Source organism: Homalodisca vitripennis, chromosome 5 (genome assembly GCF_021130785.1).
Source record: "Homalodisca vitripennis isolate AUS2020 chromosome 5, UT_GWSS_2.1, whole genome shotgun sequence".
Classification (NCBI taxonomy): domain Eukaryota; kingdom Metazoa; phylum Arthropoda; class Insecta; order Hemiptera; family Cicadellidae; genus Homalodisca; species Homalodisca vitripennis.
The window spans coordinates 67,666,817-67,738,905 of NC_060211.1; positions in this window are offsets into that span (position 1 = coordinate 67,666,817).

A 72,089-nucleotide genomic window follows, 5' to 3' on the forward strand; every position below is an offset into this window, starting at 1 on the left:
ATAATTAAAGAATTAGGAAAATGTTTTTAATATAACAAAGGTTTGAACACACACATACAGCAAATTTCAGACAAATTAACATCCTAATAAGTCATACAAACATTCAAAGTTACTGTGTAAAAAATTTAATCTTACTGTTTCACAATTATTCATAAAAACTCAGAGCATATTTAAGTCTGTGTGTGTATATATAAATGTAATTATAGTTATACTCCAATAAAATATTTCAAATCCAAAATTACACAATTTTGACAGTCAATTTACTTAGACTTCACGTTGAACTGTAATGTTATCATGTATCCCTCTTATTGTACTCATATAATCTGTAAAACGAAATGGGAAATGTTATATAGGCAAGAGTAGAAAGTGCCGTACATCATCTTGACAAGTTGCCCGTCTCGGGGGCCTTATTAGCAGCCCGCTAATTATATCGTTTCTCATCACTGCAGTCGTTTGGCCGCACTTAAGAAACATCTCCTGCTCTCGAATTAATCCTCTAAATTGTTCGCTTAAATAATATCCTTAAAATATGATGGGAGGGAAAGTTATTAATAAAACCTTTTACGTAGTGAACAGAGAAATCAGACCGTTGTGGATACATTAGAATATACAGCCCTGAAAGATAGTGTTGCCTCTATAATGCAACACCGAGATATAAAATGGATAATATTTAATTAACTTGTATATACAGCAGAAGCTGTTAAAATAACAGTTCCAAATGTCAAAGAGAAAGCTATGAACGCTTTCCGTCTAAATAAAAAAATGCTCTTCTTATATACATCATAGTTTATAAGTTTATAGCAAACCTAATAACAACAAAGTACGTGATGTTTAAAACGTCTAAAACGCCTTAAACATGTTTTAAACTGCACAATATAAAATTTAAACTTGCAGAATGTCATACTTAACTACTACCTTATGCAATTATAATCACACGCCTCCATCGGGTAACGGCCCCGTGGGGAGTATTATGGAAGTTGTAAGTCTGAGCCTAGATTAATAAGCGTATTATTTTGAAGGTATTAATTATTAGAATATAATACTCTAAACTACATTTAATAAAATGTATTCACTTACAACAAAAGGTACAATTTGAAATACTTAGTTTTTGTTTTAGTATAGGTAAGTGCTCAAAGCACAGAAAATGTTATATTTTTAGTCGAAATTACAAATATTTTGACTTATGATATACATAATGAAATTAAGCGTATAAGGTTTTAATTTTGTTCTCTGTGTGTTAAACCCGTCTTTAGGCCCTTTAACTTAATTCTGACCTTGGCTTATTCTCGTTTATAAAACACGATTGCGCAACCAAAAGAACCAATTTTGCTCCTCATGATGAACATTACTTTCCTGGAGTAATGATATATCTGATCCAATCAATTATTACAGTCAGTACTATTAGTTGCTCAAGAAGTAATAAAGTAAAGAGCCAGTTTACAAAAAAATCCCACAAGGCCGTTTAAACATTCTTCAAGAAAGAAAAAGCTACTATATTTGAAAATATAGTAAATTTAATTTGTGAATCTCCGTCGCCAAATTAAGTAATGTAAATACAACAATCACAGCAGTTTCCATCTATATAATATGGACATCAAATTTACATGTTGATCACCCCATTCTGTTAATTTACATATTCAATACTAATTGAGGTTAATCGCTTAGTAAGCTGTTTGTTCGCTTGGTAACCGTCACTCCTTTTATCGAATAAAATATGCGATCTCTCTATGATTCTATATTATCAAGAATAGCATCTGAAAATGTTATTACAACCATATCCAGTTTTAAGGAATATCGATCCAGCAAGAATTATAAAGTTTTGAGTAGTTTGGTACTGACGTGTTTTTTTTGTCTCGACCTCTTTATAATAGCATATGATTTTTTACACTTTTCAATTCTCCAGTATATTCTCATTTATTTGTTTAATATTTTATGAAATAAAGTTAAATTACCTAAACTTTTTACATTGATATTTTTCTTCTTAGCAAGTAAAAGGTTTTAGATCACCTTAATTTTTTCCTAATACGTAGTTTAAGGCCTGCCTTATCCATTACAACAATTATCCACAACCATTATAAAGCAATAACCTACTAACTATACGAATAGAAGATAATGCGAGGAGACGGTAGGTTAGCTTTTCGTTAACTCATCTCAAAGTTGGTTGAAGAAACAGAGAGGGGTTGAAAAAGAAAGGTGAGAGTGACTCGCTCTATCTGAGTACTTATTATGAAGAATTGATAAGAGCGATGGTAATTAAAGAGAACTGGTCTTTAGCAGGTTGATGGGAGGATCGGTGGGGGTGAAATTAGATGGATCAGAACATGGTAATATAAGTTTTATGTAGTATACTTCTTTGGTAGTTAGTAACTATCAATAGTAACTGTTGAAAATGGATAAATTCGGAAACTCGGTGCACCCTTCTGTTACTCGAAATACTACGAATCCAACCATTTCTGTTCTTTAAGAATGGGAATATCAAAGAATAAATATCTAATTTCGCTGGATTCTAAAGTCCTGAAATGATCTCTGATTAGTCTGTACTACATATAGTGAATAAAAATTAAAAAAATAAAGGTGATTGAATTTGAATTAAACCGCAGAAGGGGTCCTCAAGATTTTATTAAGTACTGTCATGAAAAGTTAGAACATCTGTGTCACGTAGACAGAGGAAGCATTATAGGATTTAAGGACAATTGAGTGGTAAACTTTCTTCTGATCAGCACTTTATTATGATCTTAGGCTGTGAAATGTTTTTCCTATATTTCAGGAAAATAAGTAATAAAAATTATGGTTGTCATATTTCCTAAAAGGAAACACAAAGTATACTAGTTATTTTCCGTTATTGTGTATGATAAAGAATAGCTTTATTAAGAGTTCCGAGTACACGAAATGGAATTACATATGGGTGTGATTATTCACAGTAGATTGTACGGCCAAATCTCATGCAGTTTCCTTACAATTAATTCAGCCTTGATTACTGCGAGTGTCACCTGACCCTCATTAGGGCCAACAGCATGACATCGTTAGACGTATCGTTATTGTGTTGTACAGTGGAACTGAATACATTGAGCCTGACACTGTGTTTGACACTCGACAAGTTAATAACCAGTACGATCTAAATAATTACAACAAGACGCACGTGGTTGGCAAAAGAATACATATGAATATGGATTTAAGACAAAAGTATTTTATTTTTCATATTAGCAATAATTTAGCTATTGAACTGAATTTCAATGCAAACTACGTTGTGAGAAAAAAATCTCACTTGCTTACTCGATAGAGTTGATGTAAGAAAATATTCATATAAAAATTATAAGGTTTCTTAGGGAGGAGATATTGTGAATTTTTAATAATATAAATTTGTACGAGGAAAATTGTTATCGATAATATTTATTTTGTTCCTTATATTATTAGATTTTTTTCTAAAACGTTCACAAAATAGAATAAAAGAACAAGCGATTATAAACTGGCCTTGGCGGTGGTTGTTAAATAGAGCTTAATCCATCGATAGTTTGATCGTAAATAAATGTAATTTATAATTTACGTTAATAATTTCGTAAATTTATTTATCCATACATGGTGTATTGTAACTCTGAACACAGGTGTATGACATTACTGATAAGGTTGATAAAAACACATTTTACAATATTAATTTATTTATTTAGATACAAAATTTACATAACAATAGAAGAATTCGGATCTGAGCACAATAGGCATAAGATATTCTCTAGCTGCCGATTAGTACATTATGTACCGTTAGCTATTTGCTAAAAAACTCAGTTTAGTCCATGTTGTATAACAGGAAATCTGCTTTAAATCAGTTAATACTGTTCGATATAAATACATTTAATGTTATTATTTTGTGTTATCATGCCATAAAACTATCACTTTGAGTAAAACTGGTGGCTTTTGATACTCTAAGTTAAAAAGTTTGAATCTCCAACGTTTTTTAAAATATTAAAGACATAATCAAAATATTTCTTCCAGCAACTGGACTTATTACTATAACCATTTGACTCAAATTTAGTATGATTTAATTTTCCAATTTCTTAAGATTATATTTTTAAAACTCACTTACATACTGACAGAAGGGATGCCAATCACCAAAGGTTCTCTATGTATCTACGTTCATATGGTGAAATTTGTTTCTCTTAACCTGAGCAACATGTGACCTACATTTTTCCAGAGAGTAACCTTAAGTAAATTGAATTTTGATATACAAGCATGTTTGCTGCAGATGATAAATACGTAGTAGATCTCGGCGTGAGAGTCGAATTAGAAGTGCCCCATGTTACAAGTATGTTTATTATTACATACAATTACCACTGCCAAGGCGTATTTGTTTTGTATATAAAACATTATTGAATGTTAATATGAGAATTGAGTGAGTTCAAATCATATGTTTATAAAAAAAGATTATTACAATTATATTACATTATCCTTTTAGAAAAACATACAAACCATCTCCAACCAGGGAAGCTAAAAGAAAACATGTTTATTACTATTTTTAATTTAGTTTTTATAGTCCAGTAAATATTTTACGTACACTTAAAAGCGTAGATATTGGTGATATATTCTGATTTTATATTCAATTATATATAACTGAATTTTAAAATACGGGATAATGTTACAGTAGTACTTAAAAAGGAAAACAATAAATTCATAAAAGGGTGTAATTTGCTCTTTATTCAGTAACACGTGTAAGTGAAACTGTTTATTCTAAATAATAAACAAAATAACCTGTTTATTAACGAAATCATGAGGCTTAAGCAAGTATATAAGGTTTACTAACTTAGCAGAGTCCATACATAACTTTTATGCTGATAGATCTGGGTGAAAGATCTTTATTCATAAAAGTATAAAGATTCACATGTTCACTGACGGCCTATTACTTAAAAATCGTTTAAACAAATCTTTAACAAACAATCGTCTATTTTTAAGGCCTTACTAGTGTATATAAATAATTTAACGTTTATTAAATTTAAAAACTTTTCATCATTTACGAATTATACGTATTATGACTTCTTTATCTGGGGTTAGTTTTTATTTCAATATCAGTATTTGTATGTGTTCTGTGTAAGCCATTAAAAATTACATCCTTGTACTGAAAACTATAGTTTCAGAATCCTTAGTATATTTGTGTAAACTTTACAATTAAACGTTAATAATTTATAATAATTACGTTAATCTTAGTGCATAATTCGTATTTAGACTTTTTCTCCGGTCCACCTTCATGATATTGCGGCGTCTGGTACCTGGCGCTGTCTAAAACTTGACGTCTGAAATCTGGAGTCAATTTGGTCTAAACAGACCAAAAAAAGTAGGCGTCGAAGAACCTCATCAGCTGTAAGTTTTTAGAACAGTCGCAAGTGTAGAACAGTTGTTCTAAATATTAGGGGTAGTCTGCATTAAATTTTTACAAGCATTCAATATTGTTCAATTCCTATAAGCTTTCACCGTTCTGTTATGAAAGTCGAATTTCACGCTCAGCTTATTTCCCCGGGGTTGTGTCTAGCAAGCCACCGCAAAGTCTGGGGTAATGTAATTTACTGTGAGTTGGTGATACTTATGACATTCTGTTCCTGGAAATCTCTAACCTCAGACTTCAAAGAGCTTTTCTTGTAAGATATTATTGTACAAGAATGATTTGATAAGAAAATGATATCATAATATAAAACACATTTTAAAGAGATTTAAATATTAATAGGATATTAAACTAATCGCAATAAAATGTTCTTAATAAAAATTGCTGAATGGAAAATAATCTCTCAATAAATTTTATGAGTAATTGTTAGACGGAAATAATAAATTGAAGACGCATACATAATTGGATGGTTGTATGTACGTATATGCAGCTATTTCACTTCTTTATTTTCGTAAATTGTTACTTTTAAAGTTCCTTACGTTTAAGAACCGTAAAATATTCTAGACATCCCTAAGCACATAAGATAGTTGTTGAAATATTGGGTATTACGGATTATGATTAGCTCAGTATTTGGAAATATAAGCCGAAACAATGCAGTATAAATAATAAAATAAATAATTGTATTATGATTGGAATGTAATACATTTTTTAAATAACAGAATAAATATTTCCCTATAAAACCCACTGTGTTTAATTTGATTGATATGATTTAAAAATTTGCTTAAAGTATATTAAATACAATATAGCGAGATTATTTGTATTAATTTAAAATCTAGCTAAGAAGAAAATCCACATGAGGTAGTGGAACAGAACTTTCAACACCGATTTAGCGTCAATGTCTGGTGTGGCCTTTTGCACAATCGGCTGATTGGACCTTTCATATTACCTGGACGCCTAAATGCTGAGTTCTATTTGCATTTCCTTCAAGAAGAGTTGCCGCAGCTGTTAGAGAATGTTCCTTTACATCTCAGACAAAATTTTTACTTCCAGCATGACGGAGCACCTCCTCACTTTTCACGTGCCGTTTCTGCTTATTAAATCATCAATTTCCTGGACACTGGATTGATCGTGGAGGGGCTCACCCTTGGCCACCAAGATCACCAGATCTATCTCCATTAGATTATTGCATCTGGGGATGGATGAAAGACATTGTATACAAGACAAAAGTGAATTCTCGTGATGAATTAATTGCCCGTATTATGGATTCGACTGTGCAGATACAGGGAAGTCCTGAAAAATTAAGAAACGCAACAAAAGCAATACACAAACGTGCTGCAAAATGTATTGATAATGATGGCCTCATTTTCGAACATCTATTATAAAAAGGTTCGTACGGTTGGCCCAACCTGATTAATTTTGCTTAAAACTAGTAATGTATTATACTGAATAAAATCGATTTTTTGGTACTTATTTCTGTTTTATTTTAGACATTGATTATATCAATTTTCTCAGAATTAAATTCTCTACAATTAATGTCTGTTGACTTTATGTATTTATTACCAATTTAACAAAGTTATTGTACATCAAACATAAAAAAAACATTGTTTCGTGGCCCAATTTTTTGCATTTAACCCTGAATCCCTCAAAAACTACTACAGGTACAGTTCTGAAACCTATTTTTATTAGCTTTATCAGGTAACAATACATAATAATCCACGATATTTCTTACTTAATTAACCTTTCCAAAAGTTCAGTATGGCTTTATTTTACTCTTTACCCAGGAATTCAGGCGAAATCTTTCGCTAGCTGTAACTCGCTAACGAAGCGTTTTTCGGACCTATGTTTATATAACATTTTTTCATTATTTTTACTAGTACAATGTGCTGTAGAAGTGGGGGGAGAACTTCATGAATCACCCTGTATACATGCAGAAAGAAACTAAATTCACCGTCATACAAAAGATATATGTATCAGCCTAACGTGTGACGTCATGGTTGCAATGAGCTCAGTCAAATTCCATGGATGGATATATACAACAAAATATAACTCATTCTAGTTTATGATACAATTAAGTTATGTGAAACTGAAAGACACTGATAAAACATATTTTGATACATCGTGATATCATGCATGATATGATACAAATAATGTCATGTGATTTGATTTAGTTTTATATAATTCGAAGATCGCGATGAGGTATATATGAAGGGTGAAGGGTAATGCAAAATCTCAGATCAGTTCATTATTTAGTTAGACAGAAAGACAAAACTAACTCCAGAACTTTTTCAAGCTTCTGAAGTGATGAACCCGGCTAACGCTCTCTCAATAAACGTTCTAGCTTTGTTCAATATTACAACTATATTTACTACTTTAGTTAGCGTTGCTTGTGTTTGTTCGATATTTATGTATGTGTTTTAGTTGTTCTCTTAAAGTTATGATTAGTTAGTTATATGAGTTAGTTTCAAATCAAATTAAATCAACTTTATTCAGGGCCATAAGGCGATGTTTTACAATTAACCCTAATACAGTAATACTTATTAAGTCAAGTAAAGCTATTAAATTTGTGGAAAAACAAAAAAAGAATTTAATAAGAATAAGTCATTCATAAGTACATTCATTAGCACTCTATCCGTCCTCCAAGACCTACCCCAACTAACCCATCGCTGAGGTCGTTTGTAACAATTGTGCTTTCAGTACGGCTGCAAACCGGTTTCCACTCCCAACTAACCTTTCTGGGATATAGGAACTCGAAGAATCAGTAATTACTAGGTGAGTGAAGCTTTTGCCTTTTATATATATATATATATATATATATATATATATATATATATATATATATATATATATATAAATACATAAAATGTAACCACAGAAATTACTTGAAAATTAAATTCTAAAAATAAATGTTATATACTGGAATACTGGTGATATACTGGTTATATTTAATATTTACGATGTATGATTTAACTCTCTTATTAGATTCAGATTCCTGTACCTTTAGAACTTTTTAAGTAATTTTCTAGTATACATGAGAATTTTAATGTTTCAAAATATAAATTTAATTTGTATACCAGTTGAACCGGACACATTAAAAAAACATGTCCCACTTACATCTGAGAACCCAAGAGTGGCAGGTCACTAACGGCTAATTGATATATTAGGGAAACAGGGTTGATCTTTAGGTGTATACTACGGCTAATGTTGGGTAATGAGTAAAAGTCTATCTAAGTTCTTTGCTTCACAAGCAACCTAAACTGAGACAATTAAATGGCCTTACTAATTGCCACACCATTGATAGAAAAGCTAACTTGTGGCTGGAACAGATTAGGACTAGCACAGCATTCCTAATTACCAGACTTCTGCTATCTTGTCGTGAAAGTTAAGAGTGAAATAGGAATTCTCTTTTCCACATGCAATATTATAGACTAGATACTTTAGCTTTGTGTCTATTGACGTCATATCCGTCGATTTTTTTATGCTTAAAGTTACGGAAAATTAAATAGATAATTTTCAATAAGAAAACATTAAAGACCCCTGATAAGGTTTATCTACTATTTGGAACATTACACTTGGAACATTACACTGTTGAATTAGCTTACTTATTGTGAAAAAAAAAACATTTACGACTAAAGTATAACTGTTGAATAATGACTAATTAGTTTACTGAAATTCAAAACTATCTGTTGATTTTGCAGCTCTGTCTTGCTAGTGGTTATCTCTTTGTTGGAACAGCTTTTTAATATTATAACTTTATATCACATAATAATTTTGCATAAAACAATTTTTTAAATGTCAGCTCTATGTTGTCAGATTCTAATTTTTTAGTTGAAGATCTCTTTAAGATACCGTTATAGCAAGATATCATAATTCTTCCCTTCTTAATTATGTTAGTGCTATTTTGTCCCATCTAATGTATCTAAATTAGAAGTCACTTGACAAGTAAACTAGCTAACTTATACGCTTCAAGTTATTATAAGAGTTAGGCTACAGTTATACCAAGAAATTGTCTCTCCTTTATTGTAATTATACCTATATGCTACATAATGCTCTTGAATCTTTCAGACTAGTGGTTTTACAAGCATTGTTTTTCATTTGTGGTTACTAAATGTGTTAAATTACTACAATCGGCCACAAACGCAGCGGCTGTTTTCTGCTCGGTTACATTATTAAACACTTATTAGCACAATTAAATTGTTGTAAGTAGTTTAATATTAAGTTATTACATAAATATATATAACATTTGCTATTACTCGACTAATTGTTTTTCAAATTGATTTTAAAATATTTTCAGCCTAGTTTAAGGACATTGTAGATAGTAGGATTTTGTACGTTAGCCATAGTTATATGTTACATAAAGTATAACACTACGTAGGATATAAATCCAACCTCTTCTTCGGATAGCATGAAACCTAACTGGCTGAGCTTTAGCGAAACCTATCAAACGTGGAATTAAAAAAAAATATTTCTCTCTCTCTCTCTCTCTGCCTGCCTCTCTCTCTGTCTATCTATTTGTCTAGGTTTTATCTCGACCTAACCAATAGACTTTAATTTTTGTATGTAGCTTTACTTATTTATTAGACACTAGGTCTGGTGGTGGTGCATGTCACTCCGTTGGATTTTCCTTAGCATTAACGAATATTTTTACATTGGTTTAAGGGGTATCGATGATGGAAACTAGAACAAATATAATTTATAGATTTGTAAAATTCTAAATCCAATTATTTGAGATATCAACATTTAGATGTTATTCATTGAGTAAAACCTTTTTTAAAATGGAAAGGCTATGTTAAAGCACAGTGAAAAGATTAGATTTTAGTGCACTCTATTATAGTAGTATCCTAATTAGCTCAAGGAAACTCGTTTGAATAATATTATATAAACTACTTTAAATAAAACAAAAATGAAAATACTTTATGTCGCAAGATATAAAGAGAAAGTTTTCATCTGTTTTTCGATATTATATATTATAAGACTTCTTATTTATATAAGTTTATTACCACCTGAAGAAGAGGGCAGATTAAAATCATTTAAACGTTGTTATACTTTATGCAACGTACAATGATGGCACATTTCCTAAACTTACTGTGGTTTAAAATAACCTATTATTAATAAAAAACATTGTGGATAACTGAGTCATTAACACGATGGAATAAAATATTAAATACAAATAATATATTGATTTAAAGGGAAAAAATAAAATTCTTGAAACTAATTAGTGTTATTTGTTACACCATTTAAAAGAATTTAGAAATACGAATCCTCTATAAAACAATTATAATTGCCATCGTAATATCCTAATTTGACACCTTAACATTGTCATAAATACTTCCTTATTTTATGTGTGTATCAAACAAGAAGAATTATAAGTCTGAAATGCATTTAAATAATAACTATTATTCCATCGTAGACTAGTTGAATTTAATATAATTACAGAAACACATTCATACATACATAACATAGAAATTAATTAATCTATTTGTTAATCACATTTTCATCAGATTTAGGGATTAATTATAAATCAAAGTGCTTTTCATGTATAAACACATCAACAAGATACGTCATGTGTGCACTCCCAGCAGATCACCAGCAATAATGGGCTACATTAAGTTCATCTCATACCTAACCATTGCAAAGGCACTACAAAAATAAAATATATTTTTTCATTTTTATGCTAATTTATCGATTAAAAGTGTGTTGTATTGCAGCTTTGTTCGTAGCATGTTTAATCATAGGCGTTATAGCCGATAAAATAATAATATAGATCAAATATACCTAAGGCAATCGGTACATTAGATGAAATAAGTTTTACGTTGGATATTGTCCTTAATTACTTAAATATTTGTGTAAAATAGTTCAATTAATAACATGTTATTTGGAATTTTATACAAAAATAAGTGGTATAAAGTAATAGTGAAATTTAAAATTTCAATGAAAAGAAATATTTCTAGTTTTTCGTCAACCTAAACACTTACAATCTTTTTAGACGAGGGAAAATACCCCAGTGAAGGCACAGCTACAGGACTGAACTGACGGCTTCTGGTTATCTCTCTAACAAACATCATTGAACCATATTATCGGTGACTTATCTAAAATTTATTTATATAAAATAGGTAAAATAAAGGTTCTTGCTATTTTGCAAGACTCACATAGTAATTTGTCTTCCTAGATTGCTAACAAAGTAAACAAAAACAAAGATCATAAGGAAGAAATGATATAATAGGATCTGGTATGATAAATACTAACCTAAATTAATTCATTTGACTTCTACAAGTGGAAAAGCTAAACCTAATCCACCAAAATCCAAGCAGGTCAGAGGGTCACTATTATTCTACCCACTATTATTCTAGTTAGAATGCAATAGTATAGATAATATTGTTCCTTATGAATGTAGGCCATATGAGCCACAATTAGTCATATATATATATATATATATATATATATATATATATATATATATATATATATATAATAAATTATTGAGTTATTCCAAGTCTTTTAGCAGATTATAACATTCTTACCGACATAGAATGTAAGGACTATTTGATATAAATCTAAACGTTCTATTATACTGATTATCTTTATTTGTATTGAAGGTGTTCGTACTAAGTTGTGTATAAAGACACTTCAATGAAATTTGCCTTTTTAGAGTAATACACATATACAATTTTATACTATTATCTGTCAATTTATATATTTATATTCATATTCAATGTGGTACTAATGAATGTATGGGGTTGTTAGAATTATTTAAGGAATTATCAGTGAATTATTGAAGTTATTTATTGATTATATTGGTTGAGTTTTATGATAGTTATAAGAAAGGATTTAAATTGCTTCCCAATTCATTATGGATTTTTAAACAACAATATATATTACCCTCTGGTATATTATACAATTTAGTTATGTTATCATGCGGTGCCTAGTATCAGGTAGTTGCCACGTTGAAGTATTGAATAGTTTACTATATTATTATTAAATAACCTACTATAATAATAGGTAGAGGCTATGCGTAGGCGCAATGCACTAGGTCTTTGTCATAAGGACATATATTCAGATTTATTAAATATATAAAAACACACACACACACACACATCCACAACCACACACATATATATATATATATACATGTGTATATGTATATATATATATATATATATATATATATATATATATATATATATATAGAACTCTACCTTAGAACTCTACTTTTGATTATTTTAGTTAGAATTAATTAAAAAAAGATAATTGTAATACATATAATGTTCTGAATTACCACATATAAGTTTCACACACACACACACACACACACACACACACACACACACACACACACACACACACACACACACACAATAGAAAAGCACATCATTACGATAGCATCGGGCAATTGACCAGCACAAATATACCCTTGCAATATATTTAGATTTGCAGAAAGCTTTTGATATTTTAGATGTAAATGTATTGATCAATTAAATTTAAGAATTATGGTATTGGTGGTATGGGCCCTGTCTTGGTTGATTTCTTTTTGTAAATGCAGGCGTCAAGCTGTAAAAATAAATAATACTTTAAGCGAGGTCCAGGATCTGAAGTATGGTACAGCTCAAGGCGGGGTTCTTGGTCCTTTAATGTTTCTTGTGTATATAAACGAACCTGTTAGATATTAATTTTTAATTCGACTGTTTTTGCCTATGCCGATGACACGGCACTTGTGTGCTCAGCCTACAATCGACAGTCACTAAAACTAAAAGTAAATAATGACTTAGTAAAGGTTTCAGAGTGGCTAGTAAATAATAGATTGCTGATTAATATATCCAAAACTAAATGCATCATGTTTTTTGATTGTAACAAAGAAAAATCACAGTTGAAAGAAGTCTTCGATTTTTATTGTCATCAGCATCAATGTAAATATGAATGTAAATGTTCTAGTATAGAAATAGTCGAGTCTGTTAAATATCTGGGTGTTTACGTGGATCAGCATTTAAAGTGGAATCATCATATTAATTATCTAGTCAAAAAGCTAAGAAACATTAATTACTCCCTGTACTATATAAGAGACTATATAAGTCAAGAATATTTAATACAATTATATATTTCATGGTTTGAAAGTAAGTTGAGGTATGGTATAATTCATTTTGGAGGAACTTACCCAACGATATTAAAACCTGTCATAGTGTGCCAGAGAAATGCTGTTCGAAACCATTAGTAATTTAAAGCGTTTTGACAGAGTAAGCCATATTTTTAAAGAACAGAACCTTTTAAAATTTCAACAATTGCATGAATATGGCTTAATAATGTACACGCATACATACCTTAAATAATTTTACTATATTACAAAGGGAAAGGATAACACGATCTGCTGAAAATCTTGCTTTTAATGGTTCACGATGTAATAAAGAAATTAGTAAACATCAGTATTGCTATTTAGGGCCTACTCTGTTTAACAGGTTTATCATATTCAAGGGAAATAATATACTTATAGAGAATAAGAATAAAAATTAAGAATTCTGCCTTAGATTTTGTTAAACCGTCAGAACCAACTGATATTTATGTGTATACATCTATGTAATCATATATGCCATCTTAATATAATATTTATTTATTTATTTTTTGTGTTTGTTAATGTATTTGTGTAATATTTAAGCATATTTATTTGTTATCATTGTTACTTAAGTATTGTTGATTATTTTTTGTCTTGCTCATAGTATTTAGATCGTTCACTTACCATCAGAATCAAATGTACCTTAAGGTACTCATATGCTGTCAACTGTTTATTTGCATTTGTCAATTGTTATGCCTTTTATTTACTATAAGAGATTTCTAGAAAAGTTTATGCAAAGCTTTACTGGATGTATTTTGTTATATTTGCTGTTATATTATATTTATATAGTCTATATTGTTGTTATTCTTTACTTATATAATTTGAAAATTTCTATGAAAATCAACAGAAGAATAATGTTAACGGTCTTTCATGTAAAGTTTATAGGTGTAATAAAATTTGTAAATAATAAGCACATAAAATGTAAAAATAAGGCATATTATCTTTTATTATATATGTCATGATAGTATTGTATAACTATGATTGAGGGCTGTGTATATTGTATAATATCGTAACTGTTTTTCCCACGCGTGCTACTTGAAGCACATGGGAATGAAAATTCAAAATGCCTGTAAAATTATTGCCAAATAAAGATTTTTTGAACTGTTTTTTTTTTGAACACACACACACACACACACACACACACACACACGCGCGCGCGCGCGCGTGTGTGTGTGTGTGTGTGTGTGTGTGTGTGTGAAACTTATGTGTGGTAATTCAGAACATTATATGTATTACAATTATCTTTTTTAATTTTATATATATATATATATATATATATATATATTAATTGAATATGTAGATAGCCATGTTATTTTTTTGTAAGAGCTCATTGAATAAACTAAGGGAATTAGCCTCGACAATTAGTTCTGTGAATATATATTTAACAAAGTAAACCGCCCCGATTAGCATCTTTATAAGTAAATTGACTATATTTTGCTATACGTACGTATATATTTAGCTTTTATACAAAATTACTTTTTGTATATAATATAATGAGACTATTTTTTTATACTTCACGTTTTGTTTTACTATTTTTAAATAAGCTCAACATTGTTTCATACACTTAATGTGGCTATGGTAGGAAATGTTGATTCAATATGATTATTTGTTTGAAGTAAACAGTTAGAATTAATAGGCTAATTAGGCGGAAAGGGATGTTATATGGGTTCCGAAATAAAAGTACTAGAAGATCCCATTTACTCTTCTCAGTTTTGTGAAGTTACAATTACTAAACTCAATTCTCGTGCAAAGATAATGTTCTGCTGGCTAATAGAGTGTTATACAAGTTGTAACTGTGGTATATAACTGTGGGACAAATTATAACGCATATAGACCCTGGACTGTTATACCGTGGCACCGGATAAGTGAGAGTAATAGCCCCAGGCTGCGCCACATCTGTTCTTGTTATAAGGGCTAGTGACCTCTCTTATATAATTGCATCGGAAATAAGGCAGCTCACAGTGTAATAGGCTGAAGTATAGACCAATTTCCATTAATCAATTTGTATGGATATAGAGGAATTATATTATTAATCATTAGACGTTTCTGGTTTAGAACCATTTGATGTTAAAGAAGTTTCCTTAAAATGGAATTGATTCATTTATTAGGTCAAGCCGGAAATCTAGTCACGTAGATTTTATTCGGATTCAAAAATCATCAACTTAACTAAAACTGGATTAAAAAAGAGCCCCTATAAAAAACGAACAATAGATATTCTTTTCCATCAAGGTAGAACTCTTGTAACTTTTAAAGCTTTGTAGACTAAAAACATGTCAAACAAGGTATCATACATAAATATTACTGTGCAATATTGCTGTTAAAAATACTTTGGAACCACTTTTTTGTGTAAGCAGTGTATTTGTAAACTCGTGTTTATATAAAACGTTCATACGCTCAGTGAGGGCAATTTTTAACGGCGTTATTATTCTGATATAATGTACTACAATGTCTCAAGGGGTATTCTCTTTACTGTATTCTAGTTTCTATTATCTGATGTCACAAATTATTGCATGGAGTATTGAAATCTGTTTGAATCACTGACGATGATAGTGAGGGTTATAACTAATGAGGTGTGGTTTCTTGCTTACCGAATGCCTTATAGGTACAACCGTGGGAAAAATTATCAACAAAAACGGCCCTAAACTGGGAATATTATTTGTAAACATGAATTAAACCAGTGAACGAGTTTATTATTTAATTGAAGTATAGTAGAAGATTTTTTAATGAATTTGACTTATTTATATTACTCTTGTTGTACTTATATTAATCAAAGTCATATGTAGAAATAACACAAATTAAAAACTGGCAGCCATGTGAGTTATTAGATAATAAACGTAATGGCTAACCCGCTCCAGACAAATCAGGCTTAAAATCATCAAACATACAAAAATAAATGTTTAAAAGGGTAATGATTTGCATTTACCTTAAAAAAAAAAAAAAAAAACATTTATCCCATTTCTAAAAGACCAAAAATAATTCATTTATTTTTAATTTGCAGCTTAATACTAATTTAATATTTTCATGTAACTTCACGTAATTAATTTGGATGTGTAAATAATAGCTTTCATATGTTTTATAGCGAGTATTATGTCTCAACAAGTAAGTAAGGTTTTGATTATTAATGTTGGGAATTGCGTACCTTTACAATGGATTTTGTTTGCAGTATCACGGTATTTAGTAATATGATTTATGATTATGACTAATATTTTAGAAGGAAATAATGTTTAATATGTCAGCTCTTAAGTATGTTATGCAATGCCAAAACTGTATTAAAGTTATTGTGCTATTTGTAATACGTTTGATTTTGATTTATTTTATGTCTTTGTAACGTTTCAGAATGAGACCGCACAATTTTGAGGATTATATGAAAACATAACATCAGCACCAGAATTTATAAACTATTGCAATCACAACTGGCTTTGTTACAATTATCATGCCACTAGTTATATCATAATTATCTTACTTTGTTAATGTTTCAGTTCGGCAACACATTTTAATTATTTGTAAAATGTCGCTTTTATGTTAGTTTGCATTCACAATATTCAAGTAAGTTATCTAAAATGATAGATTTTTATAACGTCGCGTAACATATCTTTTGAGGTTATGACCATATATAGAACACATTAAAATTACAACGTTTCGATGACTTGGGGACTTTTAAAATAGTGGGGCTTAAACTTTTGTCAATAACGTAAGAGCACCTCTTCTCTTCCAATTGTGCAGAAAGGCAAATTTTAATATCGATAAATTTTACTGAGATCTTATACACGAAAAAGTGTCAGGCTTTCTCTCATCTCTAGTACAATATCCTTTCCCGTTCATGTATATTATGTGTATTTTTATTGGATGAAACAATGTTACTAAATCAATTGATAATTATTATATTTTAGAAAGAAGTAAAATTTGAATCGCCTCAATAGATTCTAATTAAATTTTAGTTAGTTGAATTGAAACTGCCTAACATGTAACATTGCTTTTACATGAAAGCGGTGCAGAATAATTGTTATAGTCACTAATGATATATTTATTACAAGTTTGAGCTAACCAATAGATTTATATGTCTCGTCTAACATTATTGTAAGACGGTACGGATTGTGAGACACTCCATTACACAACTTGTAACAACTCCAACTTCTGTTATAAACTTAGATAACTAGTGGGCTTACAGCTATAACAATGTATGCATTTAACGTGAACAGTTATTATAGTTTTGGATAATGAGACAAGTCAGATATATTTTTGATTCTATATTTACGACAAATACAGTGGAAAAAAGCGCAAATGTATCTTTATTTTTTCTTTTCAGTTCAGTTCTGTATAATAAAAATGGACATTTACCTTTTATTAAACTATAATGTTTCTTCGAGACTGAGAATAAAAAACCGTTACCAGCTTTTACTAGTTTTTAATTTATGATACAATTTAAATTTGCAGATATTACCGTGTAAGTATATGCAAGTTTTCAAAGAAATCGTTTTAGATGTAAAAACGTTTTTGAATAAATGTTAAAGGTCCAACACAACAAGTTGATTTATATTACAAAATATTAGTATGATACAAAATAAAGGTATACAAAACTACCTGATACACCACAACAAATAAAAGATGAAACACAAGTAAAATTAATAAAATATGTAGGTATTGTACTACAAATTTATAATGTAATTAAATTTAATTGCATTGTATAAAAAATATCCTATCACCTTCCCAGGCCGTAAATATTGAATACAAAAAATATTGAAAGTTACAGGGAGATTTTTACCTGTGTTGCCAACTGGTTTATTTAAATTTAACAAACTTTATTTAACTTTGTATTTCTCCTAAGTACCTTTTATATATCTATCACTTAAGTGAAGTCACTTACGTCTACTTTAACATAAGAGTAACATAAATCTTCTGCCTGCTAAATCCATGGAGCGTGCATCCGTCACTTGTGATATATAGAATAGAACTTCTCAAATATTATATACTTGTTGCAGTATACTCGACGATATCGGAAAGGCAGATAGATATCTTGAGAAAGTTAGTAATAGGGATAATATGTAAGTGTTGCAAAATAATATTTTTACTACTTTAATATTGAAATAGTTTTTTTTTGTAATATTCAAATGTTAAAAAAATGTTTAAAAAAACAGTGTTACTCATAATTGTGCGATTCCTCTAAATATATTTAAATAGGGTAACAGCAGTATGTTTCTATATTATTTTATTGCATTATGTTATTTGTAACAATATATTTCAGTTTCATATTCTGATATTAAAACATTTTTATTAGGCCTAGGTGATATTATTGACCTCACCATGATATTAAAACGAATTACCTAGTAAAATAAAATTAAATATATTTTGAGAGTATTTCACGTCAAACACGTAAATATTATTTTTAAAATACTCGCCTTTATTTAATAAACAATTTATTTATAGTATTCTTTGTACTAGGCACCCCTTTAAAAAAATTATCTGCCATGGTTCTATTCCAGTTCTACTGTTGCTACTATTAAATGAATTATCGCAGAACTCCTTAACTTTAGATGTAAACACAAACAGTCTTATAAAATCCGGTTTATTATTTTTTTACTTTGCTTAAAATTACAAACATTCTTGTATTTTAAATGATGATAAATGACAAAAGTCATAATAAACAATATTGTAAGAGAATGTTTTGAAGAAATATATATATATATATATATATATATATATATATATATATTACAAATGTATAACAATTACATTTCGTGTTAAATATTTTTAAAAATGCCGCAATTTTGTCTGTCGTAAACAGCCTTTTTTATATACAGATTTTTTTAAAAACTATTTTCCGAATTATAAATAAAATCACAAAGCTTATTTAATTTGTATTTAAATTATAGTATTTGTTAAATCTTAAATTCCATAAATAACTATATTTATTGACAATAAATTAGTGAAACTCTTAATAGTGTTCAAACTATATGAACCTTTCAGGACATTAAATTAACCAGGTTAGAATTTTCGTTGAACTGCGTTGTTATCATATACTGTACTGTACTGATGTACTCTGTATGACACCATGGGAAAGAACATCTAGGCACGTGTAATAAGTCCTGCACGTCATCTTGACAAATTGCACGTTTGGGGGGCCTTATTAGCATCCCGCAGTGAATTGTGTCATTTCTCATCCCTCCAGTCGTTTGGTCGCACTCAAGCAACATTGCCTGCTCTCAAATAAATCATCTAAACTATCCGCTTTAAGTATATTCTTAATATATGATGAGGGGGAAAGTTATATATTGAATTGATTTGCACAGGGTAATTTTCCCGTTGTGGTTACCCTCGTACTTATAGCCCTTTGGTTTAAAAATGTTCATTGGCCAATAAACGTCTACTATTAGTAATTGTAAGATACTACATTCGTTCTAAGATATTTAAAGTATCATAAGTTTGCCTTTTCGTAACTCATATCATATAAACAATCAACTTTTATTAAAACCTGTTTTATAATAAAATCGTCTACCACACACACACACACACACACACACACACACACACACACACACACACACACACACACACACACACACACACACACACACACACACACACACACACGCACACACACACACACGCACGCACACACGCACACACACACACACACACACACGCGCACGCACACACGTATATATATATATATATATATATATGTGTATACATGTGTGTGTGTGTGTGTCGTAGACAATTTTATTATAAAACAGTTTTTAATTAAAGTTAATTGTTTATATGAAACTCAAATTTTAAAAAAGTTTCAAACGTGGTACATGGACTCATTACGAGCTAAGTTTCAAATGTTATCACGCAAAATAATAAAATTTTATAATGAATTTCAAACTCACAGAGTTACTTAAAAGTTATAATCACCTTGTGTCTGATAGCTCAAGTTCTCTTTCTTGTGAATACAATAATTTACATACAACCACGTAAAGCTATAACTTCTTATTTTGAGTTTTAGAACATTCCAGTTTATAGAAGTTCAAAATAATTTTTATGAAAGTTTAGATACTTCCGTTTTAGATATATTATGCTTATGATTCACATATTCCATAATGTTTAAAAAAACATGTAATACTTTAGCTGATGCACATTTTAAGGTCTTTCAGCAAAATAACCACAAAATTTTTTTAGTTTTGTTTCAGTACAATTAAAAGCTCAGAATACAAAAATTTGTGTTTAAGTTTTAATTTTGATATCATTTAGGTGCTTTATCTTTGTCCGACGATTATACCTAAAATACGATGCGCACAGATACCTACAGATATCTAATATATATAAGTTTTATATATATATATATATATAACTAATATATACTATTAGTTTTATATATATATATATATATATATAATGAAATTAATTTCTGAACAACTTGTTCAATTGTGTATTATAAATACTATGATCAGAGTGGGTTCTATCTATAAGACCTCGCGATCCTATTTACATGTTGATTACCACATTCTGGTAATTTACATATTCATTAGCAATTAAGGTTAAGCTGTTTGTTTGCTTGGTAACTAGCGATTCGCCTTATTTAGTAAATAAACGGCTTCATATTATACAGAATTGCGTCCAACTTTATAACAGTTTTTTGTTATAAAGAAGAAACGTCTAGCAAGAATTAGTAAGATTTGTGTTTGTGCATTAATGTTTGTCTCATCATAAAAATATTAAAGTCTTGTTTCTAATCCATATTGCAATTTTCTTTTCGATTCTAATTTGTTTGTTTTGAATTTCACAATAACTAAGTTACATTACCTAAATTTAAAAATTTAAATGTTTGATGTAACAATACTTTGATGTAATCTTAATTTGTTCATAATAGCTCAAGTCATACCTTCAATCAGAATGATATTAATCTGTTCGAAAACCAATACCAGGTATAACTATAGGATATACGAATGTAACCTGATGTGAGGAAACGGTGCGATGTGTTACCACATCTTACAGCCCGATGACTTGAAATAAAAACGAGTGAATGTGTTAATTATTACAAGAACTTTCATTGATGCATTTTAAGTATTATATACTTCTTATCATTCATTTTCTTTGCCACTTTTCTCTGACAATAATTATGGTAATTGTTATCGCCCTCCAATATTTTGTATAATACGTTTATTAATTTTATAACTTTAGGAATTTAAATTATTTATAAAACAAAGCCATTTAGTTTAATAACATATAAAATAATCACTGTCAGTCAGTAATCAATTTGTAAAACTATAGGTAGACAAAATTTATCTTCCTATGTCCATGGTTTATAAAAACCTCTATCATTCCCTAGAGTAGGGAAGTAATCAAATCGCTCTAATGCATTTATTTTTTTTAATCTTTATTGCTGTTGACAAACATTTTCCACTTGGTCGTTCTACGTCTTATTTATCCAAAACGTGGAATTAAAATTAATGCCTTGAGTCTATGTAAATGTTATATTTAAATACTTACTGGTTTTTATTTGAAAAAAAAAAAACTGCGTCATGAGAATATTAAATCATGTTTCCATTGTGAGTTGGTAAACTCAAATAAAAAAAAATCCCTGTGAAATATATTATGTCCCTTTTACTTTACTTAAATCAGTGTTCTCAATCCCCACACGTTCTTCGCTCTCTTCAAGGTACGAAAAAACGTTATGTGGTAGACCTAGAATTGTACATGACTCTAACTGGTCGTGCAGTGTTTTATGAAGACTTAGACAGGTCAAGAATCATACTGCAAACATGTTCTCGTATACATGGATACATACTGGCCGATGTCCTTGCAAAGCACCAAATCTTACAAGTTACTTTATAAGCACATTAAGAATAACTTATAAAGTAGAAAATAATTTATTTCACCCCATTAATACGGCTCTATTAAGAACCAAAGTTTAGATTTAGCCCTGGAGCGTCACATTATGGAAATTGTTACGAATCATTATAAAACCTCTATGGTATTTGAGTTTCAGTAGAGTTTATGTTTGTATAAATGTAACTGCAAAAATATAATCGTTGTACCGGGTGTATCAAAAAGAATGACCTACTGATTTTGTACAGTAATAATTACGAAACATAAGGCGTGCGGGCAAGGAAAGCTGTGTATTTGGAATGGGCGTGGCCTAAATTTTCATAAAATCACCGCTAGATGTCGGTCAGTGCGTCTTCTTCGTTTCCAGTCAGTCTGAAGTAAAATGGCGTCTGCTCAACAAAAGGCGTTTTGTGTGTTGCAGTTTGTCAAGGATGAGTCAGTTGTTTCGGTCCAGCGTGCTTTTCGTCGTCGTTTCGGCATTGATCCGCCTTCACCTAAAACATTCGTCGATGGTATCGCCAATTTGAAGAGAAAGGGTGCTTGTGCAAAGGTAAAAGTTCAGGCCGACCTCGCACTTTTGACGAAATGGTGGAAACAGTCCCTTCTTTTTTGAGGGAGACACTGTGAATGGAATGAGCTATCTTCAAATGCTGCAGAATTGGCTTTTCCCACAACTTCAGGCATACTCTGGTGACTTCATTTTCCAACAGGATGGAGCTCCGCCTCACTGGCACAACAATGTTCGGCAGCTTCTCAACAACAATCTGCCCCACCGCTGGATAGGGCGCACGGGCCTCGAGACAATGCCCTTCATTCTTAGCCTCCAAGATCACCAGACTTGACCCCATGCGACTTTTTCTTGTGGGGATATGTGAAGGAAAAAAGGGGATATGTGTTTTGTTCCTCCTCTAACTCATGACATCGAAGAACTAAAGAACAGAATAACTGTCGCAATAAGGTCTGTGAACGCAGATACGTTGTGTAAGGTTTATGAGGAATTAAGCTATCGTCTGGATGTTGTTCGTGCTGCTGCTGGTGGACATATAGAACATTTGTAATAACATACCTAAAACTTTAAGATTTTGTAAGTATTTTGCAATAAATATTATTTTTGTAGTACATTTTTAGCAATAGATATTGAGTTTTAAAATCAGGTCATTCATTTTGATACTCACTGTATATTCAGTAAAATATGTTGGCTAGTATAATTATTATATTTTAAAATGGCAGTGTCAGTTAAACCTTGTAATTTAGAAAAATAAATTACAGCTTTTATCATATTATGGGTTATTTGGCTGCACTGGACTGCGATTGCAACAAATTTAATCTTATTATTTACCTTGTAATTAAAATTAATCTTTCACGGGAAACTGCTTAGTAACATTTCAAAAAAGAATAAAAAACACCAGTATCGGGCAATACTAATATGTCATCTTTTTCAGTATTTATAAAAGTTACTAATAAAAAGCTATGCTACTTTAAATGTAAATAAAATTTTATAGGCAACATAATAGTTATTACTAACAAAAGTGTTAAAAAATTTATAAGAAATGTTAAAGCTTTACTACAATAATTTTGAATTATTTGATTAAACTAAAACCAAATAATTAAGTATTGCACTTCGTAAGTAACAGCATGTGAGGTTTTTTTAATGATAATATTTCATTTTTAGTACAATTTTAGTATTAAGAATAATACATAATTCATGTAAAACAATATCACAAACACATTTTCATCTTTAAAAGAAAATAGGTAACATTTTAATTTTAATATAAAAAAGAAAATTATATTTAACTAGTTTTAAGTGGTAACCAGACTCTAAATTGTGTATGGGACTAAAACAGCACTATTTAATCTATAAAACATTGCTTCTTCTTCCGCCATGCGTGCCTTTGTACACTTGCCACTAGTATAACAGTTATAATACATGAATAAAACATGATTTGAATTTCGATAATTTATTATAAGAATGAATCAAGTTTAGTTAATTACCACCTATGTATGACTACAATGTTATATATTTCTTATTTGGTAGCTTTACGCATGAAACATACATATTTGTAATGTATTTGTTATCTGATATGTGTTAGAAATACTTACACCTAATCTGTAAAAGAAAGAATGAACTAAGAATTATTATGTTCCCTTATTATTTTGATATTTAATTATCATAAAATACACCGTGTCCCAAAAAAAACTGAACAACTTTATTAGATTGTAATTATTTTAATAACACACATATAAAAGAATTTTTTGATTTAAAGTAACACGCATAATCTTAAGTTATTTTGGGTACAACCTTTATTTGTGAACCTCAACATGGTTTCCATTGTTGGCAAAAAGATAGTCGATTCGGCTATCTAACTCTGCCCACACTCGATGACGCATTTCCTCATTAATTTTGGAAAAGGCCGTGATAATCCTTAGTCTCAATTCTTGAATGTTTAACACTTTAGACTTGAAAACCTGGTCTTTTACAAATCCCCAGACAAAAAAATCACATGGTGTTATGTCTGGGGACCGTGGGGGCCAGGCTATGGAACCACCGCGCCCAATCCACCGACGAGGGAAAGTGTCATCAAGTGATTCTCTTACAAATAAGTTCCAGTGCGGAGGGGCACCATCTTGTTGAAAAAAAAACGTTGGGCTGTAGGTCTTCTAGCTGTGGGTAAGCGTAGTTTTTCTAGCATGTCTAGATAAATGTTACCATTAATTGTTTTTTCATTGAAGAAAAAACGGGCCAATAAGTCTGTCATAGGAAATAGCACACCACACATTTAACTTGGGACTGTCTCGAACATGTTCCCGAACTTGATATGGTCTTTCTGTACCCCAAATACGCACGTTATGTTTATTCACTTTTCCACATACATGGAACGTGGCCTCATCAGAAAACACTACCTTCTTTAGAAAGTTCTCATCAGCAGTTAAACGATCAAGCACAGTAACTGCAAAGTGTTTACGTTTAAGTTTGTCATCTGGAGTAATTTGCTGCAAAAATTTGCAGCTTATAAGGTTTCATTTTCAAATTTTTCTTTAAAATTCTTTGAACACTGGATTTTGATAAATTTAACTCACGTGCTGCAGTGCGAATAGATTTTTGAGGACTCCGTAGAAATGTTTGTTGCACGTTCTCAATAGCTTCATTTGGCAGTTTAGGCCTACCATTGTTTTTTGAATGTTTTATGCTGCCAGTTAACATGAACTTATCATACCAGGCTCGAATGCTGTTCCTTGATGGTGGATGGCGACCATAGCGTGTTCTAAACCTTCTTTGCACTACAATATCTGATTTGGTTTCAATGTACCACTCAACACACTGCGCTTTCTCCTGTGCATTCATAGTGACTGCTTTATTGTAGGTTATGTTTTGGGGTTAAGCAGTTTGAGCAAACAACAATGAAACAGCTGATCTTTACAACTAACATTAAAAAAAACTTTATAAACTCTACCTTCATGTGGTCATGCTTATAATAATCTAAATTTAACTTTGCGGATTTTATTAGGCTTTAAAGTTGTTCAGTTTTTTTTGGGACACGGTATTTAAACAGTAATTTTCTTGAATTGTAATTCAAATTTTTAAAGTTCATAAAATAGTTTAGGAAATTTATAAATGTACGAAACGACCAAGTTGCTAAAACGAATGTCCTATATCCTTTCCTATCAATTGAAAGATATGAGCAAGAGCATGTAGAGGAAATTGTGCCTTGTAACATAGTTTGTCAAAAGGAAATGGAACGTCAACAGGTGAAGATGAAGGCGCTATTCCACCTGATATAAGCTATGCCCCTACCTTGCTCACCGACAGATCCGTACACAGAAATTAACTTTTTGGTTTTGATAGCAGAATTTACTTACACGTTATGTCTTTCGTGGAATATATGTGGTTTCTTTAAATATTAATACAGTTTACACGAGACTATGTCATTGACAGTAAAAAATATACATACATCCTGGAACCTAACTAGGTTGTGTCAATTTAATGAAATTTGAAAACTCCACCATACTACTAACTCCACTTTTTACAACAGCATATGAATTATATTTAACAGTAAAATTAAAAATTTCGAATTGAGAGCCTTACAATATTTTTAATTCCTGTATAAGATACATTTATTGATCTCTATACTGTGGTATTATTTATACCCAAAAGGTTACTAACGTGGATCTATGGTAATATTAAATTATTAATTCTACAATCTTTTACAAAATAGTTAATCAAAAGTGTTGCTTAAACTATACAAGATATTTACAAGTTATATGTAAAATTTATTTAATAATAAAATTAATGTTAAGACAACACATATATTATTATGTTTAGTTACAGATTCTAAATGCAACAAATGTCAATATTTTATTTTATAAATAATTATTTGTTTCAAACATTCAAAGATTTTAACTTTTGTCTTACACAGGAACATCCATCAATGCTATGTTATATTACAGGGTGGGACTTTTAACGGACTCGATCTTATACATCCAACTGTCAGGATCCTTAGTATTATAAAGCTAAAATAAACAGCTACGTGCATTTATACTAAGGGAGGTGCTGCTCCAGCCTTTTTTAAATCAAACATAGTGGGAATGTTGAATACATCTCTAATTGTTATAAAATATATTATTTTATTTTCATTAACAGGATTAAATATACATACACAAACCCAAATATTCTTGAAAGTCCCATGTTTATTCCATTACAGTAAAATAGTAGTAATTTAAATCAAATAGTAGTTCGTGAATCATAATTCCTTTTTTTTTAATCGCGTTTCAGATTTCTAACATCACATAAAAACATACATTATCATATTACCTGATAATGTGTGCTCTGTGGTACATCTCAGCGAATTCGTTCGTCTGTCTTCACAATATCTGGTATTTAATACGACATTACTCTTATCGTAATTATTTTTTCAAAGAATTATTTGTAATAAGATATTGACATACTTTACTAGAAACTATATTGCTTCATTTTTCAATAAGGTAAATGGTTTTGCTTCATGGACTACTTTGGAATGTCATGCGATAACATGATAGGCACGTTACAAGTTAAATAGCTTTGTTAAATTACTGAGTCAAACCGTTATATTTTCCATGTGGATAAAGTTGTATTTTAGTTGAATTTAACCACGATTCTATAAGAAAATTTAAAATTAGAGTAAGATCACAGCTGATCATATGATTACTAATTGAAATGATTCAAAATATTACATTCTTAATCCTTCTTAATAAACACTGAAACCATTTCCTACCAGAACATATAAACTGTCTGAAGGACAATATTGCTATGTTTAGCTTTTTTATATGAAGAAAGGCCTGAATATATAAAGACGAAACCGTTTATATTATGCACATAATCATATGTTGGACTTTCACCGATTGCCAATGTAGTGTACGATTTCACACTAGTAATTTTTTAACTATAAATAGTTGTAATTTGAACTTTACACTGCGAAACCTACGTCAAGTTATTTCTTCTAAATATACACAAAATAAACAGTAAAAAAGTTTAGCTTAAAATTTATGAAAGGTTTACTAACTTGGCAGAGTCCACGCAAAAGATCTGATGTTGATGGAGCCGGGTGAAATATGTTTTACCCTTAAAAGCGTAACCATTTGCCGCTTCAATGAATGCCTATTTCTTATAATCTGTTTACAACCAAACTTTATCAAACGTTCGCTTGTTTCTTAGAGTCTTAATAATCTATTCGTACATTATTTTTTCAAGAAGTAATATAAACGAATCTAAATATAATAACGTTCAATATAGTAGAAGTCTAACGAAAATTTTGTTATCCAGACTTGTTTTTTTTTAATATTAATATTTGTCCCTTAGAAAGTTTATTGTTAAGCTATTTAAAAACTACACACTTATTCTGTCTAAATATAGTTACAGAACCATTAAATGTTTTATGGAAATGTTAATATTGAACAAAATATTATATATGGTTGTATTAAGACGGTTGCATAATATGGATTAGTGATTTAATCAACGGTATTTATTAAACATAACTAAAATTTGATAAAGTGTAGTTCTTTAATCTCTCCCTCCTTAATTGTATTCAAAATACTAAACCTCAGAGAAAAGGATCGTGCCAGAGAATAATGAAGCGATCAACCAAAGCAGTGTGTTATTGGACAATCTGCAAATGAAATGAATGAATTCACTGACCATCTTTACTGGAACAATGAAGTATTAGGACTCCGTTTAAGAATCTTTAATTAAGAACCCGAAAGGTCCTTCTTGTATTTTAGTTTTTGCCTGTCCGTCATTGCGATAACTCGTATTGGAATGACCCTAGATATTAGAAACGTGGCACATTGCATTTTCCTGCAAGAAAAATGTCAAAGGGCAAGCAATTGCAAGTAAAATAAAACGAAACCTGACATTTTGAGATAACGACAACAAATATTCACTGTAAGTGCAAGAAAATTTACAATCAGATCAGTAAATATTTTCTTTACATTCTGTAGAGTTCTTCAATACTCCGTTGCATAGGCACTTATAGTCGTTGTGAATGAATGAATGGAAAATGCGGTTATTAAAGAGGTTGAGTTTAGGGCTATCAAGCCCTCTTTACAACTCAACCATATATATTGGAATAAATTCAGAGGTTCAAATACAAAATTAAAACTTTATATTATATATATATATATATATATATATAAAATGAAAAATACAAGAAAAATATCAAAATGAAGAACAAGAAGCAAGCACACATTCAATCAGTCTAACACACCGATTGATCACATGACCACAACAAGCAGCTCCCCCCCCGGCACCACATGGGCCCCTCAGCAACATGCCCCTGCCCTCTTTGAAATCAGAAATCTTTATTGCCGTTGACATTTTACAAAATGCATGACAGTCGTCAATTTCAAACTTAAATGTAAACTTCAGGAAATAGTTCAGCTATTTCACCATAAAAATCTGTAATATTATACAGTGGTTTATTCAATAGCATTTCCTTAAGTGCTATCTTACAACTATGAAGTGTCAGATTTTTTAATTTTTCATGTAATGTATTATACATTTTAATCCCTTGATACAAAAATCTTTGTTGAGTCGCTGAAAACATGCATCTTTTTTGTACTATATTATGCCTATTTCTTGTCATATAGTTATGTATGTCACTAACTTTAGTTGTGATTTGAAAGTTTTCCCTTACATACATAAGAACTGAAAAAAACATACATTGACGGTAGAGTTAGGATACCTAGCCTAACAAAAAATGGTTTGCAGTGATCCCACCAGTCTGCACCACAGATAAGACGGACAGTTTTTTTTTGTAACACAAATAATTTGTGAGCATAGGAACAATTCGCCCAAAGTGAAGTTCCATAGGACAAGTGGCTATGAACATGACCATAGAACATGCAAATGGAGAACATCAGGAGACACATTCCCTCTCAATGATCTAATCATAAATAGATCCTTTAGAATTTTGGCGGCCAGATTGTCAATATGAGAGTGTCATTTGAGGTTGGACTGAAGATGGAAGCCCAGGAAATTTAAAGATGCCAATCTCTCTGAACCAGAACGAAGGCAAAGTTGTATGTCCTGAACCTTTTCCCTATTTAAGCTCAGGTTCTTAGCATTACACCAGTAATGTATTACATCTGATTTAGAGGTAACAATATCTTTAGCCTTCTGAGGATTAATGCCCGGAACACACACTGCCAGATCATCTGCAAACATAAAACACTCTACATGTTGCTCCATGATGTTACTTGGAAGATCATTTATGTAAATTATGAACAAGGTCGGGCCAAGTATAGACCCCTGTGGTACACCTTGTACAATCTGCAAAGAATTGGAAAAAGAGCCATTTAAATATACAGACTGTCATCTATTTTCCAAGTAATATCTAAAAAAAGAAATGGCAACATTGTCAAACGAGTAAAATACAGCTTATCTAGCAGCACATCATGTGTTACAGTGTCGAAGGCCTTGGACATATCATACGATCTAAAGAGAACACTCCTTTTAGCCTCCAGACCTTTAAAGCAGTTTGTAATTAGAGCTTGAGTGGCTGCTACAGTGCTACGCTTAGGCCTAAAATCATGCTGACACTCTGATAAAAGATTATTTCGTTCGAGCAAGATTATCATCTGACTATGTATGAGACGTTCCAAGACCTTTGACTCTGTGGGCACAATGGATATTGGTCTATAGATTGAACATAAATCTTTCTGACCTTTCTTATGTATTGGTATCACTTTTGTTTGTTTAAGTTTCTCAGGATAAAAGCCCTGTGTGATGCATATGTTAAATAAGTATGCTAAGACCTCACTTATGTGCTTAAAAGCTAATTTTAAGTGTAAAGCATTTATTCCATAAATATCTAGACAAGAGCTATTTCTTAGTTTGTATATGGCTAAGAACACTTCTTCAACAGTGAATTCTTTGATAGTAAAATTTTCACCTAAGGGCATTTTACTTTTTATATTTCTACTTAAGAAAAAATTGTGGCCACTTGGGCAAGTTGGTACATTTTTAGTGATATGCTCCATACTATTAATAAAATAAGAGTTAAACATATCTGCAGACAGACAATTTGGTATATACAAGGGCTTACTATTTACATTTCTACCTTCATTAAAAACTGCCCATGAAGCCTTTGACTTATTCACTGATCCAGCAAAAATATTATAGTTATAGTTTAGTTTGGCTCTCCTAATTTCACTTTTATATTTTGCTTTCAGTGATTTGTATTTTTCCCTAATTACATTGTTATTTGAGGTATTACAAAATAAAAAGTAAAGCCTATCCAACTCTTTTTTTAAATTAACCAATCCTTTGTGGTACCATTTGTTGCTTGGTTTTTTGTTATCCATACTTTTAGTTTTTATTGGTACAGAAATATTTAAAGCCCATTGAAACAGGTCAAAGAACACATTAAACTTATCATTAATATCTATGGTACTATTATATACAACAACCCAGTCTACTTTGCTAATATTATACAAAAATCTAGCAGAGTTTTCATCGCTTATAGGCCTTGTTATGTGTTTATATTTTATTCTATCTGGGTTTGTAGACTCCAAACTAACACAGAAAAGGATAACATAACAAATAACAAGGAAAGGATTTGTGCTGCTTTAACACTACGAATCTATCTCTGTTGATGGTGGTAAATACAGTGAACTGTTCTCCCCAAAATCCGAATCTCATTTCGGTTTCTGGCGTTATAAGTAGTTGGGCTCATTCTATTTGGGCTGCGATGGATATTGAATCCCACTATTATGATCTTCGTATCATTTATATTTAAATTTATCACATGATAAATGGCCACATTGCCTCAAAAACTATAATTTATTGTACATAACACTTATGAGAGTGTATTTCACCTTATAAACCCCCATTATATGTTCTCAATTCATCATTATAGTAGGATTTCCTGTTCAGCTAAGATGCAGATTCAAAGTACAGTTTTCACGATGAGCTGAGTCTCCCGTGGTTGTGTCACACACAAGCAAGCCACCGTAAAGACTGGAGAAATGTATTTTACTGTGAGTTGGTGATTATTATAACAATGTATTTCTGACAAATCTCTAATTTCAAAGAGCTTTTACGTAGTATCTACTAGCGTGAGCTAAAACATTATTAATTAAGTCTATAGAGTAAAGAATACTTTTTAGTTGTATTCAAAATATATTAAAAGATAGTAATGGAATACAATATTGTATTATGTGGGCCTTCTAGGTATTGAAATCGTAAATTTTTTTAGAATTTTACCAAAGTATGATATTTTGCCAAATAATTTTCTGCAAAAATGCCCACGAAATTGTTACCTCATTTTATTAAAAGCTATTCTTTGAAGACTTTTGTAAGTTTATTTGTCCAATGTACATTTCAGATTCTAAACATCTATCCTCAGGTACTTCAAGAGGTAAACGCTCACTCCGTGTTGTATTTAACCATACAACGCAGAGTTTTAGTTTTCTGTGGCCATTTCCTTTTGCTGACTTCTCTTCTCTCTCATTTCAGCATTTTTTAAAATATTTTTCCCACAATGTATTATGAAGTGAGGCTTTTTTTTGTACATATAATCTCGAATTTTATTACGATGTTCATAAAATGATTATATATTAGTCCAGCGCAATAAGTGTGAAAATCTTATAAAGGATTTTGTCACTAGAAAAAGGCAGGAAAATTGGTAGAAAACATTCCTATTGCTATTCTGTCTCTAGGAGCCAGCACTGTACATCAATGATCAATTAATAACAAGATCCGAGAATAACTTACAAATAGACTTGGGGCAATGCGTAGGAAGGAGCGTATTTCATGTACACATTTTAAGAGAGTGACGTTGGCCTCCAAGATATAAGTCGTATAGTGCGGGTAATAGTAATGGACATCATAAGTGAGTAGAAATAACTGTTATTAACATCAATAACTAGGTAGGCGTAGACCACACCACGTGTTACTTTATAAACGTCGCTGGAGTTGCATGAGAATTTGAAATCTATAACATTTATTTTTGAGATGTTTTATGAACAAAAAGACTGTTGGAAATGCTTCAGGAACGCTTTCCACGCCGTCAAGTTACGCTTCGCTAATGCTCATTCAATGTTGTGGTTTAATTTGAGAACTATTTTTCATCCAGTATAAAAACCTTTACGTAAATCCAAAAGATGATAATCATGTCTTAATGAAACTCGTGCCATCTTAACACATCTACTCAATCTGAGCTAGAAGTAACTATTGAAGTATGCTAGCTACCTTCTGTACTTCACTTGACTACTAGTGCACTAGACTACTTACCTAACTATAAGAACAGAAGTTACCAAACTGTAAAATTGTACGTCTCTTCTATATTGAACTATAACTCAGTACTCTAGTCAACAAAGTTTCAGATTAATGGTTTTAGCAACAATGTGTTTGGCGCCTTCGAATATTTATTTGAAACATTCTTATAACCTAGAGCCTATCGGTGTTAATGTTGTTAGATGGATGATCTGTCTATTAAAAAGTCCACAGATACGATATTGTACAAATAAATAAAATAAAGTAGAAGTTGACTTATCTATATTTTTCTGATGTTTTTATATCCAATCTACTTTCACGTGATTCTTGAAGAATATACCCTTTATCACTACATGTTTTGAATAACCAGTCAAAATAACAATGTATTTGTTTGATATACTGTTATAATTTTACTTATTTGATATTTAATAACTTTATACATATATATAAGCTCACAGTTCTCAAAATCTTTAAATTTGATTCATTTTCGGATTTGAAAGATCTTAGCAACGCAGTTTAAATGTCATTGTAGATAATTGAATAATTAAGTTTTAATTAGATGTTAAATGTAAAGAAGCAATAAAGGTTTTTATGAAGTAAGTTGACGTTCTTCAAGTATTTATTAATGTTTAGACTAATACACTATAAAAAAAATTTCGATAGTTTTTCAAGATTTTTTCAACTTTTATACTTCAACTGATTAAATTTTAAATTTCTTTAAATTTATCAAAATACGATTATAGGTAAGTAAAATATGCATTTATTATTCTCTTAAAGTAATTTTATATATAAACACAACGCATTACTATATGTCTGCACTTTCAGCACTTCAATAAATGAATGCACTATCATTAATTGACTACAACTAGGCCACCCCACATATAATTATTGCATAGCACTCATCAAAATTTAAATACATATTTTTTATGTAAATTAATATTCACCTGTATGTTACAAATGTGCTAAAATTGCAGCTTTTCTCGCAACATGCTTAATTATATGCGTTATAGGCAACGGAATATTAAATAAATTTAATATCCTTATGGTAGTTAATATGTTGTGTTAAGTACTTTTAAGTCTAATTGTGCCCTATCACTTATATATTTGTGTAAGATCATTTAGTTAGAATCAAGCAGATTTTATTTCATAAGAAAATAAGTAGGTAGTGAATGGTAATAGCGAAATTTAAAATAGTCAGGTCATCCCAATACAAAAATCTTTGCTTAAACACTCATAAAAATTAAATTTAACCTACATTTTTATGTAAAGTTGTTAATTAGATGCATGTTACATAGCAGTAACGTTCACATAATGGTACTATCATATTCGTTCAACAAAAGTTTAGATAGAGATAATATCCCTAAGCCAATTTGTTTCGTGTCAGATGAAATAGGCTACTATTTAGACCCTAATATTATGTCCTATTATTGAAGGATTTGTGTACACATTTTTAATTAGATGAATGGAATTTTATTTGCTTAAAAACATTCTTTAGGGTAATAGAGAAATTTTAAATTTCTATTACAAAAGATATTTAATTTTGCTCACCTGACCTAACAGCGTCATATATTACCCGTCTTTTTAGATGAAAGAAAGTTAAAAAATGAAGGGAAAGGGGTAGGAAGGAACTGTTGATTCCACTTGCGTGTCCAACACACTTAATACTGAGCCATACTATCGAATCTTTATTTACAACTCTTTGAAAGTCATTTAAGCATTTACAAAAAAAAAGGAACTACTTAAATAAAAGATTGTATAAAAATAAAAGTTTTGTTTAGTAAATTATACTGTAAATTATGTAAATCTAAACATTCAATAGCCATAGGCGTTTATTTTGGAAAACATAAAAAATACTATACGTTACCAGAATATTGATGACTATATCATCAAATGTTCGATTTAATTACACATATAAAAAACTACACACTTTAATTTTCCTAGTATAATCCTAAGTGACTTTGATATATCTATCACTTAAGTGAAGGCACTTACATCAACTTTGACATATGAGTAACATCAATCTTCTGCCTGCCAAAACCGTGGAGCGTGCATCTGTCACTGGCAATCTGTGTGATGGAACTTGTCAAATTCTTACTTTATGGGCGTTTATTGAAAAGGCAGAAAAAATATCTTAGAAGGTTTAGAGGCGAGTGAACATCATTTGAGTTACGTAATCTGTCTGTTATTACATGTTATATAATTAATCGTATATTGTAGAGCCATCTTTATAATTGTATAAAAAAGGAACCTAAAACCATTGGCAAACCTTTTTTATTATGGGACACGTTTTTCGGCACTACCTATTCCATTTTCAGTGTAAATAAACACGCTTCTGCCCAATACCATAAATGTTTTCCAAGGGTTTTACTTTACATTTATACTAAATTAGATAATCATTTCAGTACATAGTTTACAGGAAAATTGTACCACCTTTAATATAAGTCATCTAAAAGGACCCATTTTAATACTAACCTGTAACTTTACCACTCACAATATAAAATTTTAGAAGTAAATTCAAATTGAGATTATAAATGTAAAATTATTAAATAATTAAACAAGATTATATCAAATATTCAGTAACTACGTAGTTAAAACTACGTTGACTTAGATTTTTGAATTTAAGCATTATTTGTTATTATAGGATCTCCATAGCGATGATCATATATTATATTTTATCCTGGTAAGGTATTTTAGATGATTTAGGTCGATACTATTTCGTATACCATTTGCTAAGTAAGCCTGTTTGATGTTCTCAAAGTGACCTAAAAATAAATTGCCAAATAAATACAAAAATCTTTGTATATAAGTTTAAGTCGAATAAATAACAATTACTTATTTTAATTTACATGTATTTAACACACAAGATTTATTTATAATTTATAATTTCTCCTCTACTAGGCCCTTCATTGAAAACAATTTTCGCTTCCATCTATTCTGGTTTTACCATTGCAGCCATTATTAGAACAGAGCACGGTCATCATATGGGAAATAAATGGATGTATATTACATTTTTTTCTCATCTCACTGATTTTAATGATAGTAGGCGTAAAATGAAAAAAACACCATCTCAAACTGTCATTTGTAGTTTTGTTTTTATTTCTGCACAACGTATCATCCTACTAAGACACAAAAAAACAGCCAAAATACTATACCATAACAAATTCTTTCTATAATACGATTAAAACAGCCATATGTTGAAATTACTAGAAACAGAATAATATGTTGACGTTATGCCATCAACTTAAACAAAATTATAGTAAACCGTCTATATGTACAATAATATAAACAATACTATTATCCGCAGCTTCAAACGCACTTTTAAAAGACAAAGGCCTTATAATACTTACTTAAAATCACTTACGATGTAAAATGATGGAGTCCTTTGAAATGCATAATGTGATATGTGTTTTATTTAACACCTTGTTTTAAGTGTTAATGGTTAAGAGTATCAGAGGTTAAACTTGCTCTTTTACATGCTTCGCACGTATATGAGCATTCCCGGTTTTAATTAATTAGGCTATATTTAAATGTTACTGCTGTGTCTGCCATGTTCCCCCGATGAAGAAAGTACAAATACACAGGTCTCGGAATCTTACTTTGGTTTAAAAGCGTTCTAACACTTACTTTATAAATCCGCTCTAATATAGTTCCAGTAACTTAGTAGAGTTTGCCTTTTTGTTTATACATACAAAGTATATACATACGTAAGAGCGAAAAGCCTACTTAGGTTAAAAGTAGCCCACTTTCAAAACCTTTTAGATTCGCTTCTCACGCCACAGTTTACTTTTTTTATGATGCCCCGAGCCAACAAATACACGTATATATCTCTCGGATATTTACATCAGTAAAAAGGCGACTAACTCCGGCTCTTGTAATCTAATGTCTTCAAATTGCATTTTCTAAATAAGTATATTCCTTTCAAATTTTAGATTATTTATTAACTAGATTTACTCATGTATTCCATGCTCTGGCCTTGTATGGTTTATTTTAGAGGTTAAATCTTCATTTTTCATTTGTTAATGAAAATGTTTTTATTAATGACAATTCATTTCCTTATTCTAATTTAAGTTTTTTGTGTGTTATTGGTAGTGCAGACTGAGGAACTCGTTTCCCCACACACAGGCTGATGCCCATGTGGGGATAGTTTCCTAAAAGATTTTTGTTATGTATTATATTTACTCTGTACATAAATTTTGGAAATAAATCAATAAATCAATCAATCAATCAATCAATGTCTAACGTATATTAAGTACCATACTTGAGTTGGTCGTATTGTCCCGACGAACAATATATACATAAATCCACAGGACTGAGAAATATTCTATCTGAGCAAATCCTCTTTACTTCTTATCTATTTCTGGTAAAGGAGGAAGCCCCTATTGAGTTCATGCAACTTTCCAAATAAGGGTTTGCTTTGTGAAACTACTGTCATTTGCTATTGATTTCCGGACTGTAGTCTGAGAACGAATAGATTGTTACAGTTTATCACTTTACTTTTCCATAATGTCATGTTACTATGCAATATAACAATGCCAAGGAAGACCACCAGTTTGGAATCACTATAATGAATACTTTCATAGGTTTTATCCTTAATGTTGGTTTTGGAACAGTCTAAAACGTTGTTTTTAGTATTTTCAAAAGACAAGATATTTTAAATTCTATACTGGGGTAATATACAGTAAATTTTGGATCAAAACGTTTTATTTCCTATGTCAGTTAAAACTGAACAATCAAACATAAATAAAATATTTTTTCAGAATATAAAAATATTTACCACAAAATGTATAATACTTTCCTTAAAATAAATCTTCCTCAGATTTAATTTATTACTTCACAAAAGGAATTAGGCCAGTTCTAGCCATGTTCAAGATCAGTGCTTATAAAAACATAGAGATTCATTTTTATTTATATTATGATAAATCATTTTGGATGGAAAATTACTGGCATAGATTTTTCGGTTGACTGGGATGTTATCATGTATCGCTTATATTGTACTCATGTACTCTGCAAGACGCCATGGGAGAGAACATCTCGGCACTGATAATAAGTGATGTACATCATCTTGACAAGTTGCACGTCTCAGGGGCCTTATTAGCAGCCCGCAGTGAATTGCGTCATTTCTCATCCCTCCAGTCGTTTGGCCGCACTCAAGCGACATTGCCTGCTCTCATATTAACCCTTTAAATCATCCAACTGAAAAATACTCTTGAGATATGAAGGGAGTTATTCAGTAACTTTACTTTGCAGGAAATTGCACCATTAGCAGACGAATAAAAGGTTTTCATTTGGATCAATCAAACCAACTAAGGGATTTAAATGTGGTTGTAACCCCTGAAACCAAACTTTAGTTTGGAGAATAAATCGGAAAAACCCGTAAATAATACAATAAAAGCATTTCCGTGAGAAATACCGACAGTTTATAGTATATAGATTCTTCAAACAACACATATGTTAACCATAAATGTAATAAATCTAAAAGGGAATTAATTAAATTATTATAAAACACACTTCCAAAATCTTATTTATTTTGAAACTCAGTATAAGAATGTACTGCTTAGAGTGAGTGTATGTAAAGGTTTGTATATAAAGCAAAGATAAATATAATAACCCGAGAGGAAGTGACTGCAGCTTTCTATAAATCAGAATGCTTGAATTTCCGATTATCACAAGTAGTTATTACTCAGCGTTATTGTATGGTTGTATAAAAGGCAAAGGGAATTGTAGTAAACCAAGAGGAAGTGACTGCAGCTTTCTATAAATCAGAATGCTTGAATTTCCGATTATCACAAGTAGTTATTACTCAGCGTTATTGTATGGTTGTATAAAACGCAAAGGGAATTCTAGTAAACCAAGAGGAAGTAACTACAGCTTTCTATATATTTTAAATAATGTTTGAATTTCATGATAAGCAGTTATTACTCAGCATTATCGTGTAAAGACAATTCTATATAAATTAAGGAGAACTCTAGTAACTCGAGAGGAAGTGATTATTACTTTCTATGGGTCTAAATGTTTGAATTGCAAGTTAAGCGGTTATTGCCTAGCGTAAATATGTGTAAAGCTTAGTTCGTTAATGAGTCACTGTATCAACCTATAAAGTTCAAAACTTCTTTTCTAATAAAGTGCACAGTTTTAACCGTTTACGTAATAGTGACATATTACTAAATCATTAGTTTTGATAGTTAGAGCAATACTTACACAGTCGACTCTAAAAAGTATGTAATATATTACTTCTGAAGTTTTTTCTATTTAAAGTAGTCCAAAATTTTAGCTTAAATTAAAATATTAGTGTCAGTTAATTAGATATTTATTTCAGGCCGTGTTTGTTAAGAGAAGTATAAACAATTGTAAAATAAAAATGTTAGGTTCGTTGCTGATTCAAAACCGACCTCAATAACTGTACCCTCAAAACCTAAATGATTTCCTACTACAGTTCATTTTCTAATATAGATTTAATTCAATCATCGTTGTATAGTAGCTGTATGGAACAGCTTTCAACCAACGGATTAAAGGCTATAAAATATGGTCAAAATCATGTTAAAGAAGGGTTTTTGTAGGAAATTGGTTTAAGAAGACCAGTATCTTCTTTATAACTGATTTTAGTATTCCTAAGTCGACGTTATTCTTGTATGTACATGAGAGACACATTGAAGCTACAGCTTAATTAGATTAAGCTGTGATACAGATTATCTTTATCAAAAAAACATATTTATCAACCCTCACAAATATTTATGAAATTAACATTACAATCGCCTACATTTGTAATTATGTCATGTAAAAATTATTATTGAGACTAACTACATGTATTATGTATTACTTCTTTTAATATCTTATGTTTAAACAATATCTGATATCAAGAAGTATACAAACTGAATAATAAAATGTAGGAGATATTCCCTGATAGATGACAGTCCAAACATTATATTTTTTGTTGAGTAAATATTTGCTGCATTAGGCAATCCTCATTGAATATGTACATTAAGCCACACTACATTAGGTAAAGTAAACTAAAAGGAAAGTAAACTAAAAATATTGCTCGATGCGTACAATTTTATTTCATTAGACGCTTGTTATTAACTTAATCATGACGAATTAATTTTCTCGTTCGCATCTAAGTACTGTAATGGTGGTTGGTCACCATTTTCCAATTATTAATACATTTATAAAGTTTTATATATAATAAATATTGTATTAGTTATTTAAGTTTAAATGTTCTACGTTTTCAGTTCAATCAATATAAATATTAACAATATACTGTGTTCTAAAACAACAATAACAATATATGAACATACTATGGATTACGAGCATATTACTTTAAATAATGAACAAAGCCATGATTAAAAGTAGCGTTGTTTGAAAATCTGGTCTCATTAAACTAAACTGGTAAGTTACAAGAATAGCTAAGTTTTAGGGTTATTAAAATAACAAATCTCTCATGTAGACACTCTTATTAAATGCAGCATTCTTTATGAACAAAACTTTTATCGTGTGGAACCACTTGCCTTCCGACTTTGTTACTTATTTAGTAAATTTTCCTTAATACGTGTTAAATCATGATTAGTTCTTTATTTATTTATGCAACAAAAATAAACTATATAATTGTTAGTTTGTAATTAGCGTTATTACTTAGGATTAGCTTTAAACGATATTTTATCATTTATAAACAGTTTTAAAACTTGCACTAATATTTTAGTAACTTTGATACCTCAATTAAATACCGAACGATGTAATTAACAGTTCAAAAGCTAACTTAGACCTCTCAGTACCAAATAATATTTGTAACTTTGTTTTAATGTAATTTAATGAGGCAAGTCTCTTGTTTCAGAAATAATCCATCCAAATAACCAACTGTGGATTATAAAACTTACAAGTTTATATTGAAATATTCTCAATACCTTTTAACTGATTGGGGTGTTGAATATATTTTCAGTGCTGCATATCTTATCCAACACTATTCGTAATTATTAACAACTAAATAGGAAACGGTGGCTTTGCTATAGACGATGTTCAGTATTAAAAAAGGTTCAAATTAAAAGTAACATTTGTTTTGTTAAATATACAAAAACATAGTGACGTTTAAGTCAATGTAAACACCTGTTTGTATATTCCATACAGACTTACTGTACAGTAAAACCAAACGGCACCTTAGAGTACTTCTCAATGGATACAAAATTTTATTTCATCCATGTACATGATATTTGGCTAGATTTCGTCTATATTTTTACTTAGGGAAAAATAAAAACAATCAGTAATTTTTATATCCGTTTGATGACTAAATTAAATTGCAAGAAATAGAGAGCGGGAAAGAGAAAGATTCAACCTATTACTTTTAAATAACCTAACACTTAGTCTTTAAAAGAAATTATAAACACGCTTAATTATTATTAAGTTCACATTTTTGCATACACTGTAAGAAGCCTAATTAATTTCAAAAAATTGTCCTGATATAAAAAACTGTATTTTATGGCTAAGAATGTTTACTTTATATATATATATATATATATATATATATATGAAGTAAACTCACTATTGATATATATATATATATATATATATATCAATAACTTTTAAGGTTGAATATAGACATGATATAAATAGCAATACTGATTATAAAAATCATTTGTCTTTGAAAGTGCTTGATATAATTAACGTAAGTGTTTTCCTTTGCTGTCTTACATGTTTCAGTATTACACTGATGTAACTATATGACATTGGCATTAAATTCATAACTACGCGAACATTAATCACAGAAAACAATGCAAGATTCCCTGAGATGTAATTCATATGCAATATATGTCAGGAACCGAGTCACCTTCCCCTGAACATCGCTCTACATTTCACTGGGTCATACATTAACTATTCTCTAACTGGCACGTCTTGCTAGAAACTTTGTATTTTTTACTCTTTCCTTACGATGAAATACTATTATAAAATAGGGGCAAATCTAAACCTAACCACAAACCGATACATGAGAAAACTTCGTAATTTCTTATTTAATAAATATATTACTGCGTGATTTACAATAAATGACTATTTTTCATTTATGTTATTTACTATAAATATTTAAAACTGTATATGCTGTTCAACATTTCAAACATTCAACATATTGCTTTTTAGAATAAATTTTTATTATACAACGTAATCAAAACATTTGATATTGAATCATAATCCAAGATCCATATAAGTAAGATATCAGAAAGAGTTTATCGAGTTTTCAAGCTTCAAAGTACTTTTTTAAGGAAACAAGAATACTGGATATTAATGTTTTTATGTTACATCCACCTATCGGAGTAAGAAGATAACATTTACCCCCCCCCCAAAAAAAAACCATCAAGAGGGTGGTATTCTATCTCCATCCTTTTTTATAAGGGATAGTCTACTTCCAGCTTCTTCAAACCAAAATATGCGCACATAGTTGATTTTAATTAAGGTTTATAAGGGAGGCAAAACCATTATTACCTAAATGGTCTCTAGTAGGTACGAATTGTCAGGTAAGCATTTTATACATTTTATAACACTAATCACACAATATTAGGACAGTAATCGTAACCTACTTTATGATATAAATGTATGATTTTATTTTGTTCTCATATTCATTTGTCATACATACATTAATCGAACGGCAGCAAAAACCTTTGTCTTAAAGGTTCCTCCATTAAGATCCAAAGATTATTCCTTCTAATCGCAAAGGACATACATGAAATATGTTTAGAGACCTTTAATCCTATCATACTTTTTGCACGTATAATTTACTGCTCACTTATATTTAGTATCAAGATATCAAGGTTATGTGACGACGAAATGTGATCATTACTTAGCATAATAACTGTATCTATAAATTGAATAGACACCTTCTAGAACAGAGGTGATGGTAATTCAACCCCAAGATCATGTTCATTTACTTAATTAGCATCCTTATTATTCAGGTTATACAGTGAACAAACCACGTCCTTAACCACGTCAGAACGAAATATTTTTGTAATATTGTCAGTAACAATATTGACTCAGAGAATTTACGTTTAGTGGTTGCATAAACTTGGTCGTCTAAAAAATAAATTTAAAGTTAGAAGTCCCCTAACATATTTTACTTTTTTATCAACTGAGATTACGTTTGTAAGCGTGCTTTGCAGTCAGTAAACACGTGATGACAGTAAAGAGATTAAATTATAAACATTTTTTTTTATATTGCAAATTACAATTTTAGAACAACTCGTCTCTACTGATTCCTCCCAAGTACAACTTAAATAACTTATAAAATCCGTGATAAGTCAAAACATTAAGAAACTTTTAAACAACAGAACTCAAACATGATAACAATGACGTATGCAGTTAATGTGTGTACAGTTATACAATAGTGCAGGAAATGTAAATAACATGAAGTTAGACCAAAATTTTAAGAAACAGATAAACTATCATAGTATTTTTTTGGTTACACTATCCACAAGACAATGTAATGTTTTGATCAGATATAAATTAATTTTCACATTGTTCATATTTTCAACTGCTTTCCTAATCTCATTCCTGAGTAAGCTAATGTTCTCTTAACAATAAAACTATCATGTTGAACTATATAAAAATCAAATACCATATAATTTTAAGTATTTATGTTGTAGACTATCGTGGTTATCCATTCATTCCTTAAGAAATATAAATCTAGTGATAAAAACGGGTTCTGTACGGGTAGCAGAAGTTTGAATTTTGTTCCTATACTAATAAATTTAACATACACACTTAAGTAATGTTGCTTAAACAGCATTATGATTACTTTAAGGCCTGATTATCATCTTAAAATTATGTACAACACTAACTATATTCTAAGAAGACAATGCTCTCCTCAGGATTTATTGTGTTTTAAACCTCAAAATTTAAAAATCTTTTTATAGTTCATGTAGACAAAGAAGCTTATATTGTAACTTTTATATTTGATGTATATATACATTTATATATATATATATATATATATATATATATATATATATATATAGTCAACAAATACAACTATGTGAATGTTTAGTTTCCTTCACCTCACTTTCAGCTGATGACTTGGCTCCTGAAATCCAAAGTCACGTTCATTTGAAGAGTTCCAAAAATACTCGCCGACGATGAATCTCAAAATGAACTGTTTACATCGCTTTAATATCATATACACCTAGAAAGAAATTTTAGTCTAGAGTTCTAACAGTTTAAAACTATTCTGTCACTTGGTTATTTGTACCAACATATCTGTTAGTAGCGGCAGTAACATTTCTTGTGGAGTAGCGTACGAACTACAGTATTTGATGATATTAAAGTTACACGAAAAAATAAAATCAAGGATGTAACTTCACTTAATACGATTTTAAAATTTTAATTAGATAGGATTTTAACTGAAAAAAAAAATATTTCAAGTACAGAAATAAAATACATTAATATAATGACGATACAATTTTTTCATTAAAAATAGTTAAGAAGATAAGCATAAGGGATCTCCCATTGTTTACTGAATACATTTTAGGATATTCTTATAAAATATGATTGAAAAACTGTCAGATGTCTTTGTAAGGATGCCAACTTTATTTCCGGAAAGTTTTAAATGGACAAATTTTGCCGTTTTTGAGCAGTAGTAATTTGTCTCGTTACTTATTGACTGACCCTCGTAATAACACAGTAATGATAATAATACAACAATAAACAGATAAGTAAAAAGTTAACCAATGCCCTACTGCTTGCCATACTACCATGCAAGGGCTTTCACTTATCACGTCTTTACCATATAAGCAGCAGGCATGGAGCTGGCAAAGTAGTTGGATCCTATTTGCCTTGCCAGTGTTGATCCCGCGGGACACAGAACGGGCGTGTTGAGCCCTCTTGCCATTGGAGGCGCTTTTTGAGCTCATAGTACCTCTTTGGAGGGGCGTATTAAGTCTCCGGTACCTTATCGGATGAGATTGTTGCTCCACCGACACCTCCGCAAGGGCGTGCCGAGCCGTGACCTGATAGGGGTTCTGAGGCACCGGTAACTCGTCGGAAGGCTGTGTTGAGACCCAAAATTCCCGCAAGGGCATTCTGAGGCTAGTGAGACACCGGAGGATCGTGTTGATCTATCAGTACTTCGTCTCATCGGTGTGTTGAGCCACCGACACCTCCCAACAATTGTAATAATACTGCAAGACCGGTATTAGAGCCATGGGGATATTTAGAGCCATCAGTGTCATCAGTAAGCGATGTAGTTGGATGTGGGTCGATCCCTACTCTTTCCAAAAGTTGTCTGACACATATAAATAGATATTTTATTTCACATTCAGTTTAATGCAGGGTTGCTACCTGATCAGAAGTACTTGAAGAAGTCGTGATTTTTGATGAGATGGTCTGCCAGCCAGTCAAGAGGATATAGAGTAAGGGACAGCATACAACCGTCGTTTTAAACCTGGAACAATAGTCATGACAGCTATTCCTGTTAGGGCTGCTATTAGATCTTGAGCACTTGAACAGAGAAAAAGAAGATTGGTGGAGGGGGGGTTATGCCGATCCCAGGTGTACACCTGAGGAGATCGTGGTAAGATACCAAGCTCGGCCATCCAGTTCCGGGTTCAGTGCTGGTGTTCTCAAGGGAAGACCAAGTTGTAAATATTAGGATTAATGGGATAGAACTCGAGCGTATATACTGTACATAGAGGGTGATATAATATTTAGATTAAGTAATCCAGTGTTTTGTTCAAACAGTGTTTCTCATTTTATTGTAGAACTATGGTGGAGGTTGGTTTTTCCATACGATAGAACTTTAGTGTGGGAAAGAAAACACCCTAACCGTTTATCAGGGTTTAAATTTTTAATTAGTATGGCGCTATATGAAAATTACCTCAAACGGAGTATAGATATAAACAGGTCTGATATTTTGGCTACGTATATTACACAATTCAAGACCAGATATATGCATATTTATAATATTTAAATTGAAATTTCGAATAGGATTTTATCACTTTTAGTAACTTGTCTGTCTCTTATCAAGTTAATCTCTTAAAACAAATTCTATCGATAATCCTTCGCTAAAATAAGTATACCAGAAATGGCAGAGGATGGTTAACGGCATAAATTATATTTGATCTTCCATTTTTTAATGCAGAAATGGTATGTTTTACGTTACATAAGCTTATTCAAACATGAAGTCCAAGGTGTATCTTTATTTTTTGCGTTTACATTAATTTTTGACACAGTAAAAGCCTAATCATAACAAGAAGCGAAGAAAACCTGGAGTGAACATCGAACAGGCTTGCAAAGCAGATCGTCAAGAGAGCAAAGTTGAGTATGAGTCATGGGGCGTACAAATAAATCTGTTAAACTTCTCTCCCCGCCTTTAAATACAATGGTTGTCTAGACTTTCTATCCCTTTTTGTTAGATCAAGCATACTTTTACATTTTAAACGTATTAAAAGTATTTGATAAATTAAATATTTTAGCAAAATAATTTTAGCATAAAACATTTTAAAATCTGGTTTATAGTGATTTTAATGATATTTACAAATTGAATAACCAACATAAGCTTACAAACTCTACACTATTTTTAGTTTGAATCATATTCCTCATATAATAATATGTGTTTGACCAATCATTCTTCGTTAAAGCCACTTTAAATAATATATTTAAAAAAGAACTATTAAATCTTTAATAAAGAATATGAAGACAAGGAGGATGAAAATAGCACGTGTTTGTTTGACTGAGATAAGCTATTGTTGGGAAGCAAACAAGCTTACCAAAGTGTCACCATATTGAATTGTCACTTCAGATTTAATGGAACTAAGAGGTTTGTGTGTCATCAAGGACCCTTCAAAGCATATGTTCACCACTTAAACGGGTTCAATCCATTACACGATTTATTGGATCACTCATGCGTTCTTATAATTTCTATTTATTATACAGAGGAGGGCGTTGAAAAAACTTTAGTGCTTTAAGCATAATCAGTCTTAATATAATTTTTTATAATGTTAAGAACACGAAATTTTTAAACCGTATTAGGTATAAATTGATGTAAGGTGATTTTGTTGTATATTATGTTTTATCTTTGGTGAATTATCGTTCATTACAATATAACGAAATATTTATTATACTTTAAGTGTGTTACGGTCTAAATGGTATATATCACGTTATGTGAAATCCTTCTGTATGAGTATTATATCAATAACGATGCTTTAATGTAGGGTGTTTGTCGATGTCAATTTCAGAAATCCACAATTATACAATTTATAAGACACTGCATGTTCACTCATTGTTATATTTATACAGTAATTTATACATATATTTTTATTCTTATTTAAAAAAATAGCGAGAATAAAAAATAATGAGTTTGCAAGTTATTATAATTCTTTGAGTTATAGTAAAATTATAGTTTTCAAAACTTCAAATTACCGTGAATTTAAAAATATAATTTTAAATAGATGAAATCGACTCATATTGTACCAATTACAATGGAGGTTCAAATGATCCATCTGATGACAACCGATATATGTAATAGAAGTAATATGAACTTTTAAAATTTGGAACTGAAGTATACAGTTATGTCGCTACAGATATATAAGTAATATCAAAAGTAAAATTAGAAGGCTGTAAACAGTTTGTAAATATAATTACATAAAAAATACTCCCTTTCTTGAAACAATACTGAGCAAATTTAGGTCAAGAAATTAAAGTATTTATAGTAAATTGGATTTTAATAGATAATGAATTCAGGATATATATGTATCAAAGAACACACGTATACAAGTTTAATTTGAAGAAACATCTGATTAAGACGTAATTATTTTAGAAAATTGCGTGTTTACGAAAAATGTATTTGAGTATTCAGGTTAGAACAACTCGACTAGGTTTATTTATGCCGAATATATCTAAACTATAGAAGGAAATGAAAGAAACATCAATTATAGAATAACTTATATATTCGGTGTTATGTGTTTAATGATTCAATCATAACGTATACTTAGAATCGAGTTTTCCTTCCCAGACTAGAGCCAGGGTCATTGAAGGAGTTTTGCTATGTCTCCGCGTGGGGTTTGCTTGTGGAGCCGATGGGCATGAACCTTGTTCAGAAGCAAGAGTTGCAAATAACCTGTAGAACTCAAAACCATAGTCCCATCATTCAAAATTCGGTCCTAAATTTTAGTTTGAATACATTTATGATGAGTGGTTTTTGTTAATGATATTATAAGTTTTTTAGAAATATCTTTTGAGATCAAAATTTCTTTAGATACATCACACGCTTCATCAGCCCAAAATACTTATCTATAGATTCTTTTATAGCTGTTGGGAAAATAAGTTTTAAAATATTTGTTTAAGTGTTTCACGCAAATATGATTGCATTTATACTCTTAGAAATAAATGTCTGTAGTGAACCATTTATATTCTTTCTGCCTATGGCTTTGATTTTTTTGCCTTTTATTCCTTAAGACGGTTACAAAAGGTTTTTCCATCCAACTCTGGTCTTCATGAGCGACCTGGGAGTGTTGCATACAGATTTTGTTATAGCAGGTAGGCTAATCAGCATGGTGGGTGGTTGGTGTGTTCTATTATTTTTAATTTATGGTTCTCATCTTTCATGCACCTTAGATTTTGAATAATTTTCGCTGACTCTTTTTTGAGGATAGCTGGGATGGCCGTTTAAAATGAACTTCAAGCTACATAATTTTGCTTTGAATCCTCTCCAGGTCGTCTAGTGCGTGGCTGATGCCTTTTTCGTGGTTTGAACCTCGGAAAGTCTTGGAAGATCGGTGAAGTAATATTTCTCTGGTATATTGAAGAATTCAATTATTAGAATTTGATTAGATTCGATAGAGTGAACGAGCACTATCTGCATCTTCACCCGAAATTTTTCTCTTTATTTTTCGGTGCAGCGTAAAAGAAGATAATTTGCTGGTCCGACGGCGACAAAGCATCTGTAGTGGCAGCAGAGAAGACCGTAGCTGCGGTCTAGTGCGGGAAGTTCTTGGTCGCGGGAGTTGCGGGTGAAATAAGTTTGCTCGACGAGGCGGATTGACAGTCTGCCGATGGTAATGGGGTAAAAAACATTGTGAGTCGCTCTAGAAGAATGTATAATTGTCTTTACGTTATTGTTTTTGACTTAAGTTTAGCAATTCCTTTCTACGAAACGCCAGACCATATCTCCACTACAGAATAGGTTTCGCAATATATATCACGAATATGTATTTTCGGTATTACACTCTTCCAGAATAAAGCTTTTTGCAGATGAAAATTTATAAAATATCAACAAATAAAATAAAGCTATTCAAAGAATAAATTATATCAATGAACACTAATTCAATGTATATAATACTTTGAAAAAATTTGAAAAATAAAAACTAATACACTTTAAGTTATTGAATAACTAAAAGCATTGTAACACCAAAGTAAAAAAATAATAAGTGTAATGTGTGTGTGTGAGAGACAAAACGATGTAGCTGATAATTAGATCTGGATCCTTAGCAAAGACAGACTATACTGATAACTCCACGTCACCGTTTGAGAAGTCAAGTCGAGCAGGTGAGACCATCTCTTGTATAACCATGAAATTTACACTATTTATACTTATGTATGCATCTTACAATGATTATTGGGTGAATCCTTTTTAAGTTTATGTCTTAAATAAAATAAAAATACTAGTTTAGCTTCAAACTGCTGTCGAAATTCCGATACAACACGTTAGAACTAAATAAATAAATGTATACTCCGGATCGTAAGATAATGTGTTTTACATGTAGGTGCAGTTCTTCTTCATGCTTTCAAAACTATTTTATATTATCTTGCTTTCGTTTTTACCATTATTCGTAGACTTTCAGTTTAAGTGCTGATAGCACTTAGTGGCATTTATTATTTGTTGGGCATCTAACAATTCCTGTAGTATTAAAATAATTATTTTTACTGGTTACAAACATTACCAAGCCCAGTTTGAATTCAATATCAACGTTCTATCAGATGTCTCGTGTACATAATCGTTAAGTGAAACAAAGCCAGTAACTACGTTTCGAAGTCTCCAATCTGGTATTTCCCTATCATATCAGTATAATGGTTTGTAATCAGTCGTTTTGCTATCAACCTGAGGGACAAATCGTATTGCCGATGAAGAAACGATGTGTAGATGTTTTGCAATTGTAAATATAAAAAAATCGTGTTCCCTTTTACAAACCTTCGAATAAATTAAAGCTTAAAAAGTGAAATTTTAATGTCAATAGAAAAATATAAGTCGGAAGAGTAAATATTTTATACACGTATTTAAAAATATTTTATTGTAAATTAAAACCAAAACTTTGGAATCTGCATGTTTAGAAACACCAAATACATCATCGTTTCGGAGAAGTTAATGTGTGGCTATTGTAATGGTCTATTCATAAACTAAGTGAATGCATTCATAACATTTTTAAATTATGAATACGAGTTCTTCAAATAGAAATGTTGTTGACACGGTTGTAAATGTGTGTTGGTTTCCTGCGATTAACAATTCGAGCAGTATTTTTCAAGCTGCCTTTAACAAACACCACGTTGGCAGCAGCAGCGGCTCTGCAGTTTACAGCTCTATTTGTATCCGTGATGTAGTAGAGTGTATAAACAAGAACTCTGGCTGGCTCTTATTTTATTGTGTTCTACGAAGTGACTGTATTTATCCAATCTCTTTTTTATGTCGATAGGCGTAAAAGGACCTTTTCTTTTTTTTTACACAATATAATATAATCTAAAATAACAAAATCTAAAGAAATGTAATCTCTTAACTTTGTCCCTATTCTCTACTGCAAGTCATATACTTCAATTATGTATGAATGTAGGAAATAAATGTCACTTTTTGCGCCCCTCCGAAGTAAAAAAGTTAAACCTTTTTGTATAAAAACGGGATAGAGGAAGAACAACCAATACAAGCGTAGAAGAATCCATTTAATTTTGAAACCGAAGGTAACTTCTAGTATTTAATTACAGCTTCGCTTCTTCGTTATTGATATACACTGGACCGATTATATGAACCGTGATTAATCATAGCTCCTGTATCCAACTTATTCTGAATAATAAAATAATAATTATTCTTTTACTTATATAAATAAATAATTATTATCTTACAATAAAATTGACATGAAATTAAAGCCTACTGTATCTCCAATATAGTATCATAGCTATATAGGCGAGCGTAATTTATACTTACTAAACGTGTTCACAGTAGAAGGTACTCATTTATTATTCCATATGAACTGACTTTTCGTTTATTCAAATTACCTTGGTTCCATTACTTTCGGCGGATTAGACACAAATGTACTTTTGAAGTATAAAATTTCAATTACGTTATAAAATTTAGTTGCACCTAGTATATAGAAGTTTTAATGCCTAAAAGTATTTAAAATTAACTGAACTATACTGTCGTTAAAAATCAGTAAAGTTTAGTTAGTTCAAAAGAACTGTCCTTCTTCTTTTTTTCGTGAAAATGTACAACCTGAACAAAGAATCAATGTGTAGTTATGGAAAAATAATAAATATATGTAAGAGATATTCTATCTGAACCAATGAAGCAAACAATCCGTACCAGTTAAATGATTTATTTCCCTACAGTATCTGAGATCTCATTTTACCACTAATCCAACTTCAATGTTAAATTCTATTGATTATAATCATAGAAGTAAAATAGGAAATTTATGAAGTATTACATGTTTTAAGTTTGTAAGGGATTTAAGAATTACAAAAACTACCCCACGTAAAATGAAAAACAACCAACAAAGCTACAAGGCTTCTACATCGAAGTATTGAAACAAAAGAACTAATCAGTGTTAGATTCTTTGAGAAAACGGGGTTGCTGATTGGTTCTTTTAGAGCTTTCTGTCCCTTAATCTTAGATGTTGGTTCTATAGAAGTGACACTAAAAGTTTAAATACTTTTAGACATTAAAACTTCCATATTGAAAAGTAGTACATATTACAATTAAATTCACAAGAGATATCAAGACGCTATATGAAAACAATATCTCATATTATTCGATAGTTATAAGTTTTTGGTACATTAAAAAATCCAGTTAAATATTAAATTGCAGAACCTGAAATCTAAATATGTTGTTAAAAGGTAACATGAATGTTCATTGCTAAATTTTTTGTTTTAAAACTGTAACAAGTAAATTTCTTGAAATTAAATTTATTACCTGCATCGTGATTCCAGTCTCTTAAAATCTTTGCTAATTGTTAGAACTAAACATATTCCTTCCTTAAAAAATGAAATATATTTGAAAATATTTGTTTAGGTGTAACACCAGAATAGCTTTTTATCTTAATCATTACAAGTTTTTCTCTATACGGTAATGAAGAGATTAACTGCCTGAGCTTCACGTGTCTATAAGTAATCTGCTGGTTTTAACTAAACAAATATACCCCCATAAAATTAACAATGAAACCACAGACACACCTGGAGCATTTTTAAATTCACAAATACAAATATTTTTGAGACTAACTCTAAGCTCTTTTAATATTCTTGAAAGTATAAAAAGCAAAATAAATACCAAATATTTACAAACCGAATTAGATATTAAGGATCTATTCCTTAATCAAAGACTCTGTACGTGGAAGGTAAATATAATGTAAATACAAAATGAAAAATAACTTTCTACAGCTACTTGCTGTTCCACAGGATGTATTGTGTGTGACATCTCTGCAAAGCGGTGATCCTAGCAACGTCATTTGTTGCCGTAGGGGATGATAGGACGGGTCTCATTGTATATAGTTAATGACAGAGGCTGTCAGCTTGCAAAGTGAAATTGAAGGCATTCAAAGGGCGAATGTTGACATATGTCTTCATGCTATCGTCGTGTCCTGGAGCGATGCGAAATATAGAAGGTTAATCCTTTGTAGATTGGCCCTTTCCGTACACTGGCGAACTCAAAGAGGTAGTATATTATGATAAGGCTCCTAAATTATAAATGACTGACGTATTCCTTTTGACAGTTGTAATGTTTTGCAGCGCGTAGTAAATGTTTTTATATAGTAAAAGATATGAAATATAGTACATTTTACAGTGTATGACAAAAATTAATTCAAAGTAATTGAGACGGTAGTAATTTCAACGATAAATGCAATAAATAAAACAAACAAAATATTGCACAAATGGAAATGAGTGTTTTAATGCCAGCAGAAAACTAAGAATGATAAAGCGGCGTAAGACTACTTCCACGTCATGATATGAAATTACAGTTACGATGTGGTCTGACGGTAAATAAGTAAGATGAAAAATTGTCTATGTATAAGGTAATAATATCGATAGTTGAACATCTATAACCGAACTTAAATCCTCGCATTTTTCGTTGGTGTTTATAATACATCTTCTGCAGTAAAGTAGTTTCAAGACAGCTTGCAAAGGAATCGGCAGCTCCAATAGGCTGGAATCTCCTCAATTATGGGAGACAAATGTGCCCGAGATCTTTCTGAAGCTTCAGTGTCAATTACGCCTTTTAAATGGAAACATTAGATACTTATTTTGCAGCCCGATTTTCAACGATGTGGAGACAAGTGTCTCTTAGAGACTGGTTACTTCTACACTGCGGGGTTCAATCTGAATGCTTTAGGTACCAGATGGAACAATTACTGTGTGGAATTATTAGTCAAAAGTTCTTTTTTATTAATGAGGAAAATATTACAAATATTTAGGGGTTTTTGTCTGTTTGATGGTTCAATTAAGTAATAAAGCATTAGGAGTGCGATAAAGAGAGACCCTAATTAAAACTTTTATATTAGGTAATATCTGTTATCAGATACTATATACACGATTAAACGATATAACTATCAAGCCTACACTTATGTACTGCAAAAAACCTCATTACTCTCAAACATTTGTGCTGGTATTAAAAAGTTATGACTAAGAATGTTTACCGTACTTAAAATATCAAAAACTTTAGTGATTGCTTGCACACATGATATAAATTTTAACATTGATAACAAAAAGCATCCATCTTTGAAAGTGCGATTATCGTAATTATGGATCATGTTTTTGTTAGCTGTCATACAGGCTTCAATATTACATTGATATAACTATGTTACAATTGCATTGAATTCGAAACTACATACACATAAATCACAGAGAACAATGTAAGCTTCCCTGAGATATAATTCATAAACAATAAATGTCAGAGACCCAGTCACAGTCCCCTGAACATTGCTCTACATTCAATGGGTCATGTATTAACGTCAAACTAGATACACACACACACACACACACACACACACACACACACACACACACACACACACACACACACACACACACACACACACACACACACACACACACACACACACACACACACACACACACACACACACACACACACATATATATATATATATATATATATATATATATATATATATATATATATATACTAGCAGACCCGACATACGTTGTCCTGTATACACATCTTTAATTCGAAAATTTTAAGCTTTGATTAATCTGTAACAATCTGGGCTGTTTTGATAAAAATGTCTATTAAAAAGTTATTACAATATCTAACTTCATTACATGTAGGCTACATTTAATCACACTTCGAACAACCGAGAGTGTTTGAGTATAACATGAGTGAAGTGAAATGTAGAGGATGTTTTAAATGAAAACTTAAACTTATTTAATCTGAAGGTAAAAAAGTTTAAACTAACTATTTTATAACTGGTATATTTTTTCAATTTACAACTTAATTTATCGTAATGCCATTGGATGTACAATATTTTTTGTTCATCCTTCAGGAGTATACACAAACAAATTATATGGTTTTCCGATAGGGCTGAAGTATAATAAGTGGCCTCCATAACAATCGAATCATTGATATTTCTGAATAGGCTATCTAAACTACCGAATTTAATTATAGTTATTTAAAATTAGAGTACGTATATTATCGGAACTGGATCCGAATAAGATTATAGTTATTTAAAGGCTGAAGTATAATAAGCGGCCACCATTACAATCAAATTATTGATATTTCTGATTAGTCTATGTAAACTACCGAATTTCATTATAGGTATTTAAAATTACAGTATAGTATCGGACCTGGCCAACAGAATTTAATTTATCTAAAATACTAAATAAGTATTCCCTATTGGGCTGAAGTATATATTTGTTGTGTGCGTGTGTGTGGAGCTGAACTCCTCCTAAACGGTTGGACCATCTTGGAATGTTTTACATTGGATCCAGCAGAATGTGCTATGATCGCAGTTTCAAATGTTTTTCTACTTTAATTCTAGGTTTTACTGACAGTTTGTGCTGCCATCAAATTTGTGTGTTGCTTTGTAACATAGTGTAATTATTGTGTGAGTATTAATTGTAATATTACATTAATCGAGATTGAAGATGTTTGAAGTATATAAAAAACTATATTTAATTTATTGAAGTTATTGAACTTATTTTGCAAATTTATAACTATTGTTAACAGTTTAGATAATCAAGTTTTTTTTTAAATAATTTGTTGTAATTGACATTTTTAATCTGCAGTCAAAATTGGTCAGATAAGTTCAAATTAAGTAGCATACAAATCACATGTGTGAATTGTTAATAGTGTAGGAATTGGTTTTAAATTAAATTCTGTTGGCCAGTTCTGATACTATACTGTAATTTTAAATAACTATAATGAAACTCGGTAGTTTAGATAGGCTATTCAAAAATATCAATAATTCGATTGTGATGGTGGCTGCTTATTATACTTCAGCCTTAAAACAACTATAATCTAATTCGGATTGTCATTTTAGTAGTTTAGATAGGTTATTCAGAAATATCAATAATTTAATTGTGATGGTAGCCGCTTATTATACTTCAGCCTTTAAATAACTATAATCTAATTCGGATCCAGTTCCAATACTATACTGTAATTTTAAATAACTATAATGAAATTCGGTAGTTTAGATAGGCTATTGAGAAATATAAATAATTCGATTGTGATGGTGGCCGCTTATTACACTTCAGCCTTTAAATAACAGTAATCCAATTCGGATAGTAGTTTGGATAGGCTTTTCAGAAATATCAATAATTCGATTGTGATGGAGGCCTCTTATTTACTTCAGCCCTATCGTAAACCATCTAATTTGTTTATGTGCACTCCTGAAGAATTAACAAAAAATTATTGTACATTCAATGGCATTACGATAAATTAAGTTGTAAATTAAAAAAATATACCTGTTATAAAATTAGTAATTTAAAATTACAGTATCCCTATCGGAACTGGCTAACAGAATGTAATTTAAAACCAGTTCCTACACTATTAACAATAAGTAGTTATTTACACATGTGATTTGTATGCTACTTAATTTGAACTTATGTGACCCATTCTGACTGCAGATTAAAAAAATGTAAATTACAACAAATTATTTTAAATCCAATTAGTTTAAAAACTTGATTATGTAAACTGTTAACAATATTCACACATAGAAACACAACCTTTTGATTTGTATGCTACTTAGGTTATTTGAGGTTATGCGACCAATATACTCACTGCAATAAATTTGCAAAATGAGTTCAATAACTTTAATAAATAACTATAGTTTTTTATGCACTTCAAACATCTTCAATCTCTATTAATGTATTATTACAATTAGCACTCACACAATAATTACAGAATGTTACAAAACAACACACAAATTTGATAGCAGCACAAACTGTCGGGAGTACCTGGAATTAAAATAGAAAAACATTATGGCTGTGTTGTAATATTATAATGTTTACGTAGAAAAATTAGTGAAACTTCATCTTTGCAATCTGCATTACACTACTGATCAAGCACTTAACAATAAAAATTTTCTAAATTTTAAGTGAACACATGTTTCTGCCTCTTTGATGAGCTTCAGTTAAAGTATTAACACCTTTTAAGTAATAGTTCACTTTGTAGTACGTGTCGTAGCGCAGTCTGGCGGATCCAATGTAAAACACTCCAACATCAACAACAATTTATTATTAAAAAATTAATTAAATAAACTATTTAAATTGGACCGAATTGTGAATCTAAACCAGTCTCGGATCCACCTGAAGACACACAAAAAGTTTCATTAAAAATCGGTCCACCCGTTTAGGAGGAGTTCAGCCCCATACACACGCACACAAGAAAATATATATACATATAAATATATATAAAGATATATATATATATATATATATATATATATATATATAAAGATATATATATATATATACATATGAATATACAGACATGTATTGCTATGCACTTTTTGTACTTTACTCTTTGCTTGTGATAAAATATTTATATAAAATGTTTGTAGGTAAATTTGAATTCAACCTGTAGCATTTGTTACATACGCAATTTTACATTTATTAAATATTTATGGGAGAAAATATATGGAACAATATTTTGGAGTTTTAGTATTAGTGATGTCAAAGTATACATAAATTTGTAACGGCTCGAGATAGGGTCAGCGGATGTAGGATGATACAGTGTGATTAGGAAGTTTTTCTGTTAGTCTAGATTACTTACTTTCTACTTGTTACTTGGTAGCTCCGTCGTTGACCGGTAGAACCGGATTGACTGCGTCGTTTCACAAAACCTATATACAAATTAAAATCACAAAACTATATAAAAATCACAAATCACAATGGCGGTGGATGCAGAAAAACCCCACTGTCCAATTCTTTTAGGTAATAAATTGGCCTCTCCACCAAACAGTCCCTCAGATGTTTCTTGAACTTCCCAAGCTCAAGATTTCACACGTACTCCGGCAGGGTGTTAAAAAGTTTAAGAGCTGAAGTAGGGAAGCTCCTCTGAGTCACAGCGAGCCTACATCGAGGCACATCCAGCTGGCAGGCCCCACGAGTGCGGTGATCATGCACCTGGCTCCTTCTGTCAAATGAATCTATGTTGTCCCGTATGTAAAGGAGAGAGTCAAGGACATACTGGCCATGCACTGTGAGAATTTCCAGATGCTTAAAGATGGGCCTACAGTAATCCAGGTGGCCAGCAATGGCTATCACCCTAACAGCCTTTTTTTGTAGCAGGAGGATGTCGCCGCTAGCGGAAGAATGCCCCCAAAGGAGGATTCCTTAGATTATAACGTGATTGCAATAGGGGTAGTTACTTTGAAGATTACTTTGGCCACTCTGACCTTGTGATTGGATAGTTGGAGGCTAATCAAAGGCTTAGTTTTTAGTTAGCTGGTTTATTAGTTATTTAGTTATTAACCTTCCAGATGAGGTTTAAATAGCTACGACACGCGATTCTCTGCGTCCTTTTTTATATTATTTTGTGGTTAATGTAATTGGTGGTTTTCTTCTTATTAGTTAATTTACCCATCTGCGAGGGATTATACGTAAATAGCTTTTTTATAGTTGAATCACGATTTTCAAATGGGAGATTTCCTGTTTAATAATAGTAGATTTCTTTTACAGGAATATTGTACTAATGTTTATACAACAGGCAAATAAGAAGATTTGAAATAACGTTATATTTAACACAAGTTTTCAAGAGATTACATTTCGTTGCAAGTAGACGTCATAGTATATTTTTCCATTTTAATATTATTTAAAAATTACTGGTAATAAAAAGTTAGTAGTCAACAGTCAAAATAATTTTTATCCATTAATATATAATGCTTTTAACAAAGATTTGGGGTGAAGCATAGTTAGGTTAAAGTTTGAACTTTGATTCTGTACCAACAGTAACAGGTTGTGACATAAGTGGTACGGAGAATCTTTAGGAATTGTTTAGTTCAGTTTTATTTAGCCTCGTTTATAATGGAGAAAAGTACACTTCATTTTGAATTAAATTATAAATTTTATTTTATTTGAATTCTATAAGAAATTTCTTTCTTTAAAAAACTTTTACAAGCTTTTGAAAATTAAACTTAAATATCTAACAAATACAAGGATTGTTATTTTAAGTCCAAATTAATGAACTGCTCGTTAACAAACAGGTTTTAGAGTAATTTGAGAAAGCATTCTATATTAAGTATCAAGATTCCAATGGTATGACCAAACGTGATAATTATTCAGCATAATAATCATATTCATAAGTTAAATAAACACCATATGGAACTGAGGTAATGGGTAGTTTTTGCCCGAGATCATATCAATGTACTTAAATAGTATTCAAATGTTTATCCAGCACATTAGTACGACCATGACCTTTGATAAAGAAATGTTTTCGCGACATTAAAATTAAAGTACCTTCTTGTTATATTTAGGGTTGTTTTATCTAGTGCACAGAAAAAATACGTTTAACACAATAATACGTATTACTTAAATTTACGTAGGAAGTCTTCGTAGCAGACTTTTTTTACCTATATAATATAGTTCTGTGTCCAAGCATGCGTTGCTAGCAGAAAGTCATGCTGACAGTAACGAAGTAAATAAATTAGGAACAATTTATTACATTGTAAACGACAGTTTTAGACCAACTTCAACTCTAAAGATTCCTATAATAATTTTAATTCTAATTTTAGTTAATATCTTGTCCCTTTTCAAGTCCTTGCTGAAAATAAGAAGACTGTAATGAGCAGATAATGATTCACTACATAAAGGGCGGTTGACCTTTAATTTATTGTAAATGCTGAACTGGCATGTATTACGTGATATCATCTTATTTAAAAATGAATTTCCAAGATAACTCTTTTATTTTCACGCTTACGCCACATTTTTCAAAAATGTAAAGCTTATGTTAACAATAAGGGACATGAAACAGGAGTGAGCACCGAAAAAGTTTGCAAAGAGGATTGTCAAAAGAGCAAAGTTGAGTATAAGTCAGCTGATCTCATGGGGCAGTACGAACAAATCTGACAAACTTCTCTCCTCTCCCTTTAAATTCAATATGTTTGTCTAGACTTTATAAAACTCCTCTCTTAAAATCAAGTATACTTTTTCTTTGTAATTGGGTTTAAAGTATTTGATGCATTAAGCATTTAAACAAAATAATTCTAGTTTAAAAATACACCGCAATGTGGTTTTTACTGATTTTAATTATATGTAGCCTATTAAATTGAATTACCAATATAAGTTTTAAAACCAGCACTGGATATAATTTATGTTATATTCATTATTGACTGTTAATAATATGTGTTTGACTGTTCATTCTTGAGGACTTCGTAAACTCAATTCCTTGAAACACATTTTAAAAACTAAAGATTACATTTATAATAATGAACACAAGGACTATATATAGGGTGGCAATACCACATGTTAGTTTAACACAGATAAGGTATTGAATGTCCTGTGCATAAATATTAGCACCAACCCACTCTAGTAGGCAAACAGCTACCTAGTAACAGGTATACCAAAGTGTCACCAGATTGAATTGTCACTTAAGACTTAATGGAAGCCAAGAGGTTTGTGTGTCATCAAAGACCCTTCAAAGCATATGTACACTACTTAAACGGGCTCAATCCATTACACGTTTTATTGGTTCAGTCATGCATTCTAAAAGTTTATATTTATTAAAGAGAAGGACGAAACAGTTGTATTGAGAACAGTTTAGTATTTTTACCAAAATTATTCCTTTATAAATTTTTAAGAAATAAAATAAACTATATGAGTATTTTAAAACCTTAAAATATTACAATTTAATCCTCTATTACATGACGTATTTACTGAATTACTGTTCATATCAAAGTAAGAAAACATCCTCAGTACTTTTCGAGTGAATCGGGATGAATGGTGTTTATTGTACCATTATTTAGTTGTGTTTTATATAATACATACCCGTATCTTCCCAACCCTGTTACTCGTTTCTGGTTAATACAAGTTATATCCGATGTCCTTGGCAATAACTTCATGGCGGATTAATAACTTAATTGTCACGCGTATTAATTTTTTATCTCCCGTATAAACCTTATAGCTGACCATCTTGCTGCCGAGGAACATGTCCAAGAATAACCTTATGTTTGAAAACGTCAAATTAAGTAGAAAAAGTATAGTTAAATATTTTGAGCTAACATTTACACATAGTACAAAATATTGTATATTTGCCTGGACGAAACCGGAGTTCTTGTGAATGTATTTCAATCGTAGCTTAGGGTTTGAATAACATGTATCACTTCATAGTAGCTCCCGTACGGATAAGTAGGTTATACAACATGCCTTTGTAACTAAACACTGATTTGAGATATATTCCAACAGTTTACTAGAACAATGTCAAGTAAATTTAAATACTAATACACACAATTACTTCAGACTTAGGTGTTTTATTCTCCTGGGATCTAATTTCTAGACATTACGTTAACATTGTCTAAACAGTGTCAAGCGAGAAGAGTCAAACTCCATACGCGAAATCCCTATAACTAATTCTCCTATAACTAGTTCTAATTCAAAACTTCAAAACAGCTACACTAGTATGAAGAAATGAAACATCAACATTATTTAACAAGGTGTACTAAAATCACATTGTAATTTATTCAGCTATGTCGTATGCTCATTTGGAAACTAACCAATACAGATAACTTAATGTCAAAATAAGGCATATATTATCGAGTAAAAATCCAAAATTACCCACGAGGCTGCGTGAAAAATTTTTTAAACCCTAGAGCGCATAAAATACAATCTCTGTCAAAACATGTTGTTTGTCTCAGTAAATAAAAGTACAAGTTGGACAAACTTATAACAATGTTAAAGTGATATTTAAATTGCTTGCTTTAATTAAAAATCAATAGATCTTGTGGAAAGTAATCACACATATGTGATTCTTATATAATTTTACACTACAAGGTCCAATTACAATGCTCACAAAGTGTTAAAATCTGTAGTGTAATTGTTTCGTTTTCGTATCTAATTAAACACAAAGCAGCACTGTCCAGTTTCGAACCAGACATTCTCATCAATTTGCTCCCCTTTATGGAAGCTACACTTTCTAATCGTTTCTAATTAATGTTTCAAGACAGAATAAACCTATTTCTTCTGCATGTATCCCATCAATATGTATTAGATCCCAGTTTTGACCGATAAGTCTAATTTCCTTCGAGATAACGTCATTAAGTCAAGTAGTCATTCTGGTGCGAAGAAACAATTTTAAGCATAATCCTAATTATCAAGCTCAATTAGCTAAACCGTTATTGTGACGATAGACAGAGACTCTGCTTAACTTACAGCAGAGGCAGCGTTTACTTCATAATTGGTTATAGTATATGCAATAAAATAATACCTTTTTAGTGTCTGTTTGTATTACCATCTGAAAGCAATAATTGAAGCAACAATTTGTATTTGTTGAAAAATGTTAATTTATTTGTTCTAAAGTATTACCTATGTTTTCGACATAATAGAATTTTCCATAGAGTTCCCTCAAACATAGTTCTAAAAGTACATACTAGTTTCTTCATATTCTGCGTTTGAAAATAATTATGTGTTTTTGAAAATTATATGACACCAAAACACAAATTATTACTTTTCTCTATTATCAGGTTTTTATCAGGTACTAAGGCTACTGGTTAAGCTGTTCCAATTGGTAGAGTACATAGAAGTAAAAAAAGACAATTATTATACTGATACATAGTGATTGTTCATGATGAAAAGTCTTGGAGTATTTATTCTATCAGTAATCTACTCCACCAAAAACAGGTATAAGTTTTCAATATTTATATAACAACTAACAGCTTTGCACGTGATTTTATATTCAACAACAGGCACGTCATAAGCGTTTACTTTTTGTTGAATGGTGTAAGAACACTACTAAAAAAAACTGATTAGCACAGGTCATTTCAATCTCGAGTTTAGTTTTAAAATAATATGAGCTTTATATAAATATCAATATTTTTGGGTCATGATGTTGGTTAGTGAAAAGGTTGTTATTAGGTATATATTTTTTGGTAGTTGAGACCCTAATTTATAATTGATCTTAAAAAAGGGTTACTTTTTCTGTTGAGAGCATAAGGTATGAATGTGTCAAATTCCATCACTCCACTCAGGGTTATAATCTCACTTAACCTCTTATTGATGTTTCATACTCAAGAAAATTCTATTTATTTTTTAACTCACGTTTTTTAACATACCAGTCTTATGACAATCTTATTTTTATAAAAAAATCTGGAAGTTAGAAAACCCAAAGAATAGTTATTCTAAGGTTTATAACTTCATTTGAAACCGTATAAGTAGTTGATATTCGTTGTAAAGGCTTTTTCCCTACTTAGAGCACAAGGCACGTGTGTTCCAAAGTTCACAAAGTTCAGACAGACTGTGGCTACGAGAGGTTAAAAAAATGGAAACGCAGTCACGGGACTGACCGACAGAAGTAACTACTTCTTATAACGGATTGAGAACATATATCTTGGTAAAATACATTTGAGTATTAATAAATAGTTATTTTTATATTTTAGAATAATATGAGACACTTAATTCTTTAAAATGCACATGTTTAATATTTTAGATTAATTTTATACATATGTTATGAAATTTTTTACATTTAGTTATAATTATCACTGGCTACAAAATACTTAAGTAATAAATATACACTTTTATTACTATGGCTTGTATTAGTTTCTATAATTTAGTCAGTATAAAGTTTACTACAATGTTGATTTACCGAAATAATTACTTCATTTACATTGTCATTAAATTCTAAAAATACATTTTTTAATAAAAAATACATTAGTGGAATAAAATCTTGTTTCATTACTATCATGTACTTATGTTTGCATCGTTTAACATTGTTAAATTTAATTTATCTTTCCAAAAGTTAATTATGGGTGTTGACGATTCTTCAGTAAAAATTGTATTAAAATCTGATTTTTTGTAATTTATTTTGTGAGTGGATGTACAATAAGGCCCAATGTAATTGAGAAAAGGTTATCATTATAATCAACCGAAAGACTCAGTCTATTCGAGGATTAAATTAAACTATGACTATGTTAGTAGGAACGGGTCTAATACATTTATGTTTAATAATGTTTTTAAACTCAAGAGAACGAAAACATTAGTGATCTGAAAGTGTCATTAATATTACTGTGCTGAAATTGAATTTGGAATCCGATTAGCTTTAAATACTGCAATTAAAAGATGCCATAACTTAATCATTTTTACGTTGGATTCAGGATAAATAAATTAAAAGTTCTGAATATCCGATATCGATGTAAAATTATTTGTATTCAGTTTAATTAGGATATTTTTAAAGAAAAGCTTTTAAAATATACACTCATGCTGCCTTTTAGCAAATATTTAGATTTGAGGGTCTACCTATTAATATATAAATCGAATTGCTAATGTAGTATATTTACGATATTAAATGTAGTATCTCTTACGAAATGTATTGAGGTCAGTACGACTCTTAAGTTTTAATGTTCAAAGTATTTCAAAATTTACTGAACTGTTGGTGTTACTACTGTAGTAGAAACATCTAGGATTAAAGTACAGAAAGTTCTAGAAGTTCCAATCAGCCGCTTTGCTTTATCAAAGAAACTAACACTGATTAGTTCTTTTGTTTCAAACCTTCGATGTAGAAGCCTTGTAGCGATATTGGATTTTTTACTTTACCCGGGGTAGTGCTTTTTATTTCTTAGATAAAGTAATTATTCAAATTATTATTTTAGATATCTTTTACTTCTTTGGTCATATTCAAATTAAATTTAACATCGAAGTTGGAGTGGTAGTATAATTAGATCTCAAATACACCAGGGAGATCTATTATTTGACTGGTACAGGATTGATTGAGTCACTGGTCCAGATCAATCACGATGATTACCTGTCACAGATATTAATTGATTTTTCTACAACTGCACATGGAATAATTATTACAAACGTATATTTTCATGAAAACAGAACATCAATTTGTTTCAAAGCAACTATATTATACTGAAATTTTAACGATACTAAATTCCACTATACACTAGGCATAACTAATGTTTCCTATAATAGGAGTGTTTACCTTCGAAGGTAGATTAGAGTACTATTTGTTGAAAGTGAGAGAACCAAGAGGCCCTAAAAAAGTTAATGTAATATTTTCGTAGAATCGGCTGACAAATTGACGCGTGAATTCGAAGAAAAGAAGTAAAGAACTTTAGCAGCTGTAATACTATTATGATTAGGATGTACGACATGAATAAGTTAATATTTATAGTCTGATATAGTAAATCATATTGTTACTACTAACGAGGTAGGAATACGCCACACCAAGCGTCGCGTAACAGGCTTCACTATGGTTGCTATAAGTTCAAGTCTATAGCATATTTCTTGCTCGTGATTGTCCTATGATCAGATAGTCATACAGACATATAGAGAATAAATTTCTACATCCGCCTGGCAGATAATAAACAAATTGTGTCAGCCTACTAAGTTACAGGCTTCAATAACGGACAGTCAAATTCCATGATTAGACTTGCACCATCATAGAAATTATACTTATCCATACAGGATATAACTTTAATGGAATATTTGTAGATAGTCTTCATTAAGATATCTTACTACATCATACCTTCAGTTCTTGTTCATAGAGTTAGATTGCATTGTATACATTTTATATGTATATGAGTGAGTTAGGAAGGGTACTACAATCCAAGAGTGTGCTGAAGTCAAATTCTGTCCCTAGCTTTCAACATTAACTTTAACTTTGTTATTATTTTTATTTCGGTATACATGTATTAATGTATCCCATTTTAATATCTTTTATAATTGTTGTGGGGTTGTTTGTAAATATCTTTATTCTGCTATTTTCTTGTGATAGTCTATCAGACTGGTTTGAAAATATTAACTAGTGCAGAAACAAATCTCATGAAGTGACATTCACATCATCGAACTCATTGTTGGTAATATAAACAAGTATTGAAAGTCAAAAAATCCTTATTCGATCCATAAGACAGGAGAAGTAAAGTCCCCAATCACCACAAGAGTGCGTGCGCGGACAAAATTCATACTTTCTTTAAATATATCCAAAAAAGTCCGTTGTTTCAGAATCATTAATTTCTGATAGTCTTGTGAAAGTCCCTAGCTGTACACATTCCATTCATACTATATGGAAACTCTTTTATACTTATGACCTTATATCTTAAGTGACTGATGAATGACGTTTAAATTTATATTAACTGATTCGTAACATTTTAAGTTACGTATATATCCTATAACGAGCAATAAAATATAAACAGAGTAACGAGCAATATACTACATATAAAAAGAAGTAATGCAATGTAAATATAATATCGAGTCATGACAAACTAAATGTAACAGGAATCAACAATAAATCATATATAATTTACCAGACAACTCAAAACTAAAAGCAAATAAATATATAATAAAAACGTTACGCAAGTAAACTAAACACGCAGTTAAGCATTTCCGCCATCTACGGTTTAAATCTTCAAGCCGCGCATTGCACTAGGCCACCAGGCGGCTCATGGCCCTCGGGTTCCCCCGAGGTTGCCTCATGAAGCACCTTCAAATCACACACGAAATTCCTGTGAAGCCCAGCTAGCACAATATGCGCCTTTAGCAATAAACACAAATGCATACTAGATTCGAATGTGCTGAGCAGACAACCATAACGAACCTTTATCACAGATATCTATATACATTTTGCAGTAAACAAGCAGGTCTACTAGTTGATTTTATATATACATAACTTACGAATTGGAGTGTTTTAATTTTTAATTTGGCTTCCTCTCTTTGTACTAAAGCAATCTATAATTTTGCAGCAATTCATTGTATAGTTTTAGAGTCAAGTAACTAAAATCTCCACTTCTCTTTCTACAAATTTGGTACTAAAAAGTATATGTTGTGTGTAGATCTAGTTGTTCTAGTTGCCTGCTTGATTTTAAACTGGTTTTAATATTTGAACACATAAAATAAAATGCTACGCTTTATGTATACAATAAAACTTTATACGTATACTATTGACAAAAAGTTTGGATATTTTTTCAGAAAATAAATGACTGACTCGTCTTCCTTTCTAATTTGATACACATTGTGGACTTCATCTCTGACTTGGACGTTACACCGTAGCACGGTGGGGTAGATTCCTCAATAATGGAAGATACTATACCGCAAAGTGCTTACAAACCATGCAATATATAGCTAATTTAATTGATCTCGTCTAACAAACTCTCGCATTTGGTACAATGAGTAATTAATTTCCTTTAACTTTCCATTTAAGTAGCCTACGTGTGAATCTTATTTCAAGTTCTGATCTATGATCAAGCCCTTGATACAATATTTAGGGAATTCTACAACTTCAATAGTATTACATTCACATAGATATGCACACAAATGTTCATAACGCCTAATATCAAATCAGTTTTAGAGATCAGTTTTGGATTTTTCATAGTCAAAGAAAAAAATGCAATTTGAATTGGTCGCGTTAATCAGCAGCTTATTATTAATTAGCCATTCTGATATTGTCTGCATATCTCTTAATCTTATCTTTAATTTTTCTTATTTTTCTTATCTTTAATTTCTCCTTTTATATATATATATATATATATATATATATATATATATATATATATATATATATATATATACACACACACACACATTAGAAGCGGAAATAATCACACCTAGAAAACCGAAGATATTCAAATAGGGAACACTCATTTTCGTTTATTTGTAACTCAAAGACAATACAGTAAGTTATCGGACAGGTTTTTGTTTTTGAATTTTTGCTCTAGTATACAATTTTACTTCATATATCAAGGTAATTAAACAACCAGCATATATCTTAATAGAAATTTTACTAATGTGTTATTTGCTTTAGATACAGGACTTTGCTATGAAAAAGCCAACAATGGTCCGCTTTTGGTTACTCTAAATATTAAAAGTTGATGAATAAAGACCGTCAGTTTGTAAAACACAATAAAAACATTGCCAGAGTTCTTGTTTATACAGTCTCTACTCCATCACGAATACAAATAGAGTTGTAAACTTCAGAGTCACTGCTGGTACCAACGTGGTGTTTGTTGAAGTTACCTTGAAAAATACTGCTCGAATTGTTAATCGCAGGAACTACCACACATTTGCAACCGTTATACCAGACTGTATATTGAGGAACTAGTTTTCATGATTTTTTAATGTTATTAATGAGCTCACTTATATAAAAATAGATATTGTGAATAGATTAAAACATTATACATCTCCAGAACGATGACATAAATGCAGTAACTTTCCATATGTGCAGGCTTTAAAGTTTTGTTTTACATTAAAATAAAGTATTTTTAGATTTTTTTAATATACTTATGAAATATTTACTCTTCCAAATCCAATTTTGTGTTTTAAAATAACATTTCACAATGAAGCTTTGTTTCTCTAAGATGAAAGGTTAGTAAAAATAATACGGTTTTTTAATTTTTAACTTTGAAAAGAAAAGTAAAACTACGTTTCTTAATCTGGAATCCCATGTAATCCTTATGTGTATAGCAAAAATACATTGGATACAAACCTGGATATTGATATGGCAGTAAAAGATCAGATTGCAAGCTTAGAAACTTAGTGTTACTGACATTATATAATTAAACAATAATGGTATTTTAATATAGCTATCCCTTTTTTGATAGAATGTTTAACATTAAACATTAAGACTGGATATGTCAACTGGTAAAAATAGTAAATTTTTAAGATTAAAGGAATTGTGTTCGGATTGTATTCATTCTCAAAAGAGAGTTCAGATCTTATATATGGTAACCATTGTTTATAAAGAAATATCAATAACGAATAAAACAATACAATACAACAAATATTACAATACAATACACTACAATACAATATTACTGAAATCTGTTTGGAAGAATGTTGGTGATTTTCATTGTAATAGCACTTTTTATTGTACTGTAATTCCTAATCAATAATGAAAACTAATAATGCTGTATAAATTGAGTAAGATTATTGCATTTAATATTTTACTTTTTTTATTTTATAAGGGATTTAGTAAGTAAGTAAAGTGTAAATATTTAATTACAATTCTTTAAGACTGGATAAAAATTTAAACCAAACAATCTAGATGTAAAGAAAAAAATAAATAAACGAAAAGGTAAACACTTGAATAGCATATGCCTATTAGTATATTGTCATTACAATGACATATTTGCTAGTGTTATACGTTTGCGATGATTTATTTAATGATTCATGTGTAAACCATCACAAACCAAAAAGCTGATATAATTTATTGGATTGAGAATAGCTGCCTGACCATCATTTGTATTTAAGTATCCTGCTGTTATACAAAGATATTCTCATAAACTTTGCATTGGAACATGGTTTTTAATCCACAAATGCACATTTATAATGTAAGCCCTGCCGATTTACACAAATACGGGCACTAAATATTAGTTTGAAATAAATAAAATCACTGTACAATAAGAAATAAATTGTTTGACGTTAATTTAACTAAGTATTAATCAATTCATACATATGCCTCAAGTGAACCATTCCTCGACTCATCCGATAAGAATCGTTAACTCGGAATAAATTTTTACTAATAATATGTTATATCATATTCTCCATTTTAATCCATACTTTCATCCAAAAAGTCATTAATGTTTTGTAAATATAGTCCATTAAAATGGAAACTGTCGCCGATTAAATTACAATTGCTCTTATGTATAACTGTGTAGACAAGCTTTCTTTAGACGCTAACTGAAAATAAACGAGTGAGATAGTGACGGAAATCATCACCATTGACCCACTGCCTCATTTTAGTTGTCGGATATTGAAAATAAAGTGAGACAGGACTTTATCTATGATTGTAACTGAGCACAAAAGATGCTGTTTCCTCCGGCGACAGAGAAAATAGTATGTCTGTCTGAGTATGTTTTACAATCACATTCATCTCGGAAGTCCCGCGTCATTATTTAAATCTTATCCAATCATAAACCTCGGAATCAAAAACCACCTCATAGAAATGTAAAAAAACACACGCACGCATGCACTTTTAAAATTATGACGAGGAACTCTAAATATTCATTGAACTTTTGGATAAAAACTGTAACAACTTTTTTTATGAATTTTCATATTTACCTACTCGTTCAGTATGTACAGCTTACTAAATTTTGGAAGATGCCACATTTTAACACTTTTAAGAACCATCGTGTGACAATTTAAAACTGAATGAAAAACGAATGGTATCATAGCTCTGTAACTAAGTAATATCTTGTCTATGTTTAGTAATAAAGCCTTAGTGAAAAGGATACATTGCCAACCTATTATAAACATAACAAAAATTATAATAATGCCAAAGTTACTGGAAAACTGGTCAGATGTTATGTCAAAGTATTGCAGATAAAGAATTAAAAGTTCATGTAAATAATATACATAAATATAAAATATTATACAAAAATAATAGACTACGTTTCGTATCATTAGAAAGACCACTGGGATTTAGTAGAAAACCCTTAATAAGGCCATATCTCGAGTATTGCATACAATTAAAAGTCTCTATTTGGAAACCACCACGCTGAAAATTTGACCTTAAACATGTCAAACAAAGCTATTTTCAACAAGCTAATGTTTCTTTAAACCTCTGCCATCCTTTATATCAAAATACTTTTAGTTTTCATTAAATGGTCAATAACCTACAAAACTTGAGAAGCAATATCTAAATTCAACTACATAATACTTATTAACACACATTACATATCACATGTTACACGAATCGCTGAAGATAAAATAAGACTAGACCAGAAATTAATTCTTCATTCACATATTTTATTATTAATTTGGTGCACCCTATATACGAATGGATTTATGAGAAATCAAACGATTATTGATAAAAGGATTCGAAATGTAGTGGTTATGTTTTCAACCAAAATAAAAGTAACACACTCTTTCAACCTACCTGTCGTCAGAGATGACTGGAAAAAACTTTTAATCTGAGAAACCGATCGATGGACAAATCTTTTGAATTGCACGAAACGTCATGCTTTGCACGTTATTTGCGAGATGTAATGTACAGAAGGAGATTTATTTTCATTCATTTCCTATGTGAGCTATCCGGTAAACAGCTTATCTTTTTAAATGTGTTCACGCCGTGACTTATTCCGAAGTTGATGTATCTATATTATTATAATGTAATCATGACAATTTTTCCTTTAGGAGACTGATCATTAGTAATAGATATAACACACTTACTGAACAATCTTTCAATATAAATATCGCATTTATGATTTTGTTTAAGTTCTGCTAGTAGGTTTTAACACCTTTAAAAAAATAAATATTTTGGGTAACGGTTGCAGTTTATGTTGGAAATTTATCAATAACAAGAATACACAATTTATATCAAGCATTTTAAAGATAAAATAGATACAAAGAATGAAAGAGGTAAAATAATGCAATTGATGTTGCTAGATTCTGCTAATAAAGAGAATATGGCGCCACTACATTTATTTCACCCAGAATACATTCCTGCTTTACTTTTGATACTAAAAGTACTTTATTACTTTATATATACACACTTATCAGTATATCTAACTTTATTAAGATTGAAACACTATAAATAGTGCATTACATCTTCGAATTTTAGTATGCCGTTAAAACAAATCAAATGTTAAGAAAACATTCACGGGCACATTATTCGACGATGAATGGCCAGATGCTGATCGTCACATGGCACTATAGAGCACTTAACTTCTTGCAAGCTCCAGCTCACAATCGAAAAAGCTATACAGAGTAAACGGTTCTCTTGAAATAAGTGTTACGGTTCTATACACAGGTAACTATTTATGAATTTACAAAAAGCATATCGAACTAGCTTTTATCGAAACTTACTGTAATAAAGGTCTATGGTGAGTTTCATTAAAGATTTTTGCAAGTTTTTTTATGAAACAATAGACAGTTGTAAATGTTACAAACATGAAATGTGTCTTTACATTCATCTTATATATTCTTAAAAATTAAACATAAATTATTAGACTTTTTTTGTTTGAATAACCGTTATTCTTTTATGTGTAAAAATAAATCAATAATTTTCACGCTTTATTTTTGAAGACCTTAAAGCTCTAAACAGTTTAAAACTTAATTACGTTTTTAATTTGTAGGTTTCTCTTTCACATTTATCGAGGTGGCGATGATAGATTTTTTGTTAAATATCATGTTTCTCTCACATCTATCTGTTTATAAAACAGGAATAGTATGATTATTTAATTAGGCCTATTAATACACATTCTTCTTTCTTATAACTAAATATGATTATAGAGATTTGTCTTAGAGTACAAATT